This window comes from Xenopus laevis, chromosome 4L (genome assembly GCF_017654675.1).
Source record: "Xenopus laevis strain J_2021 chromosome 4L, Xenopus_laevis_v10.1, whole genome shotgun sequence".
Lineage (NCBI taxonomy): Eukaryota > Metazoa > Chordata > Amphibia > Anura > Pipidae > Xenopus > Xenopus laevis.
Window position 1 is genome coordinate 27,509,486 of NC_054377.1, and position 72,089 is coordinate 27,581,574.

At 39.2% G+C, this 72,089-nt stretch overlaps 3 protein-coding genes across 10 annotated transcripts; 2 read left to right on the forward strand and 1 right to left on the reverse strand.

Annotated features, from left to right (window-relative positions):
* The first annotated feature begins 6,323 nt into the window (after nt 1-6,323).
* On the forward strand, nt 6,324-39,802 carry LOC108713916 (atlastin-3). 2 transcript variants are annotated; one of them, XM_018257633.2, is made up of 13 exons: nt 6,324-6,475; nt 17,380-17,588; nt 18,524-18,667; nt 19,205-19,309; nt 21,546-21,596; nt 23,649-23,705; nt 25,203-25,295; nt 25,599-25,737; nt 26,853-26,980; nt 28,771-28,827; nt 28,910-28,981; nt 32,842-33,273; nt 36,258-39,802. In XM_018257633.2, exons 1-13 carry the CDS (start codon nt 6,469-6,471, stop codon nt 36,339-36,341), a joined length of 1,578 nt encoding a protein of 525 aa, XP_018113122.1. In that variant the 5' UTR covers nt 6,324-6,468; the 3' UTR covers nt 36,342-39,802. The 2 variants fall into 2 exon arrangements, with proteins under 2 accessions (XP_018113122.1, XP_018113123.1); XM_018257634.2 differs by lacking the exon at nt 6,324-6,475 and adding an exon at nt 14,448-14,572.
* An 11,773-nt stretch (nt 39,803-51,575) lies between these two features.
* Nucleotides 51,576-63,258, forward strand: stx5.L (syntaxin 5 L homeolog). Of its 6 annotated transcripts, none has more exons than XM_041589439.1 (12): nt 51,592-51,732; nt 54,357-54,437; nt 55,241-55,449; nt 55,538-55,608; nt 57,241-57,296; nt 57,967-58,037; nt 58,133-58,249; nt 58,398-58,454; nt 58,543-58,621; nt 59,559-59,659; nt 61,590-61,711; nt 62,187-63,258. In XM_041589439.1, exons 3-12 carry the CDS (start codon nt 55,255-55,257, stop codon nt 62,344-62,346), a joined length of 1,029 nt encoding a protein of 342 aa, XP_041445373.1. In that variant the 5' UTR covers nt 51,592-51,732; nt 54,357-54,437; nt 55,241-55,254; the 3' UTR covers nt 62,347-63,258.
* A 3,951-nt stretch (nt 63,259-67,209) lies between these two features.
* Nucleotides 67,210-69,760, reverse strand: LOC108713917 (protein RD3). Of its 2 annotated transcripts, none has more exons than XM_041590010.1 (3): nt 69,557-69,760; nt 69,114-69,427; nt 67,210-67,957 (listed from the first exon to the last, which is right to left on the reverse strand). In XM_041590010.1, the coding sequence occupies exons 2-3, from the start codon at nt 69,416-69,418 to the stop codon at nt 67,654-67,656; spliced, it is 609 nt and encodes a 202-aa protein (XP_041445944.1). In that variant the 5' UTR covers nt 69,419-69,427; nt 69,557-69,760; the 3' UTR covers nt 67,210-67,653. The 2 variants fall into 2 exon arrangements, with proteins under 2 accessions (XP_041445944.1, XP_041445943.1); XM_041590009.1 differs by having other exon boundaries at nt 69,572-69,758.
* Nucleotides 69,761-72,089: the final 2,329 nt, after the last annotated feature.

Genomic DNA, 72,089 nt, shown 5'->3' on the forward strand with positions numbered 1-72,089 from the left:
ATTGGTGGCCCCTTAAACGTCCATGCCTTCCCGAAGTCAGCAGCTCTCAGAAAGATGGAGAGCCCGGCTAATCAAGTATCTGTGGCGTGGCCGGGCCCCCTTACCCTCGGGGCCCCCTACAACTCTCCCCCCTGTCCCCCCCTGATGGCTGCCCTGGGTAAAATACTGGCCAGGTGGCAACACTATTAGCAAACTTTGTGCCTGTTGGGTAATCAGGGGTGTTTCTGCCACAAGGCAAGTTTTTTCCCAGAAAAGGTGGCAACCCTAGAGGCAAGGTGAGTACCTTGCCTCAGACGGCAAAAAGCCGCTCCTTATAACTTTAAGAGCTGAATTTCCAGTTTTTAAACCAGAAATTCAGCTTTTCTAGCGCAGACAGTGCAATTTAGCTCTCTGCGCTAGCGATGTGGCCCCCCTGGACCCCCGTCGGAGATTCTAAAGTAAGCGCGACGGGTGGGGGGCGGCATTTCAAACGCTGCCTCAGGCGGCAAAACAGCCTGGAGCGCGCCTGTGGGTAACCATGCATATTGATCACGTATACAATGGCCACTGCTGTTGCTAGTAATGTTTTAAACATTTTACTAAAATTAAAGATGAAAAGTAGAAGGAAGGACAATCATTTTAGTTAGAAAGGTTTTGATAATGAGGGATAAATGGGACTTAAATAGAGCCATAAATAAAAGGCTGTATTTCTTCTATGTCCTTTTGGGCTCTGACAGAAGGGCATTTTTAGCTGCGTTCCCCTGCGTTTCGGTTTCATGCGTTCAGCCAAAGGGGAGCGCAGGAGTAGGTGCACTGGATTGTTTTCAATGGGGCTTTACTCACACAGATGCATGGTTACATAGCTATGTAGTTAAATTGGGTTGAAAAAAGACAAAGTCCATCAAGTTCAACCCCTCCAAATGAAAACCCAGCATCCATACACACCCCTCCATACTTTCACATAAATTAAATATACCCATATCTATACTAACTATAGAGTTTAGTATCACAATAGCCTTTGATATTATGTCTGTCCAAAAAGTCATCCAAGCCATTCTTAAAGGCATTAACTAAATCAGCCATCACAACATCACCCGGCAGTACATTCCACAACTTCACTATCCTGACTGTGAAAAGGTCCCCTGCTATTTGTCTATAATGTCCTCTAATGTACTTGTAAAGTGTAATCATGTCCCCTCGCAAGCGCCTTTTTTCCAGAGAAAACAACCCCGACCTTGACAGTCTACCCTCTTAATTTAAGACTTCCATTCCTCTAACCAATTTAGTTGCACATCTCTGTACTCTTTCCAGCTCCTTTATATCCCTCTTAAGGACTGGAGTCCAAAACTGCACTGCATCCTCCAGATGAGGCCTCACCAGGGACCTACGTATAAAGAGGCATAATTATGTTTTCATCCCTTGAGTTAATGCCTTTTTTATGCAGTTCAGTTTTTTTCAGATTGTTCCATTAACAAATTTTTTTAAATTTTTTACAGTTTTTTCAAAATAAAAGTTTAGCGTTCCTGTCTCTGGTGAGCTGACAGACTCAAACTGTTACAATTTTGCAACATTTAGTTGATACATTTCTCAGCAGCATCTCTGGAATATTAGCAACTATTGTATGAAGTCTAACAGTTGCCTTTATTGAAACCCATGGATTCTGCTCAGCACGGACAATGATAAAATGTATCAATTTAGAACAGTTTACAGGGTCGCTGACCCCCTACCCCCACCCCATCCCAGAGCTCCTTTAGAAGGTGAAAATTTAAACTTTACATTTCAATATTATAAGAACAGTCGCACATAGAAAATAGAAAGTCATTGGAAAAAGTCTTTATTTCTAGAGAACAAATAAACTTAACTGAAAAATGTATTGGAACTTCCTTGAATAACCCCTTTCAGTATATATATATATATATATATATATATATATATATATATATATATATATATATATATATATATATATATATATATATATATATATTGTAATTATAATGCTACTTGTTCTCCCAGTGTTTCATTTTATATATTGTACAGCTCTGCATGTCCTTATACCAGTTTATAAATAAGGTTATACATACTTTCATACATATATACTTTCAATAGAATCTTATTAGAGCTGAGTGTTCCACCTGTCTTCAAGAGTGGGAGTCCAGTCCCCATAACAACCACAGTATCCCCATCCCCCCTAGTGTATCATATATTATATCTCTCACCAGTTACATGCAGCACCGTTTCTAAGACACTAGCTGCCTTAGGCAATGCAATGCCCCCCCCCCCCAGTATTTAGATTTTCCTGCTCTGGAGGGAGCAATTTCTTTGCCAGGTAACCCAGTCGGTGCTGCTGCCTGAGGTGAGTTTTTTCAATTTGCCTCATTGATGCAGCACCCCTAGGCACATGACTTATCTGTGTCATGCAGTGTGGGCTCCATTACAGTGGAGAATACAAGAGACAGTAGCTGTAATAATGTGCAGGGACAGTGGCGGAACTACCGGGGGAGCAGGGGGTGTGAGCGGGCCAGGGCCCGCACCCCCTCAGGGCCCCCCGGCAGCGCCGCGCGCCACTAAAACCCCTGCGAGGGGGGCGGGGGCCCGTCTGCACATCACGCACCAGGGCCCGCCCCCCTCTTCTTACGGTACTGTGCAGGGAGTGGGACCCTCCTGCTGTCAAGTAATCACAGCTCCCTTTAACCTTAGATTGAGAAAATTGATTGAATGCACCTTATTTACTATTGTAAGTGGCCAGTCCTGCAGCAGTCACAGAATATATACTGCTACTGAATAATGAAAAGAAAGTTCCTTCATGTTAACAGGTGACTACATGCAGGAACTTGCTTTAGTGTACTGTCAGAACAAGAACTGCTGTCAACCTAGTAGTAGTAGTAGTAGTGGTAGTAGTAGTAGTAGTAGAAGCTGTCATTCTCTGACAACAGGTGAATCACCTGCTTATTTGAAGGGACTTACTTTCTTGTGATATAATATAAGTTTATATATATAAGGTTGTGGTAGTGCCGGAATCCAACATCAGTCCTAGGTGCTCCCCCTTCACTTACCGTTCTTATACCAGACTGGCAGATGCTCTGTACAGTATGTGTAAATAGCCCCCCCTCAGCTCCACCATCAAAGTTACCTGTAAATTGCAGGCTACAGGCTTTTTATTTGTACACAAGAACAAGGAAACCCACTGAAGCTGCCATCCTAGGCACAGGCCCTATATATATATATAAAAAAAATTGTCCCTGGGTGGTGGTCCTCCAGCTCAAGAAATGCCTGCACTCTTGGCTGGAGGTGGTTGTTCAGGAAAAGCAGGAGCGCCATCCTCCAGCTGTCACAGAACTCCTGGGCGAGGTCACACGTGGCGATTTTAGGTTGCGTTTTTAAAAATGTGCGGCCGAGCGTAAATACGAGCAAAATTAAACCCTATTGAAAATAATGGAATTCACACTATAGCAATTCCCACTGGGCGATTGCGAGCCAACATCCACCAAGCAACAGCAGTATTTGTGGTTTTCAGCAGCATTGCCAATATGCCAAGGAAACACCATATTATTGAATTCTATGGGATCCTCAGGTTTGCAAATACACTACACTAAAATATACCGTGTTTTCAATATGGCGGCGAGATGGATTATGCATATACATTTTTGCAGCATTGTATGCTGATGACGTAAGTATTCCTGCATTTTACATTTTTTATTTGTGGTCCCACCAATTTATAATGCATTTCATTGGGTGCATTTCCCTAATTTTAAGTAATGTTTTCCCAGATTTTTCATCAAAATCTTGTCCCGATGTACCCAAACACTGCTTTTTTTCTCTCTATGAATGCTATTATTTGTGAAATAAAGAGGTTTAAAATACTAACCAGATGTATATTTTGCCATGGTTCTGCCTAGAAATGGTGAATTCCAGTTAGTCTGCCCCTTATACAGTCCTGCACCAATTACTTATTGCTTAAGGTTGTGAATGTGACTGGCAGAGAGTCTTGCACATGCCCCCAATAGCGTAACATCAACGCTGCACTGTTTAACCGTTGTTATTAACACAGTAAGTATTGTGTCTCAAAGTAAAACAGATTCATGTGCGACTATCATTTCAGTACTTGAAGAAAAACGTATCTTAAGACATTTCCCTGATTTTACATTTTTCCCAGATTTCATATAATTTTTTTTCTGGTCCCCTGAAAAATGTAAAATGGTGGTTGTACTGTAAATTGCTTTTCCACTTGGCTTTTTTTCACTAAAGTTTACTAAAATTCTTCAGAGTGAAGTTCAATGAGAAAAAACAGAAATGCATGTTGGGAAAAGAAACCAACATGCTGAAAAATACTTATTATCATGTGTGTGGTTTTCACTGGCGTATTTAAACTCACGGTCACCCACACGTTTTTAATAACGTAACGTAAAAACACCACGTGTAACCTTGCCCTTACATTCTTTGCTGTTTTTGCCATGAGACAAGGTGTAAATGTTGCCTCCTGGTGGTACGTTACCAGAGATGGATCAAATTCACCACTGCTAAATTGAAGAGACAAATTTCTCTTTTTTTTTACCAGAAGTTTGAATTTTTTAATTGTAATTGCATTCTATACATTAACACAGGAGCGCCCATACTTAACTAATGCTGGGTCTACTTTTAGTGATGGTGTCCCATGGAATATTACTTAAATATTATATTGATTTATGAGAGAATATATATTACTATATTTAACAGACGACTATTTGTTATGTAACCATAACGTAATAAATATATGAATGAAAAGCATGAAATAGGAGGGTGCTATAGACAAGCTGTTTGTTGACAGGGTCTTGTGATCTACTGATCACCAGCTAAAGGTCTACTGGTAGATCCCGATCTACCTTTTTGCACCCCTGCATTAACAAATCCATTATACCTAGCCTCAGTCCATGTGGCCCAGCAGCCAAGAAACACCCCTGCTTCCATCTAGGGTTGAAGACAGCTACAAGGCCCGTAGTTATTATAGTTCATCAGGAAGTGTATGTGGGTTGGTCATGTTGGAAGTAGAAAGACATGGCACAAGAGGTAGGTGGTTCTTGGCTGCTATTGAAGTGTTTTCCTTGTCACTCACTGACATCACCAGTTATTAGAAAAAGCCAACAGCCAGTAGCAGTAGCAGAACTAGCCATCTGGTCTAGGTGCAAAATTTGCTCCAGACAGCCTAAACATTTTGATGTATTATTATTTTTAATTTATTACAATATATGCATTGTGTTTGCTCAGGTTTCCCCAGCTCGCTGTAGATGGGGGATTTGATTGTAAGCTCTTCTGGAACATACTTATATGAATGTCTAAAAATCATCTATCACTGAATAATATGAATATGATGGTGCTTTATAAATCAAGGATAACATTTGAACAAATTATCTTTTAGACATGGGAATGTCAATATTATGGGTAGCAAAAACAAGCCATATAGAATGTAACAATCCACAACTTCAGTCAACATAGTGTCCCTTGTATGTTCCCAGATCATGGGTCTGGCCCCTGTTGGAAGCCCAGGGGGTTTCAGATTTATCTGTATTTTCTTATTACTATTAACAAACACTGCTATCAGTAATTTCCCAACAACACATATCTTACCAAATACTTTCCCCTTTAAATCACAATTATTAGTCCCAAGGACTATGCAATTCATCTGCAAGTAGCCAATCTCAGTTTTCCTGATAGCCTATATTTTACTATGACCCCTGGAGGAAAAAAGCTACATAGCCACTATGCAAGTGAATGGATTGACTATGCAGTGGCAATCAGGGAGTTGAAAGCAGAGATAATGGATGAGCTAAAGCATATATCTGAGCAACGGAGAGGTATCACATGGACCAGCTGCAATGGGGGAATTTAGTCCTGCTTAAATTTTTGTTGTAGAATCTAGTATTACAGAGGATTATGGGAGTTGTAATTTTTAGCAGCTGAATGGGCTTCACATTCATTTTTACTGAAGCCAGTAAAAGGAATAATAGCCTAAGACCCTGGTATCTGCATTTGTATGCAACATCTTATTTTCCCTGTCTACATTGCATTTCAAGGTAACAATTGATCCATTCTCCATTACATGAGTATGTCCTCTTTAATATCAATATGTGCCAACATGAGGTTTAGATTTATTTTATCATTCTGCTTTTCTTGCTTTTCTACCTCTCTGGCTCTGCTCCTCCTTTCCCCTCCCTTCTGTCTCATAGCTATGTGTCATCAACCTTCTGCCAAATATCAGCCAAAATCTGATGTGCTTAGCTGGTGCTGTGAGTCACATTCTCTGACTCAGGAAGCTACTGTGCCTCCTTCCTGGGTGTGAGCCTCTGATTTGATATTGTTGTAACTTTAGTATATTATACCATGCCCTATTCTTATCAGCATTAACTTATACTTATTTATTATTAGCATTCCTATTCTGCCTATTTCCAGGCTGCAACTGAAAAAGCTGACTGATTGCTGTGGGTCACTGCCCCTTTCAACGAAAAAAACCACATGGATGGTGAGTGTTCAAAGTTAATAGGTTTTTTTTTTTTTGCTTAGCTTCCTTTTCAGACCCTCTTTAAGTTATATTCAGTTCTGACTTACAAACAACTGCTTGGTTATTAAGGTAACTTTGCCCTAGCTTCAGGTCCAGGCAATCTATAGAGTCTGCTGCTGCAAGACTTTATGATTTATTGGACCTGTGGAGGGCTGTTTAAAGGAGAACTAAAGCCTAACTAATGAAGTAGGCTAGAAGTGATGTACATTATGTTTTGGGCTTCTGTACCAACCCAATGCAACCGCAGCCATTTAGCAGGGAAGATTTGTGCCTCCAAAGATGCCCCAATAGCTCCCCATCTTCTTTTCTGCTGATTCACTGCATGTGCTGAGCTTAGGGACCAACTCACAATATACAGTACACATAGAATATGTCACAATCTAAGGCTGATTAATGATTAGTAATTAATAGTGATAATTACTACATGGCAGCACAGAAACCAGTGCAAGTAGCATCAGAATTTAATAATCAGACTTGTAACATCAGTTTATATTTCAGGCCAACCTCATTTACTGCTTGATAATTTGCGACAACCCCAAAGCTTAGCTGCTCAGAGCCCACCGAGCATGTGAGTGTCGTAGACACTTTCCAAGATGATGACCCCCATTGCTGCTATTGAAAAGCTCAAACTTTAGGCTGGTGCAACAAGTTCAGTATAAAAATATGGCATTTTTAGCCATATTCATTTCTGTCCTTTAAGCTTGAACTGTACTTGAAAAGCAATGACCTATTTAAAACCTCAGTCCAGACATGTCTAGCTGCAAGATAGCCCGTGGCGTAACTACCGGGGGAGCAGGGACCGCACCCCCGCAGGGCCCCCCCGGCAGATCACGTGCACTGCAGCCGGCCGGAGTCGGCTGCAGGCGCAAAGAAAACGCGCACAGACAAGGGGGGGGGCTGGCTGCACTGCCCGCACCAGGGCCTGCACCCACCTAGTTCCGTTACTGAAGATAGCATCTGCAATTCAAAGACTTGGGATTTCAGAACATATATTGTAAATATAAGAAAAATCCTAAATGGAAATTGCCATAGAACTCTTCTAAATTTATACACTGCCTGCATTGTATTAAAGGCAAATATAAAAGTGAACTACCCCCTTTAACCTCCCACCTTGTAGTGCTTGTCCTGCACCTAAACTATTTCATATGTTCTCAATCTTACAAAAAAATCTCTTGTTTTCTCAGGAAACAGATTTAATCAGCTTCCACCCTTGGGCCTCCGATTAACGCTTACAGAATTGTACAGGATTACATGTACAAAGCTCATTTAAAGGAAAACTAACACTTAACAAACAAGTAGAATAGAAATGCTATACATTTTGCCATTCTTTGCTAGTTCAATTAAAGACTCAGTAGCCCAGAGCATACTGAGTATATGCAGTGTCACTCAAACAATGCCTTTACAAGATTCAAAGTAGTGAGCTCCTGTGGATCATTACTGTTATAAGGCTGCTAAACCATTCTTCTGGTTTGGTAATTTCAATATATAAAATACATTAAATATTATTTTTAGGCTTTCATTTTTCTTTAAAGGAGCTCTAAAGCCTAAAAATTAATATGGCTAGACATGCTGTATTTTATATACTGAACTTAATGTAGTAATCCAGACATTCAGAAGCCCTATAACAGTAATTATCCATGTCTTCAATGCTGTACATAGGAACTCCCCATGTTGAATTACAATGGGCCATCTTTTGACTGTCAGTAACACTGTACATGCTCATTGGACTCTAAGCTGCTACCGAGAAGCGTGAAGTTAGGGGTTGATTATTAATCAATTCTGATGCAGAATGCACTAGTTTCTGAGCTGTCATTAGAGCAATGTAGTCTGGGCAGTGGGAGGGTTGGTGTTCTGACGGGAATGGGTCATGACATCAGGGGATGGAGGAGTGACGTGGTGATTGGCCAGTCACAGCGTCATTCAGGGAGAGTCCTGTCCAGATTTGGTAATTTGCTAAAAATTGTACAGGTGGCAATCATCATGAATCAATGTGAATCTGAACAAATTATCAATTAGTCTTGTATCCTGACTTACATTGTATATAATATCTACTGTATATTGTAAGTCCCTATGCTCAGGCAATTGACAGTAGCATAGAGCATGGATAGTTTTATGAAATAAGGTATAATGTGAGTTTCTTCATATTTGTTTTATAAAATGTTTGGTTAAGTTTATACGTAGCTACGACCTGTAACTAGTTAGAAATAGCTTTTATTGTTGTCCAGTGGCATAACTACCATAAGGGCAGAGGGTGTGACTGCACCCAGGTCTGCATGGGCACATGGGGCTGTAGTGATGTTTTCTACAGGGAAGATAGTATTTTGTGACCACAGGAAGCAACTGACTTGTTTCTTGTTAGCTACAAGAAAAACCTGCTATTCACTTAAAGTGTTGTCTGGAAAAAAACACCTATATTTTTATCTTTCTACCTTATGAATCAAGCAAATGTTTTACCAGCCAGGCCAGTAAAATCCTGGCCAGGTGGCAAAACAAATAACTTGTTACATAGTTACATAGTTAAATCAAGTTGAAAAACTACAAAGTCCATCAAGTTCAATCCCTCCAAATGAAAACCCAGCATCCATACACACCCCTCCCTACTTTAACATAAATTATATATACCCATATCTATACTAAATATAGAGTTTAGTATCACAATAGCCTTTGATATTATGTATGTCCCAGAAATCATCCAAGTCATTCTTAAAGGCATTAACAGAATCAGCCATCACAACATCACCCAGCAGTGCATTCCACAACCTCACTGTCCTCACGCTACTCCACTAACAACACTGGTCCAATTAGAAAATGTTCCATTTACCACCACTCTTTGTAGTCATCTTTTAGCCAGTTCTCTATCCAGGTATATGGACATAACTTTAGAGCGGAGACGCCAACCTGGATCTGATGGGATCCAGGGAACCATGCCCTCTCCATCTTGGAAATGAACCTGTTCTGTTTTTTCCCAGCCACACCCTTGATTGTACTCAATGCTTTGACAAGTTCTGAGGATTTTGCAATTCAGTGGTGGGCAGTAAAACTTACTGTAAGGTAAGATTGGGGCAAAATCCATTTGAGTTGATGTGTCCATAAAAGGCAGTCAAAAGCCTGGTCTCTGTAGATAATTTGCTATCCTAGGAAATATAAAGTAGCTAGACTTCAATTCTCTGCTCCACGCAAACACTGCCCACCTTCATGCAAAGCCTTGTCCCTTTTTGGAATGGTGGGCTACAATGTGTCATTAAATGCTTGGGCACTGTAGTGTGTCATGAAAACTTTTTTTACTCCTGATGTTTCAACAATGTAAAAAGGTATGTATTTTGGGGGGGGGGGTGGCTACAAAAAGTGGCCAAAAATCACCATGCTGCTTGTAGCAGTTAATTATTTCCCTCTTTCCATTTTTCAAATGTTTAGAGAAATGTTTGGAGATATGTAAATATAGGAGGTAAAGAGGTTTCTGCTTGACATAATGTACAGTATAGCAATGCAATTGTTGCTACTTGGGAATATCAAAATATAAAATTCAACATTTGGGAGAGTCGAATAACATATAATATTACTATAATACAATAATTACTATACAATTTGTAATAGGAATATGAAAATATAAAATTCAACATTTGGGAGAGACGAATAGCAGATATTAACTCTCATAATATTACTATAATACAATAATTACTGTACTATTTGTAAAAATGGCATATGTTGTTAAGTAAACTAGCACACAAACCAAAAAGAAATTATACAACTATGCTGGGGGTTTAAAAAACCAAGAAGACCAGTGGCTTAACTTTCAGGGCCCAGCTCCCACCCCCAAAAAATCATGGCCAGCTGCAATGTGAATAAAATTGTGGGTCACATTGTCCTTGTTTCAGTATTCCTGTTTTCTTCATTCTGACTAAAGATCCAGGCTGAAAGTACACTTCTCTTGCACCACGTTTTCTGTCCATATAAGCCTTGCATTTGGCTTGTTGACGTTTGGTAATGTCAGCAGTAGATGATTTTGTAGACACAGTATTTTGTGGAAGCTTGATGTCTGCAACATGTAACTTAGTACGCATCTGTCTGCCATGTAATAATTCAGCAGGAGATAATTGGGTTATTGCATGGCATGTTACTCTGTAGTTATGTAGGAACTTGGAAATACTTTTCAAGATTTCCCAGTAAGATTTGCTGTCTGTAGTGCTTCTTTCAGACTTCTGTTGAATCCATTTGCTTGTGGGTAATACACTGAAGATTTCCTATGCACAATATTCCTCTCTCTCAGAAAGGATTCAAACTCATATGAGACAAACTGTGGTCCGCTATCTGATATTAACTCAGTGACGTAAATAGAGGGGGCGGGCCCTGGCGTGGGACGCGATGTCGGGCCTCCCGCCCCCCTCCGTACACCCGGAACCACCCGGGAATCGTGGCGCGTGAGCTGCCGGGGGGGCCCTAAGGGGGTGCTGGCTCTGGCCCAATCGCACCCCCTGCTCCCCCGGTAGTTACACCACTGTATTAACTCCTTTGGATTACCTTCTCTGCTGAAGACTGTAGATAGAAATGTTATTACTGTAGCTGATGTTATATGAGAAACAAATGCAATTTCAGGCCATTTACTGTAATAGTCCATCAAGGTTATACCCAATCTACAGTCTATAGGAGCATCTGCAAAAGGACTGACACTATCAATAGCAAGTTTTTCCCATGCTGAATCAGGAAATGGTACTGGTTTTACATCTGGTCTCTTGTGTACAAGATTCTTTGCACAGCCCAGTGAAGTGTTGCTTTGTGGTGAAATTTTAGACACTGGCTGTGTGGCAGGCACTGGTGCTGTAGTAATGAGACCATCAACTAATTGTAAGTTTAATGCAGCAAAGAGATCCCTTCCAAGTATAGCAGTACCCTTATTCACAATGTAAAAGTCACATTTTGCAGTATTTGATTCAAATTGAATAGTCACTGGCAAGCAATCAAGCACAGGGATTGGATCCTTTAAGTAACTGACCAGTTTCAGGGCAGGTGCAACAAGCGAATATTTTGCAGATATTTCAAGAAAACATCCTTTGGTAGTCTATAGAAACAGCTGAACCTGTATCAAGCATCAGGTTAATGGAGTGTCCCTTGTCAGCAGAAGCAGTACTGACACTGACAGTGCGTATAAACGTGTCTGGAATAAATGTACCAGCTTTATCCACACTTAATACTGTAACATTTGTAGTAGTGATTTCATGAACATCTTTTGCAGAACTACGGCAGCTCTTAGCAAAATGTCCTACCTTTTTGCGGCACTGTTTAGCTTTTGCAGGACATGTAACATGATTTGCAGCGTGTTGTGTTGAACCACAGCGAAAGCAGTATTTTCTATTTGTATTTGCTGCACGGTTTTGCAGTGTAGGTGAATCCCTTTCCTTAACACTGTATTTTGCCTGTGACTGTGCACTATTAGGCCACAGTGTTGAATTCACAATCTGTACATTCCCAGCAGTTTCCTGACTGAGAGTTTGAGGGGTATATTTATCAGAGTGAAGTTCCGCCACTAGAGTGAAATTCCGCCACTCTCCATTCATTTCTATGGGATTTTTATATGCGTATTTATCAAAGGGTGAACTTTCACTTTCACCCATTGATAAATATGCCTTTCAAAATCCCATAGAAATGGATTGAGAGCTGCAGAATTTCATTTACCCCTGAGCCTCTGCCACTGCTGTTTCGATTTGGCTAGCAACTGTAATAGCCTTTGCAAGGGTTAAATCCTGCTCTAGGAGCAGTCTCTCTCTAATGCGAGGTGAGTTTGTTTTTTCCACTATCTGGTCTCTTAGCAATTCATCTGTTAAATTCCCAAACTCACAGGTAACAACCAGCTCTCTCAAAGCTGTTACAAATTGTTCTGTGGATTCGCCATTACATTGTCCACGTTGGCTGAATTTATATCTTTCAGCAACCACATTTACTCTTGGCACGAAAAAGTTCTTTATAGCAGTAAGAGCAGTTTCAGAAGTATCATCAGGTAATGGTAATGTATAGAATATACGCTGTCCCTCTGCTCCCAGGCAGTGAATAAGCAAAGCACGCTTTGTAGCAGCATTTTTATAAACACCACAACCTGTGATGCACAAAATAATCACAGATGACTCACAAGTTTGCATGCGGTGCAGGTCACTATCAGGCCCATGTACAGAGGAATCAGACCCAAGCCTCCCATATCCACAGGGTCTGCTTCCTCTGTAGTTATGCTACTGGGTAAGACACTTACAATATTTGGTCAGCAGTAGTGTCCGGTGCTGCCCTAGACACAGGACTTGCGAGTGTCCATTGGAGCATGTGCGATTATGTCAGATAAAATGTCATAGTGCAACAAGTGCTACCAAGGAACCCCCCTATCTCTGCTACCGGATTTGATAGGAAAGTATCTGGCAGCAGTGAAAGTGGCTTTTTTCCTCATAAGTTTTATGTACAATATAGGCATCTGATGACTGCCAGCCTAAAACTGCCACCCTAGGCACAAGCCCTAAAGTGCCTGCTGGTCAATACCAGCATGGTCTCCTACCTATACCCAAACTACTGCCTCATGGTTTACTTTCCCTCAATAGGGAAAAGTATATCCTACCTATAACCAAACTACTGCCTCATGGTTTACTTTCCCTCAGTAGTTTTACAATATCGTGTAATCACACAATCTGATTGTTAAGATGTGATTTTAAGGTAAACAAATGGCAGGCTGAAGTTCTGCACTTTTTGTCCTTTGCCAGAGTAGTCTGCTACTGCTGAGTAGTTCTCTAATACTGTAAAATGTAATCTTATAGGTCATTCAGGAAACATCAAATTATTGGGGTAGAAGGATGACTGTATGACCACCAAATATTGATAGTATAAAAGGAGCTGGTTCCCCACCCCAAATTGATGGGAGTTGTTTCTAACAGCTGAATGGCCCCAGTAAGCTACTGCTATAATGGAAGATGCAGGCCAGGATTTGTTGCAAGGCCACAAATGCCCATGCCTAGGGTAGCAAACTTTCATTAGTGGCAAGCCGACCAGCCGCACCATAACGGGCAATAGGGAGCCGGTTCGATCCGGCGCATCCATGTCTGTGCGCACGCTCACTCGGGGGTTGGGGACGGTGAGTGCCAAATCGGCCGGCTCTAGGACCTGGAGGCCTAGGGGCGCAATAAAAGGAAATACAACCCTGGGAAGGTGCATGTACCAAGGGAGATTACAGAAGAAAATTTGCAACACTGCAGACACTGTTTGTTATGTATCACCTGTGATCAGTGGATCAGTGCCCTGCAGTGGGTCTTGCCATTATAGGATAGAATGGGGACCAGTGTCACCTTTTAAATGTCCCATAGAAAGCAGGACAGTACAGATTTTGACAGCTCAACCCGCAGTCCTGGATTTGTTACTGAAATATCTTTCTCTTTGATTTTCTTCACTGATGAAGCTCGAGCAAAAGATACAACGTTTCTGAAACTTAATTAAAATAAAAGGCTTCTTGGCAGAATGCTCAGCAGCTGCACTTGGATACTTTTGTAACAATTTAAGATAAGCAAAGAAACAATTGTCACATGACTTGGGGCAGCTGGGAAATTGACAAAATGTCTAGCCCCATGTCAGATTTCAAAATTGAATATAAAAAAATCTGTTTGCTCTTTTGAGAAATTGATTTCAGTGCAGAATTCTGCTGGAGCAGCACTATTTGATTCATTTTGAAATTTTTTTTTTCCCATAACAGTATCCCTTTAAGACTAATGGCACACAAGGCTGATGATTACCTTTTCTCTGCCTGAGTTTTCTGTGTGTCATTTGCCTAAGAGGGTGATGGAAATGAGATCTAATAGATGATAATGGGAGATAAAAGAACATGCAAATCTGCAGCTTCACTATTAACCATCTTGAGCAGGAATGGGAGAGACGAGGTGGGCGGGACTTGAGCTGCAGTTGCAGATTTTGTGCCTGTCACTCACAGTTATGACCACTTCCTGTGGAAGACTGAACGGACACGCCCAGCCCTCATTTCAGCCCAGACACGGAGCAGAGAAGGTCTCTGTACTTCTGACATAATTACGTTTTCAAAAGGTAAAAAACTCAATTCAAAACCTTTTTTTCCTTGGGCACTATACATAGAGAAGGATAAGGGATGAGGATGATGCAATAGGTCCCTTGTTATGAGACAGATAATGCGAAAGATACGACAATGCTGTCAAATAGTTCACTTTATGTTTGTTTACTAATGTAGCAACAGCATTGAAAGTCCATAGCAAGCTGACTGCTCAGTTATAAGCCGGTGACCATAATGATTGTGTGAGTGATTAGTACAGTAGTTGTTGGCTGCTTTATATATTCACTTTAGAGGGCTTTGCAAAGAGACTATGTTGGATTCTGAGACAGTGTTGTTGGCTTTGCTTCATCGCCCCCTTATTAAAATGATCAGTAGTTTTAGCTATTTCTGTGTGAGTGCGAATAAAAGCAGTGCTGGTATGACTGTTTACCTTCTCTTCCTCCCTGGCCCTGACTTCTGAAACAATATAGCAGAAGCCAACTGATGAACAAAGATGGAAAAGAACTGACCCGGCTGCATTGTTTCAGCAGTACAGAAATATATGCACAATTGCAAATAAATTGACAGATCATTTTAAAACCACTGAAAAATATGAATTCATGTAGAAGAGAAAGTGGCTTCTATTTTCTTGCCTTGTCAAAAGCAATACATTGTTGGGGTAAAGATCCTCTTTTATCATAAAAATAAAAGTTGCTTTCAAACTACTTTTTCTGCCTATAATGACCAGGGTGAGAAACGGTGGCCTTCTTGGCATTCTTTCACTAGTAAAAAAAAAAAAACTGCCCTTCTTATTTTTTTGCTACCACTTGTCATTTAAACACACCCTCTTATAATTGTTTGCATGAGCGGTGCAGTACAACACCTCCTTTTGTTCCCTTTCACTCCCTGTTTCTTCACCTTGGGTTTCCAGATGTTGCAGAACTACAACTGCCAGTTTCATTTGACTTTGATTATATGTTGAAGAACACTGGGCGTTTAAGTTTAAAGGGGTTGTTCACCTTTTAACTTTTAGTATGATATTCTGAGTCAACTTGCAATTAGGGTTGCCACCTTTTTACAAAATTTTCACCGGCCAGTGATGGGGTGGGAACACAAGGGGGTGGGCCGTGATGTCAAAGGGGGTGGAGCCACGACATGCGATGGGCAGAAGGCAGCAAAAAGAGTAAGTATTGATCAGATTGGGGGCGGACCCAGGGCCTTTTTTAGGGGTATTACAAATTTACCGGCAGCTACATTGCTGGTAAAGTTGTAATACCGGCCCCGGCCTCGACAGGTGTTTTACCGGCTAGGCCCGTAAATTACCGGCCGGATGGCAACCCTCCTTGCAATTGGTTTTCATTATTTATTATTTGCGGTTTTTGAGTTATTTAGCTTTTTATTCAGCAGCTCTCCAGATTGCAGTTTACGTAATACGGTTGCTGGGGTTCAGATTACCCTAGCAACCATGCACTGATTTGAATAAGAGACTGGAATGTGAATAGCAGAGGGCCTCAATAGAAAGACGAGTAATAAAAAGTAGCAATAACAATACATGTGTATCCTTCGAGAGCATTTGTTTTTTAATGGGGTCAGTGACCCCCATATGAAAGCTGGAAAGATTCAGAAGAAGACAAATAATTCAAAAATAATTCAAAAACTATACAAATAAGACCAATGGAAATGTTGCTTAGAATTGGCCATTCTATAACATACTAAAAGTTAACTTAAAGGTGAACCACCCCTTTTAGAAGTTTTTTGGATATTTAACCTTACCACACGGATACCATTTGCTATGAATTCTGTATTCGATGTTTCATGTCACTATTGAGATATGTACTGTAAATATGTTTGAAATTCTTTACTATGTGCAATTTCTCACTATGATCATACATGGTTGTTTTTTCATGGAATGTTTTTTCTCTACATCTTTAATACATTGTATATTGTTTACTTTGGTTTTAATTTGTACTGTTTACATTTGTTTCAATCAAGTTGTTTTTCGTTGGTTGTTGTCTGTATAAAGATTCATTTCTTGTGGGTGGGAATTTAGCCCATGACTAAGTACCATGTAGGTACAAAACACGTAAGGCCTATGGAGATGCATTTATACTTTTAATTATGATCAATAAAGACACTTTTTAACTTATACTTTTGGCCCTGTGGATCCTTCTAAGTGTCAGATAGCCCTATTGATTTGTTCTGTATATCGCAGAACTACAACTGCCAGTTTCATTTAACTTTGATTATATGTTGAAGAACACTGGGAGTTTATGTCCGGCAGCATCTGGGGTCTCAAAATTAAAGTTAATATCACACACACATGGCATCAGCTTTAATTAGCCACAGGCCACATGGCATCATTATCTGCCTGTGTTTCAGCACTACTGACAAGTAAGACTCATATGGGGCAGATTTTGGCCTGCAAACGTAAAATAGTTTGTTTCAGGATAAAATCCGTCCTGAACAGGTGGATGCTGTGCTTGTCAGTGCATGTGGAAACTGGGAGGATGATAGCAGACTGGCATGTGAGAAACAGATAGTAATGAAGGAAACAGTGAAAAGTAATTTAACAACTATATATTTAGTGTTAAATATATATTTTATATATTTGAATATTTAAATGAGAATGGAATGCTAACTTTAACCTGGATTTTCCCTACAGCGCCTCTACCCAGAAAAAAACATGTGGTTGGCCAGTTCTCTTTTAAGAGTACATTTGAAAACTGTAATGCTGTTTCTCTGTATATCTTGTCAATAGCATCTTTGTTTCTTACTGAGTTGCAATATAAAAATACTGACACAGCATTTCCTCCCCTTTTCGGTTCTTCCTAATTTCTGCATGCAGACATGGCTTCTTCTGTACCTGGCCCGGTCCAGGTTGTGTTGGTACAAAAGGATGATCATTCTTTCCAGCTGGATGAAGAAGCTCTGGCCTCTGTACTACTTCAGGATGATATTCGGGATCTGGATGTTGTGGTTGTGTCAGTAGCAGGTGCTTTTCGCAAAGGGAAGTCATTCCTGTTGGACTTCATGCTGAGATATGTCTACAGTCAGGTAACTTCCTAGGGCACTGTGTTGGTTTAGAAATCAACCCAAGTTAACCTGGCCATATTCAGGCCAATAAAAACTGACAACTCGGTCTTTCCAGACAGAGTCGGCAGCCTATTGGCCCGTGTATGGGGCCCACAGACTTGCCTGTCCAATCTGGTTGAAAATCAAACATATATTTACTACGCAGGTTTGATATTACCATCCGATTAGGACTGCATTGGCACACTGATGTGGTCCTCATTCAGAGGGTTTGTAGGCACCTCCATATGATCTGATTTGGCCCAGCATTTGGTTGGCCAAACGGGACTCAGAGTTGCTTTTGACGACTCGCCAAACAAGCATGTCGTCTAGTGTATGGCCAGCTTTAGTTTCGGATGATCAAGATTATGACCATGTTTTAACATTAGTCTCTTACAAATACTGCATTATAGCAGTGGCAAAAATAAAAATTACTACGACACTAATCCAATGTCATTCTGCCAGATATTGTATTATACTTGTCAGTGTTTTTAAAACCAATAAAAATTGACCTTTAAAAATAAATAAATAAATCAATATTACTAGGAAAGTAATTTTCTTTGGTCCAACTGCCCAGACATGGAGGAAGGTGATCTGCTTAACAAATAATACAGAAAACTATATAAAATACACACTCCATATTAGAAGAGGAACGGAAGACATATATAGAATAGGACCCAGAAGGTCTGCTTTAAGATGCTATAGACACTCACTATTTATTGGCCCTTTGGGGGCTGTTTGGGCTGCTGGATTCCAGAATGCTGAACAAAAAGTTAAATCGTTAAAAAAATAAAAAATTACCAACTGCAGCTTGTTTGAGAAGGTCATGGTCTACATCATATTAAAAAATAATTTAAACCTTTTTAAACCATACTTCATTACATGGAGCATGTGACTGGAACTTTTTTTCCTCTTTGCAGAAAGAAGGTGGGGAAAAGAACTGGCTGGGTGGTGAAGACGAACCTCTTACTGGCTTCTCCTGGAAGGGGGGTTCTGAGCCAGACACCACAGGCATTCAGATCTGGAATGAGGTCTTCACTATGGAAAAACCTGATGGCAAGAAGGTGAGATACACAGAGCAGACACTTTCCTTTGTGAAAGATTCAGCAGAATACCAAATCTAATCCGAACCCTAAATTGCATATGTAAATTAGGAAACGAGAGAAAGAGAGAAAAAAAAGAGTAAAACATTTTTGGATTCCTTATTTGTGTAATGAAAAGTCACATGATTTTTTGGATTTCGATTGGATTCAGTCGAATCCGATTAAAATAGGCCGAATCCTGGATTTGTTGCATCCTTATTCTAAAGCAAACACACTACCAATGCAGGGTAATTATACCTTATAATTAAATGCATGCAAAACCCTCTTTTAATGATACTGGTCCTTTAATATAGCTTTGAGAGAATACATTGGTACTTGCTGAAAATAGGTGGGAGTGTGTGTATATATATATATATATATATATATATATATATATATATATATATATATGAATGCAAAAGCCTGAATGTTATCAGTGTGTATTCAGTTTTGCATCATTTTGTATGCTTTGTGCTTGCATTTGTAAATGAGCCCTAATGAATTGTGCTTCTGTTGCAGGTGGCTGTAGTACTCATGGATACACAGGGGGCATTTGATAGTCAATCAACCGTAAAGGACTGTGCCACAATATTTGCTTTGAGCACCATGACCAGCTCTATTCAGGTGAGAAGACCTATATTTAACACACTATTTTCCAAACCTGCATCCTTTAAAGCCTCTCCTCTCTCTAGGACTTTTATAACTTTTCCTAAATAGTTTGGGTTCTTCAGTCTGTGTTTATATTCACCCTAGGCCAGTGTTATTGTTTGCTGAAAACTGAACTGATCCTGATACTTCTGTAGTAGCACATACTTTTTTTTCTGGACCCTCTCTACAATATGGCCCAGTGAATGTAAAAGCCAAAAGCATATGTACCTGGCCCAGAGCTGCAGAGAGAATCCAAGAACAATAAGATTGAGGCATGGTATTCATACAGTAGTGCCCTGGGCCTGTGCAGTTTTCAGCATACAAGAAAACAGGCCTGGGGACGTGGGTAATAGATTGTAATCATTCCTTCCCCCTTAATTTACAGATAATAGTAGATAACCGATATGTTGTAAACCAAATATGTGGCCACGAGTCCCACCTTTAATTTGGATAGCATTTGAAACGTTTTTAAATTACTGTTTTAATGCATTTTATTTAATTTTGTCCCTCCTCTTCTTCTTTTAAGTAAAAAGTGAGTGCATCCTCCCATGCTGTAATACTATAATGCATGGTATGATGGGAGATGCTCTTCTGTTATGTGTAGGTATACTAGGAATATAATAAATCACTTTAAACCATTAACAGACTTTGGGAACAGCAAACACTTTAATGAGTATATCATGCAGCTATAACTGCTAAGGTTGGCACTGTAAGAGACTAGTGACATGTATTTGGGGCCTTTTCTTCTCCCATATTTGCATCCATAGTAAGGCATGTATGTTGTTATATTCTTTGCATCAGTAGAGGCATTAGTATGATAAGTTAAATTGTAATATTGTAGAGCATCAGAAATAGACTGCAAATAATAAGAACAATATAAAAAAGACCAATTTAAAAAAAAAAACAAAAAACTTAAAGTTACCTTAAATGTGAACTACCCCTTCATCCACTTATCTGCTGTACAATTAATGGCTTAGAGTTAGAGTTTCAGGGGGCTGACTGCCAGTGATGTAGATTCTGTGTAGGTTTCTCCAGCGAACTGGACCACAGTAAAAGGATTTATAACACATTTCGGTGCACCATGTGCAGGAGGTTCTTTAATGAACTAGCCTAGTACACTTACTCATATTTAACAAAACAAATGGAAAATTAGTCAGACGCTTAAAGATCAGCTTATTTGTTGACATAGTGAGATGAACATATATTTGCTTGATTTGGCCAGCCATATAATGCAACATATTGGATTGCTAATTGAACGTTTGGTTTTTAGGTTAATTATCGTATTATAACAGGGCCTATGCAGACATGGCAGGATTCATGACAGGGTATAACTCCACTTTTTGCATCAGTTATTCTATCCCTTAAATCATTTATTCTTCTCTTTGTTTGCTTCTGTTTTTCCACGCATATTCCATTACACTGTAATTTCTTTTCTTTACCATTGTTTACTTATTGAGCTGTTGCTGGACCACAGCTCACATCATCCTTGCAATCAGGAACTAAAGCATAGTGGGTGAAGTAATCCAGCGTTGGCTGGGGAGATAAAAGTTGGAAAACAGATTTGCTTGCTGTCCTGTTTTTTTTTTTATTTCTACAGAATATACCTGTATTTCTCCTTTTCTTCTAGACTTTTTTGTCTATATCTGTTTCTTTTTTTTCTCTTTCTCTCTCTGAACTCTGCTTGCCAAATTGACAGGCAACTACTTTGCATGGTCTTCTGAGACACAGGTAAGAATGCACTTGCTTTGCTGCAGTGATAAGGAAAATACAAAGGGACAAAATATGTAAACATTTTCCCCTCCACTTGTGATATTAAAGAGCAACGTTTTACTTATGCTCAGGCTTTCTGTCTATATATATATATATATATATATATATATATATATATATATATATATATATATATATATATATATATATATATATATATATATATATATATATATATTTTCTGTGAAACCAGCTTCTCACATGTAGACAGTACATGTTCTCCGCACTCACCATTGTGAAGATATCAATAAACCAATATTTAGGCACTATTAAGAAAGAACAACAAGGATTATCTTGGCACAAATTATGGGACCACAGGACTCCAAATTTTCTCTGTTACACTCGTCTTTATCATAAGATCAGTCCTTCAAAGCAATGTCGTCTTGTACTTTTTTTTTATTACACAAGCAATATCTTATCCTTGCTTCTTCTTACTCTCCAGATTTACAATTTATCTCAGAATATACAGGAGGATGATCTGCAGCAGCTACAGGTGAGGTCATGGAATCTACTTCTAAGGCAAGAATATGCAAGGCGATTGTATCGCTGTGTGCTTCATTTAAACTCATTTAAACTACAAAGAAATTAGGTGCGCGTGTATTCCTCAAGCATTACTGGAGTTCTAACTGCAATAAGTAAGCAAACATGGGGTCAAATGTGCCTTCTTTTATGTTCCCTGCAAACTGTATACATTGACTGTGCAATCTATGGTGTTGACAGTGAGGTATTAACCCATATCTGGGTTACATGTATCTCGAAGGGACCTATTATTTTTTATACTATTCAGAGTTGCTATTTAGTTTAACCCAACCAACAACTTTTTAAATAATATACTCTGTATGATTCCACTAGTGAGAGTATGTGGTGAGAAATTTAGGTCACTCCCCTATAGAACCAGAGCCAGCAGTGCAGGCAACACCAAAGGTCTTTGGATTTTGGGTTACATCCCCTTTAAATAGTTTTCATAGTTTAGATAATAATACAGTGGGTGGTACCAATATATTAGACTCCACCCCCAGTGTATTAAATCGGTAAAATGTTTCCCTGTGCCAGTGACCCTCTTCAGAAAATGATCACACCAGACCAGGGTTTTATCTGTCGTGCTGTGAAACATGCCAGGACTGGATCATTATCTAATAATAATAACTATTAAGCACTTTGTGATAATAGCTATTCTCATTAATTCACAGTAGACAGAATGCAAGGGGCTAAAACAAGTGCAACAATGTGGAAGTGTAAGGAGCTTGTTGGATTCAACTATCTTTAATGAATAGTCTTAGTATGTGTGCAGCCTTGCGTCCATCTGAGCTCAGATGCACTTGTGTAAATGAGCCCCGTGCAGGAACTCTGTATATAACACCTGCCTTTATCAAGCTATTATGTCCAAAGTTCCATTAGAGTTTTGCAAGTAGATCACAAATGGAAGAGCTGGAGGATATTTAACACATATACATGATTCCCATGAATGGCAGATTTTTTCACAATACTGATGCATAGCTCATGCCACTTCTCTTCTCACAGTTTGTAATTATGCAGCTTGTTTAGAGGCAACAGGTCCCCCATTCTGGGACATGAAAAAAAATTTGGGATGATAAAAAAAACTTGCCTTAATAAGTGTCCATAAAATTGCTCCTGCCTGCTGGCTGTGATTGTAAATTCCAAGACTGAAGAAAACTGCATTTAAATTATTTATACAATCTAAGTAAAGTCTGTTTTTGCGCAATAAACATGATAGAGAAGGATTTGGAATGATTTCTTAAATTGATGGTTCCCCTTTAAACGAGAAACAAACCCCTTATTAAAAAAGAACCCTACCCCGCATAGACCCTCCTCCCCCCAGCCTAGCTGCTACCCTGGGCAAATGCCCCTAACTTTTTACTTACCCCTCGATGTAGATTCAGGAATCGGAGTTCACGGCAGCCATCTTCCGGGTCTTTGTGTCTTCTTCCTGTGCTACAATTTCTGTAAATTTTGGCGCATGTGCAGTTGTTGCAAACCGGGAAATTGCTCCAACTGTGCATGCGCCACCACACCGGTCTCGTTGTCAGATTACCGAAGACCCGGAAGATGGCTGCTGTGAACTCCGATCCCTGAATCTGCACAGAGGGGTAAATGAAACATTAAAGGCATTTGCCCAGGGTAGCAGCTAGGCTGGGGAGCGGGGGGTCTATGTGGGTTAGGGTGGTAGGGTTTTATTTAATAAGGGGTTCGTTTCTCCCAACCTCAGCCAGCAGGAATCTATTAAACTGAATGGCAAACTTTGAACCTCCCTGTCCAGCCCAATCACCATGCAAGTGAACTCTGCGGGTATAGTACAAACTAGTATAATACAAAACTTTTATGTGTTCCTGTTCAGTCCATCATTTTGGGCATACAGTATGCATCAAATGGTAAAAATAATCTTAAATCAATTCCTGTATAAATAGTCAGTTGCAACATTCCCCTCTGTATGAGTGTATGTGCAGTGCACCTTAATGCCCTCTACTGTTGCAGTTCTGTTGATCTCCAAAATAAAGACACGTCTTACATCTCTTTCTTCTTTCAGCTGTTCACAGAGTATGGACGTTTGGCCATGGATGAAATCTTCCTGAAGCCTTTTCAGGTAATGTAATCTGAATAAAAGCTAAACTGCATCAGTGGTTTAAACTGGAGAGCAGTGACTGGTTTTTTTTTGTATTGCACTAGAAAGTATGTATCCTCCTCTAACATACCCAGTTAACAAAGGAAGTTTAACTTTTGATCCATGTGTTAAAGACCTTCTGACATAATAATTATTTGCTGTTAGGTCACAGTTGGTGAAACTGACCCTTTTATAGATATGTAGTGGATTTAAAATAAAAAAAATCAGAACCTACCTTATGACATAAATAAAACATCACCTCTATACGTCAGAGTGGGCTTTAATGCTGGGCTTTCCAAAGTTCTTTATCATGGGGTGCCTGTCCGTCGTTAGACTGCAGCATCCATGTGAAGGCCGGGGCCCACCAGATTGGCAGCTAGTATAAGGAACCTTCTCTCGGAACCCTGTCTTATGTTTTATCTGATTATGTTGGTCTGATGTTGACTCAATATTATTACATGTATGGGATCTATTATCTAGAATGGTTGGGACCTGGGCTAAGGGATCTTTCCATAATTTCAATCTCCATACCTTAAACCTGCTAAAAGACATTTAAACATAAAATAAACCAATAGGATTATTTCGCCACCAAAATCGTTTCATAAAGCTTAGTTAGAATCAAGTACAAAGTACTGTTTAATTATTACAGAGAAAAATATTTTTTTAAAAAATTTAAAGGAAGATGGCCTTTCTTTAACGTGGTGCTTTCTGGATAATGGGTTTCCGGATAAGGGGTCCTATACCTGTATTCGCTAGCAAAAGCACTGTTTCTCATTGTAATGGGATGTCATCAACATAAAAAAGTATGGCCCCCTAAATTCAGAACAAGTGCTAAGCTCCCTGGTCATGGCTCAATCTTCTGCCTGTAGCAGCCGCCTTTGGCCTCGGGAGGAGCCTTCAGTTACTCAGATGCCACCAGGTCTTAACTTGAGAAGAGCAAAGCAGATGTTCTGAATGAGCAAATGGGCATGTGAGTCTCCAAGGTTTTGGACAGAAGGCAACAGTTCAGGGAGTAGACGAAAAGCGTAGTCAGGCAAGCCAGGGTTGGTACAGGAGGAGTTCAAGCAGGGTCAGACAGGCAGTGGTCGGTATAGGTGGAGTTCAAGCAAGGTCAATCAGGCCAGGGTCGGTACAGGCAGCGCTCAAAGAATAGTCAGGCAGGCAAGGATCAATATCAGTAGAGTTCAGAATAGTCAGGCAGGCAAGGATCAAAACTGGAATCAAACAACGCAGAAATCGCACAAGTTAGAACCTAACAATGAGCAATGATCACAAGCCCAAAGCTCCTTTAAATACTTTGAATTTCGTGCCTTGGGTGTGATGATGTCACACGCACTGCGCGTAAAAGACAAGCAATCTATATGCAGAATGGCTTCATACTGGAGAAGCTTCCTGCATATTCAGTTAACAGCTGGGTTTCTAGCATAGCTATCTGCCACTTTAATCCATTTACTTGACTATTTCTTTCTTTCTTCGCAGACCCTGATGTTTTTAGTTAGGGACTGGAGCTTCCCATATGAATACCATTATGGAACAGAAGGAGGGATGAAATTCTTAGAGAAGAGATTAAGGGTGAGTACATTCTGCGTGGCAATTGTTTGCATGTATAATGGACTTTTGTTAGCCAAAGCATTGTAATTGAGCTAAAGAAGCAAGAACTGAGGGGAAGTGTAGACATTCTGCTATCCAGTCTCTGATTGGTTTGTATAAACGTGTGTGCTAGTGAGAGGCTGTGAAAATGTATTAATCTCCTTCTTTAGTTATACCAATATGTTATTTTTGTTGTGAACAAATTCAGTAAAGTTCAGTTGAATTACTTCATGCATTGGAACTCTCACTCAAATTATATGCTGCATTGTAACTCTCACTCTGTAGGTGAAGGAACATCAGCATGAAGAAATACAAAATGTGCGAAAACACATTCATTCTTGTTTCACTACCGTCAACTGCTTTCTGCTTCCACACCCGGGATTAAAGGTGGCAACCAGTCCACAGTTTGATGGTCGCCTGAAAGGTATGTTGTATTGTTGGATTTAAGAAGAGATGTATTGATGTGAAAATAATGTGAAAAGGATAGCCCATTCTAGTATTCATAATGCATAAGTTTTCAGACATTATTAGTTCAGCATGGTTACAGATACATGTATATATCTATATATATTTCTTTTTACACAAGCATACCTGATTCCAAAAATCATAATACTCTGACAAACAATTTCTCATACATCCCTTAGGTTCACAGTGAATTGCAACCCCTCCCTCACCTTCTTCCGTTGAGAAGTGATAGATCCTAGAAGTCCCCTCTGCTTTCCCTAATGGGTGGTTCACAGACTCTCTGGAAAGCAAAAAAAATCATCACATCGCAATGGATCAAAGTGAGAGAGGGGTTGCATTACTCTGTGAACCAAAGGGGTTTTGAGAAATGGTTTACCAGACTGATATGTTTTTTCTTTCAGTCTGCGGAGCCAGGTATATCTATGTAGGAAAAAAATAATACATGTAAATGTTCAGTGTTTATACACCTTATCTACCTAAGCCCAACTGAATGAGCTCATGTCAAAATAGGGAGGTAAATTTTCCCTTTAAATAACTGTTTTAGTTATTGTTCGAATATTTGTGTTGTTATTACATGGGTAGTTAAGGAAATTCGGTGATACCACTTCTTCACACCCTTTCTTAAAGGGGTGGTTCACCTTCAAACAACTAGTTGTTTTCAGATAGATCACCAGAAATAGTGACTTTTTCCAATGACTTTCTATTTTCTATGTGTGACCGTTTTTCTAATATTGAAGTGTAAAGTGTAATTTTTTACCTTCTGACGCAGCTCTGGGAAGGGGGGTCGCCGACCATGTAAACTGTTCTAAATGGATACATTAAGTTGATACTTTTCTTTGTCCCTGCTGAGCAGAATCTCTGGGTTTCATTACAGGCAGTTCTTAGAATTGATACAATGGTTGCTAATACTCCAAAGATGCTGCTCAGAATATTAGCTGTGAATATTGGAGGCAATGGTACATGTCTATCTTTGGGGTATAACTGTGGTTGTAATAGCACAGCATCCATATTACAGCAGTCCTTGGTGTTGTATCTCCAGTCTTAATTTGCTGTTAACTTTTTATATTCCAAAAGATATTGCACCTGAGTTCACAGAGCAGCTTCGAGATCTAATGCCTCTTGTTTTAAGTTCCGAATGCCTTATGGAGAAGGAAATTAATGGTTCTAAGGTGACCTGCAGGGGTCTGTTGGAATATTTTAAGGTAATATTTCCTTATTGTCAACAAAATATTAATTAGGGCAGGCCACTACTAGAACAATGCTTATCAATAAAAAATTGTATTCAATAATAATATGAGATTAATGTTTAATTCAGTTATAAATTCTGCTTTCACCACCTCCCCCCATCATAGGAGTCATGTCTTCTCTTTCACTCCCCCTTATCGAAAACCGTTGCCAGATCTTGCTGCTGCCATCTGCACACTGTGCAAATTCTCCCTTTGAAAAACAGAGAAAACATTAATTCACTCCCTCATCATCTCTAGCTTAGACTACTGAAACATACTCCTTTACAGGATTCCAGTCCTACTGCTGTTAGACAGAACCTAGACCAGTGTTCTGTATCTGCTGCTTCCTATGTAAATCCCATTATTGTCTCTATAAAATTTAAATCAATCTGTGATCAGTAATATACAGTAAGTGATAAGGCTCCTCCGACTATCAGCTTTCATCTAAAAGTATCAGTGCAAAGTATCAGTGGCTTAACATGTAAAACCCTTGTCATCCTTCTTCTTGTTTTGCATGGGGACCAGGGTTGCTTCAGTCATGATCCAGTGTGGTTATATAATTTGTGATCACCCATAACAGACCATTTAGGTTAATGACCCATACCAGCATGTGAATAATTGGCAACACTTCTCCAGCTTTCAGTACAATATAGTATATGAGCTTTCTGGGGCTATATTAAAAAAAAATGTTCAGGAGACATCCTGTTCCCAAGCCTACAGTTTTACAGCCCTAGGTAAACATATAGGGGTATATTTATCAAAGAGTGAAGTTAATAGGGAAGTTCCGCCACTAGAGTGAAATTCCGCCACTCTCCATTCATTTCTATGGGATTTTTAAAGGCGTATTTATCAAAGGGTGAACTTTTCACTTTTCACCCATTGATAAATGAGAAATGAATTGAGAGCTGCGGAATTTCACTCTAGTGGCGGAACTTCACTCTTTGATAAATTTACCCCATACACACTCTCTCTATGTCTTGTAGCAAGCATTGCCACAATTAAAAGGATACAAATATGTTACAGCTTTTTACAGGTTAGTTTGACTTAAAAGACCTTCTGGTCGTGTTGATACTTAGGGGCACATTTACTAAGCTCGAGTGAAGGATTCGAATGAAAAAAACTTTGAATTTCAAAGTATTTTTTGGGTACTTCGACCATCGAATAGGCTACTACGACCGTCGATTTCGATTAGAACAATTCAAATTAAAAATCGTTCGACTATTCGACCATTCGATAGTCGAAGTACTGTCTCTTTAAAAAATACTGCGACTACATACTTCGGCATTTTAAACCTACCGAGGTACAATGTTAGCCTATGGGGACCTTCCCCAGCACTTTTCTAAGCTTTTTTCGATCGAAGAAAAATCCTTCGATCGATCACTTAAAATCGTTTGAATCGTTCGATTCGAAGGATTTTATCATTCGATTGAACGATTTTTACTTCGATCGATCGAAGGATTTGTGCTAAATCCTTCGAATTCGAAGGATTTAACTTCAAGGGTCGAATTCGGGGGTTAATTAACCCTCGAAATTCGACCCTTGATAAATGTGCCTCCCCATAAAACAAGTAGGAGACTGGAGGGGAAGTAGGGGTTTAAATTTAAAAACCATGATTAGCACTACGCAGGTTTGTAAAGTGATACTGTCACATTGCAGTAACAAGCCAGAATATCAATATCTCTTTAAGAACCTTAAAATTCGAACACTGTGTGATTATATTTAATTTCCTCAGTTTGTGTTATCTAATGTTCTTATTTTCTTCTTAGGCCTACATCAAAATTTACCAAGGTGAAGATTTGCCTCACCCCAAGTCAATGCTGCAGGTAGGCAAGCTGGGTCAGTAGTACAAACCCTTTTATTTGCTTGTGAAATAGGCTGTTTATAAAAGCTCTTGTTCTTCTGCAGGCCACGGCAGAGGCAAACAACTTGGCTGCTGTAGCATCTGCTAAAGATTTGTACAGCAACAGCATGGAAAAGGTAAAGCGTTCTAGTAATAATTGTGGCTATTTTATCCCATCTGTAGTTTCCTTCATGCTTCCAGTTTGTTTTCACTTTTAGTGTCAAGTAGAATTCTCAGGCCTCAGAACACAGTGTATTTAAGCTGATACTTCCCTTGCTATTGATATGAATGAAGCCGTCTGTCACTGCTTATCACTAGTGGTTTTCAGTAAAGAATTAACATTTTAATCATCTTTTACAAGTGGTGCGAGTGATATATTCATATGAATAACAGGAGTCCCAAGAGGGGTGTATCTGGCATTTCTCTCCTGGCTTAAATACAATGGTGGGAACCCCTGAGTATCTTGATTGAACAATATGATGTTGTTAAAAGTTTCTAAAGTCTGTGGAAATATTTTTTGGCTAACTTATTTCCATTTTGCTTACATGAGAATCATCATGAGATGTAGAATTCTTTTTTATGTAAAGTTGCAATAGGACATGGCCATCATCCAGCCATACTTTCCCCCAAAAGAAGGTTTGTGCACCCAGTTTCCACAGTGTGAAAATAGCAGAGACACCTAATCAAGAATTTTTCCCTTTTGGGTTTACCTTGATTTATTTTCCATTTTAAATGTAATGTAATCTGAAAGTTACTTATAACAGCAAAGATGCTTTTACTCTGACTGGCACTGAGAAGTCCATTATATGTAGCGTGCTCGGGATTTGATTGTGTTTTATTTGGTGTCTCTGAGAGAAAAAACAGAAACCAGTTATTTGGACTCAATTATTAGATTAATTGATATAGTTTTGATGATCAGACTCACTGCAGCTATGTTTTTGTCATTTCAATATCCTAATGATATCAAATAATATTTGTTGAAAGCCAGTCAGTGCAAGCCTAGGAAAGTTTTGGTTATATATATATATATATATATATATAGATATAGATATAGATATAGATATAGATATAGATATAGATATAGATATAGATATAGATATAGATATAGATATAGATATAGATATAGATATAGATATAGATATAGATATAGATATAGATATAGATATAGATATAGATATAGAGATATAGATATAGATATAGATATAGATATAGATATAGATATATATATAGATATATATATAGATATATATATAGATATATATATATAGATATATATATAGATATATATATAGATATATATATATATATATATATATATATATATATATATATATACAGTATCTATATATATATATATATATATATATATATATATATATATATATATATAAAACCAGAAACCAGTTATTTGGACTCAATTATTAGATTAATTGATATAGCTTTGATGATCAGACTCACTGCAGCTATGTTTTTGTCATTTCAATATCCTAATGATATCAAATAATATTTGTTGAAAGCCAGTCAGTGCAAGCCTAGGAAAGTTTTGGTTATATATATATATGATTCTCCAATGAGTAGCCGCACTCCGAGGCAATATAGGATAAGGAGGGGTGCACGGTAATTTTTGCATACACCAATAGTTTCCAAACCAGCACTCCCTTTAGTGAAAAAAATTTAATCTTTATTGTTACATGGTATCTTTTTCCAACGTTTTTGATCCCTATTGGGATCTTTTTCAAGGAAGATGTATACATATATATGTATATAGCATCATGCTCCTATATAACTGCCCATAAGCAATATAATATTATTGTTATTTTCATTCACTTATATAGCACAGACACATTTCACATGCTTTAAAAGCACTTTACACACCAGAGCTCACCCTAAAATACAGTGGTGTGAAAAACTATTTGCCCCCTTCCTGATTTCTTATTCTTTTGCATGTTTGTCACACTTTGTCACATGTTTCTGCTCATCAAAAACCGTTAACTATTAGTCAAAGATAACATAATTGAACACAAAATGCAGTTTTTAAATGAAGGTTTACGTTATTAAGGGAGAAAAAAAACTCCAAATCTACATGGGCCTGTGTGAAAAAGTGATTGCCCCCCTTGTTAAAAAATAACTTAACTGTGGTTTATCACACCTGAGTTTAATTTCAAAGGTTATAAAGCCATTTCTAAAGCTTTGGGACTCCAGCGAACCACAGTGAGAGCCATTATCCACAAATGGCAAAAACATGGAACAGTGGTGAACCTTCCCAGGAGTGGCCGGCCGACCAAAATTACCCCAAGAGTGCAGAGACAACTCATCCGAGAGGCCACAAAAGACCCCAGGACAACATCTAAAGAACTGCAGGCATCACTTGCCTCAATTAAGGTCAGTGTTCACGACTCCACCATAAGAAAGAGACTGGGCAAAAACGGCCTGCATGGCAGATTTCCAAGGCGCAAACCACTTTTAAGCAAAAAGAACATTAAGGCGCGTCTCAATTTTGCTAAAAAACATCTCAATGATTGCCAAGACTTTTGGGAAAATACCTTGTGGACCGACGAGACAAAAGTTGAACTTTTTGGAAGGTGCGCGTCCCGTTACATCTGGTGTAAAAGTAACACAGCATTTCAGAAAAAGAACATCATACCAACAGTAAAATATGGTGGTGGTAGTGTGATGGTCTGGGGTTGTTTTGCTGCTTCAGGACCTGGAAGACTTGCTGTGATAGATGGAACCATGAATTCTACTGTCTACCAAAAAATCCTGAAGGAGAATGTCCGGCCATCTGTTCGTCAACTCAAGCTGAAGCGATCTTGGGTGCTGCAGCAGGACAATGACCCAAAAGACACCAGCAAATCCACCTCTGAATGGCTGAAGAAAAACAAAATGAAGACTTTGGAGTGGCCTAGTCAAAGTCCTGACCTGAATCCTATTGAGATGTTGTGGCATGACCTTAAAAAGGCGGTTCATGCTAGAAAACCCTCAAATAAAGCTGAATTACAACAATTCTGCAAAGATGAGTGGGCCAAAATTCCTCCAGAGCGCTGTAAAAGACTCGTTGCAAGTTATCGCAAACGTTTGATTGCAGTTATTGCTGCTAAGGGTGGCCCAACCATTTATTAGGTTCAGGGGGCAATTACTTTTTCACACAGGTTTGGATTTCTTTTCTCCCTAAATAATAAAAACCCTCATTTAAAAACTGCATTTTATGTTTACTTGTGTTATCTTTGACTAATAGTTAAATGTGTTTGATGATCAGAAACATTTTGTGTGACAAACATGCAAAAGAATAAGAAATCAGGAAGGGGGCAAATAGTTTTTCACACCACTGTATATATTGAGTATAGACGGTACCCTCACTTCCTTTCTGTGGGCTGAAACAAATGCCTCAGTCAGAATGTGGATGGGTGAGTTAGGCTTCTTTCAGCCTTAGTGATTCAATCCAGACCCACCAAATCCTAATTTCCTACATCAAGAATAACTATCTAGTCTTAAGGCTGATGCCCCCTCCAGGAAGCAAGACCCACCATTTAGAAGTCATCCAAACATCCATACCCTCCTACTGATAAATATTCACTCACATAACATTATATGCTTTTTTCAGTAACCTTTTTGATTTGAGTCATGATCATATCAAAACTCTGCTTTACTGACCAATTGAAAATTAGAATTTTGGCCACTCTATAACATACTATAAGTTAACCTAAAGATAAACCCCCCCTTTAATTTCACTTTTCATATTTACTTTGGGTCATGCTGTTTTTGTTACATTCCTTTTATTGAAGCCTTCTGTGATTCACATATTTTTCCTTGCCTTTACTGATTGTTCATTTTGGCAGGGCCCTCATTACCTCTAGTATCTGTTAGTGGTTGTTGTTTTCTGTATGTTTACACCCAGTTGTACAGCAGTGCGGAATATGTTGGCGTTTATAAATGTGTTAATGATGATGATAAACATTTTATAAGAAAATTGTAACTTTCTTGCCCTTTTCCCTGTCAGACTTGTGGAGGTGAAAAGCCATATGTTTCCCCTGATGTCCTACGAGAGCGCCATGCTGTCTGTAGTGAAGAGGCTCTCGCGCAATTTGACCGTGCCAAAAAGATGGGGGGCACAGACTTCAGCCGACAATATCGAGAGGAGCTAGAGAAGGATATGGATGAGATGTACATGGCTCTCTGTAAACACAATGAAAGCAAGAATATTTTTACTGCATTCCGCACCCCTGCTGTTCTTCTGGCTCTTGTGGCTGCCTTATACATGGCCTCTGGAATAACAGGCTTTGTGGGGCTTGGGGTGTTGGCACAGCTGTTTAATTGTGCTGTGGGTCTACTGCTCATTGCACTCCTCACTTGGGGCTATATTAAATATTCAGGACAGTACCGAGATCTTGGTGGAGTCATCGATACTTCTGCAGAGTATGTTTTGGAACAGGTGAGCACTGCTTCTAATTGTGTTTATACATTTATTTCTGTAGATATGTTTATGTGCATATATGTTGCATGTTAATAGCACACAACCTACCCATACTCTCAGTACCACAGGAAACACCGCTTCATCCAAACAAGCACAGAAACAAGCTCAGACACACAATAGGCTCAGAGCTGGTAATAACTTATTGACTGAAGAAACACAAATAGGAAAGATATATATGTATGGAATAGGAATTCTGCACTGAAATCCATTTCTCAAAAGAGCAAACTCTTTTTTTTTTTTTTTATTCAGTTTTGAAATCTGACATGGGGCTAGACATATTGTCAGTTTCCAAGCTGCCCCCAGTCATGTGTTTTGTGCTCTGATAAACTTCAGTCACTCTTTACTGCTGTACTGCAAATTGGGATTGTTATCACCCCCTCCCTTGCCCCCCCCCCAACATCCTAACAATAGAACAATGGGAAGGTAAACAGATAACAGCTCCCTAACACAAGATAACAGCTCCCTGGTAGATCTAAGAACAGCACTCAATAGTAAAATCCAGGTCCCACTGCAACACATTCAGTTACATTGAGTAGGAGGAACAATAGCCTGCCAGAAAGCAGTTCCATCCTAAAGTGTTGGCTCTTTCTTAAAAAGCACATGACCAGGCAAAATGATTTAAGATGGCTGCCGATACACCAGTATTGCAACTAAAAAAAAATACACTTGCTGGTTCAGGAATTAAATTATACATGGTAAAGTGAATTATTTGCAGTGTAAAAAGTGTATAAAAATGACATCATGACAGAATCCCTTTAAGTAAATATTGCCTGTTTACATCTCTTACGTTGAAGCCCCATTTTGTGATGGTCTGTGTGCTGCATCAGAGATCACCGGACCAGAAATACTACAACTCTAACTGTAACAGGAAGAAGTTTGGAAGCAAAAGACAGAACTCTGTTAATTGGCTCATATGACCTAACATGTATGGTTTGTTTGTGTGCACCGTGAACCCTAGGATCCCAAGGGGCGGCCCTTATTTTTTAAACTGGCAATTTTCTATTTATGATTACCCAACGGAAAAAAGGAATTACCAGCACACAATACTCCATGCACGCCCCTCCATCATCATGGGGACGTGCCCCCGAAACGTTACACTTCAATAAACACGCAGGGTTTTACCCTGCTTAAATGGTATCTTGTGTGTCAGTAATCCCTTTTTCCATTGAATTTAGAGGGTGCCGTTTCCTCATACTGTGCACTTGACCAGTTTTTGTTTAAGAGGCCTTGACAGTTATTTGTATCAGTTCTTCTTGCAGTGTAATTTAATTTCTGTCACATAGAATCCACTCTCTTCTCATACTGCTACTTTTATGTAAATATGTCTGCTCTTTTTTTGTGTTGTCTTCTTCCTTTCTGTAAAACACATCAGCTCTTCTGCTAGTTGTAACTTTACCTTTGTGAAATAGAATGTCAGGTCTTCTCACTTTTTCTCCTCCTATTAGTAGACTATAAACTTAGTTCTCCCGATACCCTCCACCTTTACATGATAACACTGTCTTTTACAGATTCTTTTGTATCAATACTGTCCAAGGGAACATTTTTATTGTTTTGATGTTGCAAAACCAACCAGACACAATCTGTATGATCATGTGTACAACCACCCTCCCCGTTCCTTTTCAAAACACAACTTTTTAACTGTTTTTACTACTAATACCCTTTATATCTTCTCTGTTTCAACTTTATTTTAGTGCCCTTTACAGAGTACTTTTCTCTAAAGACTGTGCAGCAACAACCTCAACTTTTTTTTTTTGCATTTGGAATATCTGGAATACATCGCTGGGACTGAACACTAAGGGGCCGATTCACTAAGGGGCACATTTACTAAGGGTCGAATATCGAGGGTTAATTAACCCTCGATATTCGACCAGGAACTAAAATCGTTCGACTTCGAATATCGAAGTCGAACGATTTAGCGCTAATACTTCGATCGAACGATCGAACGATTATTCGTTCGATCGAACGATTAAATCCTTCGAATCGAACGATTCGAAGGATTTTAATTCATCGATCGAACGAATATCCTTCGATCCAAAAAACATAGGCAAGCCTATGGGGACCTTCCCCATAGGCTAACATTGAGTTCGGTAGCTTTTAGCTGCCGAACTAGGGGGTCGAAGTTTTTCTTAAAGAGACAGTACTTCGATTATTGAACGATCGAATAGTCGAACGATTTTTAGTTCGAATCGTTCGATTCGAAGTCGTAGTCGAAGGTCGAACTAGCCCATTCGATGGTCGAAGTAGCCAAAAAAACACTTCAAAATTCGAAGTTTTTTTTATTCGAATCCTTCACTCGAGCTTTGTAAATGTGCCCCTTAGGGTCGAATATCGAGGGTTAATTAACCCTCGATATTCAACTAGGAACTAAAATCCTTCGACTTCGAATATCGAAGTCGAAGGATTTAGCGCAGCTAGTTCGATCGAACGATAATTCCTTCGATCGAACGATAAAATCCTTCGAATCGAACGATTCGAAGGATTTAAATCCAACGATCGAAGGAATATCCTTCGATCAAAAAAAGTTAGCCAAGCCTATGGGGACCTTCCCCATAGGCTAACATTGACTTCGGTAGCTTTTAGATGGCGAACTAGGGGGTCGAAGTTTTTTTTAAAGAGACAGTACTTCGACTATTGAATGGTCGAATAGTCGAACGAGTTTTACTACAAATCCTTCGATTCGTAGTCGTAGTCGAAGGTCGAAGTAGCCCAAAAAAAACTTAGAAATTCAAAGTTTTTTTACTTCGAATCCTTCACTCGAAGGTAGTGAATCGGCCCCTAACACTATCTTAACTGGGCTTCAGTATGGAATATAGGTTTTTGCATATCTTTTTCATGCTTGGCATATTTGCAGCACAGTAATAGCCTGTAATTGAAATTAATTTTATTTGTAGGAAGGTAAATTAATTTTCAAACCTTTCTTGTTTTATCTTTGTCACATTCAGGCCACAAACCGGATGGGGAACTCTACCCGGCTTTTTACAGAATCTGCCATTGGTGCCCCTCCTGAGAGGAAGAAACATAAGTAGCAAAGACAACGTAAGTGGGGGAGGAGAGTTCACATTCGTTCATCTCCTGCGCCCATTCCTGCTTGAAACACAGCTGCAGCCAATCCACAGATATCACCAGTGATCCACCCCACCACTGGATCTGCACTTTCCTTGCGTTGCATTCACCTATCAAATACATGTTGCATGCAACAACCTAAAAGATTTACATTTCCAGTTATTTGACCTAAAAATGCAGGGGATCTAATATAATGATTTGCATACTTTGCACTTAAGTGTTGCACAAATGTAATGGTTACTGCTATCATCAGACCTAAATGCTAAGTATTGAGGCACATTCGCATGAGGAGTTTTATGGCATTAACACAAATTGTCTTTAAACAAATTTGCCATAAAATGCCCCATGAACCATTACCCTAAAGATGCAATATAACTCCAGGTTCACTGAGAAATAGCACAGTTAAGTATGTTTATTATTACAACATTTAAAAACCAAGGAAAACTTACGCACTTCCATGGAGGCCGCCTTATATAGAGAATCACTGTGCACCTTTTTTGAAATGATTGTTTTTTGTTTTTTTTGTAAGGGCCAAATATTATTAATATTTAAAAGATAAAACTAATTTTACGACGCACGGAAGTAGAGAGTGACCAAGTGACAGAAATAAAATATTTGTTAACTTTAAAGGCTAGAAATAATGATTGCATCCAGTTTATTAATAAATAGTGATGCTTGGATTGGAACTCTCCAAACCCAACCCCACCCTAACCTGTTCCTACTCAGCCTAGGTCTGATTCAGCCCAGGGTTGAAAAGGGTTTCAAAGACCCAAGTATGACCTGCCCCTTCGGCTGACATCAGATTTAACATCAGAATTGTGAGGGGGGCTTGGCTCGGGGAACCCCTTTTTCACATACAAAGGGGTAAGCTATTGGAATTCCATTAATATCACACAAAAAAAGTTCTGTTCTGCTGCAGTGGTAGCTCATATTCCACTTAAACCTGTCCGACCTAGCACAGAACATTTCCCCACTGAACATTTCCACAGATTTTTCAGCCAAACAGTGTGGCAGCATTAACATAAGGTAATGTGACTGGTAATTTCTAATAAGAATCTGTATAGAGTTGAGGAAATTCTGAATATGTTGCTAAATCTACTGAGTTTATGATTTATTGGTCATTGTAAGTTGTAATGATGGGCTGTATGGCTTCACCAAGTGATCGGGTTTATTAACTGAATTTGAGAATACTGGACCTAGAACTTTCTTAGCCATTATGGTTGCCCAATTGTTCAGTGAGACAGTCTTTTAGGTGTTGGGTCAGCATTGGCCATATAACAAAACGGTTCTAGTTTTTCCCAACAAATGGGAATGCGCAACATTACTTTTATACTGCTCTTTCTGCCCCACACCTTTTGGAAATTGCAAAGGGCCTTTGGGGTGGGTGCAGTTAATAATATAATAGTACAGTTCATAGTGTAAAGGAACAATGTCTTTAAAGGTGGACTAACCAGAAAACGCATGCTAACAGAAAAAGGAACTCCCTTGTTGAGAAGTTATTATAGGCTTTTTTACACTACATTCTGTGGCATACATTTTGACCATACTGTTTTTTAATCAGTGTTATTTTTCGATAACCACTTTTTTGGGGGGGGGGGTCAAACAGGAGTATTCATGGTTTACTGTGCAATCTAAGCTGTACAAACATTTTAGACTCTCTTTATTATTTACTAATGCAGCACAAATAAGAACTAGTGTGTTAACCCATAGCAACCAATGAAATGCTCTGTTTGGCAGAGTTTTATGTCACCAAGCCTGGAATTCAAAAGGAGCACCTCCTAGTTTTGAGGCCCATATAAATGGGATGGTGAGAAAATGTTTCTTGAGAGACACTACTTGGGGTCCTGAGATAAGTGCCCATTTGCCCAGCATCTGTAAAAGCCTTATTTTAGCCAGTATTTAAAAATCACTGAAAATAGAAAAATATTGAGTTACTGAGAGAAATTGCACTTCATTTTGTGCAGGCAGATGGCCAGGAGTGGGTTATTTCCAGTTTAATCCAAAGCATTTCTCTGCTGCATCACAGGCATATTTTGGACTCAGTCCACCTCTGCCCAGCAGGATACATGACCACAAACTGGTTTTATTTTGTGCTTGTTACACAGTAAAAGAACTATTTGATATTAGTTTGAAACTGTTAGTCTTTTCATATTTTATGATCTCCATTTTTAAGAACATTGGGGTTTTTTTTGTTTCTTTTATATACAGTATCTTACCTTATTCCATGAAATACATATCTATTAAATATTTAGATGCTAACTAGAATCTTGTACCTTTTTCCGGGCATTCTGTCGGTTTTGTGTATTTTTCATATAAATGTTTGTAGAAATAAGTGCCCACTGCAAACTATAAAAAAGCCTTAAATCACAGACCAAAAACATATTATTATCAACGCTATCAACCCTACACATTCTATCTGTATATTTTTCTAAAATCACTTACTGCCACTCTTTTAAGATCTGTGGCATGCAATGTGTTCTTTGTTTAGATTAGGGTCTTATGAAGCAACTAACATTTCTACTGTGTTTTCTTATGTCTCCTATTAATTACAGTTTGCACAGCTTCACCAAAGCAATGAAACAATATAGGGCTTTCTCCCATGTAACACTATACTAAAACATGAAAGTAATAAATGGCAGTTGACAAGCAAGTGTCAGTATGACTGCTTTATATGTAAAAATCTATAAAAAGACTACCATATGCCATAGACATGTCTGCATTCCATTATACCTATAGGAAAAAAAAAATACCTAGCCAGTGCTTCTTTTTTTTTAAATAAAATTAGAGTTCCTCATTCAGTGGGTAACTGCATCTCTTCTGGATGCTTGAGCACTTTGCTGTCATCTGGTGCTTGTTGGGGGCTGGAAAATCTGATAGGCGAGATATACAGTATTGTTTACACAGTTCTCCAGTCCATCAGGCCTTTGCTATGCCTTTTCAGCTTGGTGTGACTACTACTCCTTGTGCAGTAGAAGCGGGGAATTGTCGAGTGTAGTCAGGCACAGGTATGTTCGGTGGAGAAAAAAAAAGAGAAACTTTAATTCGTTGTGCTGAAAAGCTTTCAAAGAAAAAAAGAAGAAGAAAAAAAAAAAAGCCTGTATCTCTTTAAAACTTCTTTAGAGGAGGGGGCGGTGATGGAACATTCTTGTTTATACTCCATGTAAACTCACTATTCCAAAATGTGTTTTTCCATAATGTATTCATGAGTCTTAACAGGAAGCTCACAGGGATTGTGCGTGAGAATGAGATTTCATATTCACCTTTACATGTTGGTGGCACACAATGTATGCAATAAAACTGAATGCTAAATTCCAAAGCTGGAAATGTACTTGGCCAAGTTCTGGACCAATGACCTATTTCTTACTTTTGCTGCTTATTTTTTTCATTCTGTGCATTTTATTTTTAATAAATGCAAATGCAACCAGTTTGGAGTCTGTCTTTAATGGAAAATAATGTTGTTTACAATTACGATGCGGTTATAGAGTGGTATTGTGTCTTTCAGTTGGAATTAAAGGAGTGTTCTTCACGCAAAGAAACCATTTTGTGGAGGTCATTGTGACACAGTGTTGGACTGGGATGCCAGGGAGTATTTTGGCCTGGTGCTGCTCTAGGCACTGGACCTCTGTGAGCCCCAAAGACACACACACAGAACATGCACAGTGATGTAATGTGTGTGTATTACATCACTTCCGTCTACTGTGGGTCAACTAGGTATCCCTCACCCCACCTCCTCCTCTGCCACTGGATTTAATTTGTCTGAAAGTATCTGGAGGTGAATTTTTATTTACCATATAGGCACCCGACACCCTAGGCATAGGCTCTTAAGTGCCTATATGGTAAGAACGGCCCTGCAGGAACCCACCAAAAAACCCATAGGCCCATTCTTTTAAACAAGTCTTCTAGCCAACAAATACTTTTCATTCTATATGAAATTATAATACTTATAGCACATAGAGAAAGCTGCACAATATTATTGCCTCAGTGGCTTTTTGGTGTGTCAAAGGAAGGGGCGAATATGAAAGTTTGAAAGACAAATGTGTTGTTATATGTTGCTCTTTAAAAATATCCCAGATTGATTTTTAAATGGCATTTATCAGTTGTCAATAGACTTTTCTGGTTTGTGAAGTTGTGCAATTTTTCTATTAACTTAATGGTAAAAAAAACCTCAAGACAACTACTGAGAATTCCCTAGTACAGGTATAGGACCTGTTATCCAGAATGCTCGGGACCTGGGGTATTCCAGATAACGGATCTTTCTGTAATTTGGAACTTCATACCTTAAATCTACTAGAAAATCATTTAAATATTAAGAAAACCCGTCAGGCTGGTTCTGTTCCCAATAAGGATTCACTATATCTTAGATGGGATCAAGTACAAGGTACTGTTTTATTATTACAGAGAAAAGGAAATCATTTTTACAAATTTGGATAATTTGATGATAGTGGAGTCTATTGGAGCTTCTGGATAATGGATCACATACCTGTACATGGAACACAGAAATAGTCCAACTGAAACAGAGGTTGGTGCCCACTGTTGAATTGATCTTGACAGGTTTCAGCTTGCGGATTGTTTGTTGAGACAGTCACATACGAAAAAAGTAATTCAGAGTAAGAATAATGCATTTTCTCAAGTCAGCATCAGAACAATATTGTCAGCCCCTAAAGCAGCTCTGGTCATTTTATTCATGTAGTGAGATGATTATCCAGTATACTTATACCTCTTGTTTTTGGGTCAATACATATAAAAATGATGATTTCTACAAAGTATATAAACGGGCTGTTGGCCAGAAGAAATCCAGTGGAGTATTACAACCTTTAGTGGGTAGCAGTGGCTATAATTTTTCCCTGGAAATTTGTGCAATCTATTTTCTAGGATCTTCAACAGGAGAAATATAGAAAAGTCAAAACGACCTTACAAATTGGCATCTCTTCAAAATGTGTGAGATATTTACTGTGTAGAAGAACATGAAAAGCTGCTTGATCCATGTTCTCTCCCACACAATTTTAGTGCCAAAGACGTGTGCTGGATACAGGCTGGTGGTGTGTGGGAACAGGTGGCACAAAACCAGTGTATACTGAATCAGCATTTACTAATCCACTGCTTATTATTAGCTTGCCCCTACTAAGCTGCTGTGTGTTTGTGTATATATAGACGTCCATCTAATCTGTTACTACATATATATCAGTAATCTTGAATACAGTACATTTTGTATAATTTGCACACGTGTACAAGCCCGATCTGCAGTGGGGAGTTAATCTAAGTGAAGTAAACACTATTTTTGCAGTATATGCAGCGTCTACATTGTTTCTATTCACATAATTATTGAAACATTTTCCTTATCATAATGGTAGATATTCCAATGCCCACACCCCACTACTGGTTGATTAGTTAGGAACCAAGTAAGGAAATATTGTGTTTAACATTAAATTTAACAAAACCAACTTTGCATATATTTAATCATGGCGTATTTTGTTTCTAAAGACCATTATTGGCAAACAGCTGCCCAAAATATTCAAACTAGAATTGGCATTATGTAAAGGGATTATTGGAAGAGGTAACACAACTTTAAGTTAGTAAAGAACTGTGCAGAAGAAAATAAAATTACATTGCAGTGTGGAGTTGTTGTTGGACAATTCAAGTGGTACACTTGTATTAGAGCAGGTTTCTGCTTTCTCCTATTGATATTTGGCAAACTGCAACGAAATGCATTTGTTGCATGTGCTGATCTTGACAGGCGAGTCAATATTGATGCAGGGCTGTGGCAGGTAAGTGTATCTTGATGCAGGGGTGTGGCAGGCTAGTCACTCTGACTCTGGCAACATCATGAATTCTGCTGCAAAAATGCTCACTAGAAAGTCCTGGATCACCAACTTGGCCCTGACAGGTTTTTTCAGGGTCCCCTGGCAAGAAATGAATCAGCTGACAAGAGGGCACCCTTTCTGATTAGAAGAAAGGAGGTTCAGTCTTAATATTCGGAAGGGATTTTTTACAGTGTGAAGATGTGGAATTCTCTCCCTGAATCAGTCATACCGGCTGATACATTAGATAGCTTTAAGAAGGGGTTGGATGGTGTTTACCAAGTGAGGGAATACAGGGTTATGGAAAATAGCTCATAGTACATGTGATCCAGGGACTGGTATGATTGCCATCTTTGGATTTATGTGTCAAATAGAGAAAAGTTTGAGATCCCCACAGTCCACTATTCTCCTAGTCTCTTTTCTTTACATACTATAATCTATATATTATTCCACCTATTTATCCATTTTGTTCTCATAAAAATAGAGAATGGCCATGAAATAGGCCAAAAGTTTAGCAGCATGAGGGCCCACTAACACCCGGGCCCACCGGCAGTTTTCCTGGTATTCAGGTGGGCCAGTCCGACACTGCACCCAATTCTGGGAGAAATCTCTACATTATGGGTAGAAAAACACTTATTTGTGTTGTTCACACAACATCAGTCTAGGGCATTGAGGGCTGTGACTTTACAGGCCCTCCTTGCAACAACCAGGGCCCTCCTCCCAATGTCTGCTCCTAACCATGCGTGCCCATAAGGGCTGAGGCCCACTGGGGTTTCTCCAACCCTGATTTTAGATGATTTATTTATTTATTTATTTAAGTACTCCAGCTTATCCTACAGTGCATACAGATGTTGTATACTGTGCAAAACCAGTTAGCAATGGTGCTTTTTTCATTACACAGCACAGCTGATATATATATATATATATATATATAACTCCTTTTGGCTGATGCATGAACTTGGCCTGAGTGCATCCTGCATCCAGTGAAATACACAATAACCGGGGCTGCAGTTTCAGGGCCCTCCTGCACCATGCGTGTGCGCTTGAGCGGAAGTGTGTTTGCACATGTGCGGAAGCACACGTATGCAGGAAAAATAAAAGCAGCGCATGCTGTGCTGGAAGAAGAAAATCCGCGCAGGGTGTGGATCTGGGCTTGCAGGGCTCACAAGATCCTGTTAGTTCGACCCTGCTCAATAATGATTACATTTAGATAGGAAGCTTTTGGGGCAAAGATCACGTCGTCTCTCATAACATTTATGCATTTATTGTCATTTATTTTATACACTGTACTCTGTTTATGTTTATGCCCAGGCGTGATCCTGGCCCCTCTGCTGCCCCCCCCCTCACCTTATTGGCCAGGGAGAGTCCACGATGAAGTGAGAAGCGGTCCAGGATTGATAACTGGAAATTCAGCTCATAAAGTTATCAGGTGCAGCATTTTTGCTGCCCCTGGTAACTAGTGGGGTGGTCGCCTGAGGGCAGCTTCCCTGTTTATGCCTTGCAAAACCCTGCATACACTTTGGTGCTATGTAAATAAATATCAGTTTTATTACATGGAAAATCTCAGATAAACATCAGTTTTCATCCAAATGCCTTAGCTCTATCTGCAGGCAAACATACTAAAAAAAGTCAAGTTAACAGGGAGAAATGCACAATTAAATTTGTGTGTGAAATGTTATCAGTTGTGTAAGAATCTCCTGATATTATGGAAGTTGTTTCAATGTGAGTTTTCTATAGGGTTTAGGCATGAATCAGAATGATAATCTGCAGGGATAAAACTACAACACTGTTAAACCATTTGTCACAGTGTGCACAATGCCCCCTTAATATCCTTTTGAGCTATACCCACAAGCTTTCCAAAAAAATAAGAAACACATCTGTACCATCTTCTTTAACTATTATAGAAACCCACCTGACATTGCTGCTAATTGAATATTTTCTGTCAACATCCATATTTTCCAGTGGGGTCAGGTATATTAACAGCATTGTCAATGATATGTCACAACTAGATTGGGCCATTCCGCCAGTGGAGAAAATACAGCATAAAGATCATTAATTAGGGTTACCACCTGGCTGGTATTTCACTGGCCTAGCTGGTAAAAAAAATAATTGGCTTTAGCAGTTTGATTCCTGAATAAACTATATCCCCGTTAGGCTCCAACCTCTTTATAGGATCTATGCCTGTCCATGTTCTCACTTATATTTACAGTTAGGTCCATAAATATTTGGACAGAGACAACTTTTTTTCTAATTTTTGTTTTTCTACATTACCACAATACATTTTAAATAAAACAACTCACATGCAGTTGAACTGCAGACTTTCAGCTTTAATTCAGTGGGTTGAATAAAAAGATTGCATGAAAATGTGAGGAACTAAATACTTTTTTTCACACAATCACTTCATTTCAGGGGCTCAAAAGTAAATGGAAAACTGACTCAAAGGCTATTTCATGGGCAGGTGTGGGCAATTCCTTAGTTATGTTATTATCAATGAAGCAGATAAAAGCCCTGGAGTTGATTTGAGGGGGGTGCTTGTATGTGGAAGACAACATGCAGTCAAAGGAGCTTTCCATGCAGGTGAAACAAGCCATCCTTAAACTGCAAAAACAGAAAAAACCCATCCAAGAAATTGCTACAATATTAGCATACCTCCCAACTGTCCCTTTTTCGGAGGGACAGTCCCTCTTTTGACAGCTCAACCCGCAGTCCCTCATTTGTACTGGAAAGTCCCTCTTTTCTCTGCACTGAACAGCCAGAAAAAGAAACAAAGCTTCTCACTTAATTGGCTTTTAGCAGAGAGCCCAGAACAACTAACAGGTGCAAATAAGATACTTTGTAACAATTTTGAGACACAAACACACAGTTTAGATAAGGAGAAATATTTTCAAACTTTCATAACCTGCCAAATTTTGTAAAACAAACATGGTAATTAGGGGGGTGGCCACAGAAAGGGGTGTGGTCAAAAAAATTGCTGCGCTACGTGCGGAAATTTTTTTTTTGTCCCTCTTTTTACTTCCAAAATCTTGGGAGGTATGATATTAGGAGTGGCAAAATCTACAGTTTGGTACATCCTGAGAAATAAAGAAAGCACTGGTGAACTCAGGAACACAAAAAGACCTGGACATCCACAGAAGACAACAGTGGTGGATGATCGCAGAATCATTTACATGGTGAAGAGAAACCCTTCACAACAGCCAAACAAGTGAACAACACTCTCCAGGAGGTAGGTGTATCAATATCCAAGTCTACCATGAAGAGAAGACTGCATGAAAGTAAATACAGAGGGTGCACTGCAAGGTGCAAGCAACTCATGAGCATCAAGAATAGAAAGGCTAGATTGGACTTTGGATTGGCTAAAAAACATCTAAAAAAAAGCCAGCACAGTTCTTAAGTCAGTCCATCAAGGTCTCCCTTTTGGTGTAACTGCGGATCCAGAGGAAAGCAGGGCCCTGACAGAAATAAAGGCCTGATTTGTGGACCAAATAAAATGGGATGGTATTGTCTTAAAATGGGGACATGGGGAGCTGGTGAGGAGGGGCATTCTATATACATAAGTAAGCATTTGTTTCTAATTGGAAACATATTAAAACCATAGTTTCTGAATGAAAAGTTTTCTTATTAAATAAGGTGTAAATATGCTGCTCTTTTTACCTCTTTATTGTGTTTATTTGGGGGTCTTACATCTTTACATTAACTCTAACCTTGCCAAATCTCTATTTTATATTACAGGAACATCAAAGATGGGCATGAGTGCAAGTAGCAGGCTTTACTACCAGTGGCGCTTTGAAAAGGTTAAGGTGCTCACAGCTAATTTCCTCATTTTATTTTCTGACTGCTGAGGAAGGTATCCAAGGGGTTAAAGGAGGGGCTAACCCTTAGTGGTTCAAGGCAATAATGAACATTATCTATGTATTTAGATCCAGCGAGCTGAGATTTGTCCATAACTTGCAGTCTTGATACTATGTATGTGTGTATTTTGTCTTTTATTTCATGAATATAAAAAAAAATATTAAAAAAAAGGAGGGGCTAACCCAATGCTAAATATGGCATATCTTCTGTGTAAATACAATGAAAGAGAAATGTGACAGGGGTTAGCATAGTGTGTGCCCTGGCCTCAATGTTTTCTTGCTTCTTACATCTAGTATAGGTCAATCTAAAAACAACTGGACTTGCTGAGTAATCAATGAAGACGTTTCACTACTCATCCGAGCAGCTTCTTCAGTTCAACTGACTGGTGGGAAGTTTTCGGCATATAAACTCTTCCACTAATCCATTTACAATGGCACATTGTAACTCTTCAAAGAGGTGACATCTGATGAAATTCACAGAGAAGCTGCTTGGATGAGTAGTGAAACGTCTTCATTGATTACTCAGCAAGTCCAGTTGTTTTTAGATTGACCTATACTAGATATACCATGACCTGGATGAATGAAAATCTTCATAGTCATCTTGCTTCTTACATTTTTCTAGCAATCGCTGTGGATCTCGTCTGATCTGGACATCTTTGATATCAGGGATTTTGAGGATTCACTCTCGGGCCCTTATCTCGAGTGCATCAGGGACAAGATCACCAATGACATCAGGTTTGCACTCTACGATCTGTGGATGGCCAAGGACTGTGTGAAGATTACAAAATGGTGGAAATTACACTTTAAGAACGCATTCTGGCAGGACTACAGATACATCAAGGCCCATCTGAAACACCTCTACAAAGACCTAGAGTAGATTAACAAGGCCATACTGATTAAGAACAATGAGAGATATTCAGGTGCAGTATATAATCCATCCTTTTCTTTCCCACACTTGGTCAATCATTTAATTTTGCTTAATCACCTGATTTGTGCTTAATGTGCTCCAAAATATTACAGGTGTGGGATCCATTATCCGGAAACCCATTAACCAAGAAGCTCCGAATTACGGAAAGTCCATCTCCCATAGACTTCATTTTATTCAACTAATCCAATTTTTTAAAAATGATTTCCTTTTTCTCTGTAATAGTAAAACAGTTTCATGTACTTGATTCAAACTAAGATATAGTTATTGGAAGCAAAACCATCCTATTGGGTTTATTTAATGTTTACATGATTTTCTAGTAGACGAGGTATGAAGATCGAAATTACAGAAAGATCCGTTATCCAGAAAACCCCAGGTCCCAAGCATTCTGGATAACAGGTCCCATACCCGTATAAGCATTTTACAGGGATGTCACTTGCTTAGGTAAAATAATACATAGTCTGAGTTATCTTGTTTGGTTTTACAGGTGGTCCTCGGAACAACTCACAAACGGCACATGATACCAGCACCACCAGCAGTTTCCTCGGTACCAAATACAGATGCACCTCGGTCTAGGCACCACATCCTCAGGAAACACCAGTAAGTATGGGGCATCTCAATTCCACCAGTGATGCCCCCCCTTTCATCCACTGCACTTTCACCAGCGGTGCTTTCAGCCACCGTAGTTCCTCCAGTGGTTCCTCCCCTTTATGCAAAATATGGTGTTGTACACAGGAACTCCTTTAAGCCACTTGGTAGACCGTGCATTCATTTTCATTCCATCCTTCAGACTGCAAATGCCGGGGTCTGCAGGCTGCCCCAGGTGCAATGGAATGGATAGGAATGCAGCATTCATTGTGCGGCTTAAATGTGCCCATGTTTATGCTGCCATATTCCCTTTTCTTTCTCATCCTTTCACCACAGTCCCTTAACTTACCATATTCCCCCCCCCTCCGCTTCCCTTGATTCAATGTGGCCCATTGATCGTTGGAGCAAATCCGATCGCCTTTAAGGGGTCAGGAAGGAATGTTTCCCTCTAGTGAAGGAAATTCACTTTTCAGAGGTTTTTTGCCTTCCTTGAGATCAAAAAGTGCAGTTTATCTAATTATTAATAAAGCTGTGGATTACACAGATTAACCACAAAGTCATTGTGTGTATCTTTATTGTGGGTATTGGGCTAGGGATTTGACAGGGATAACATATAGAGGGGGGTGGAGAGAAGTTAGAATAAGGCTCTTATACAGCAGGAAATGGTCACATTGGTTATGTTTCTCCTTGGTTCCTAACAATGAAACTGAAACAACATATAACTGCTGTGTCAGTCCTACTATCCTCCATAGGACTTATAGGAACCTATGTAATACTGAGAGCCAATAAACATCCTTCCCAAATGTCACCCTAACTGGCCTTTGGACAACTCTTCCCTTTGGGCCTTTGTAAAAGGGCCCGCCCCACAGTTTAGAAGGGCCCTGATGGTCTGTGTTGGTTTAAGAAAGCCATGGAAATTGAATATTTAGAGAGAAACACAGTTACATTCAGATCTGCAACCAAATTCTGTTTTAGAATCATCATATCATGCTCTTTTAACTTAGTTGTCTAAAATTCCCTGGAATTAGGAAGGAATCTACTAATTTAGCCTCTTCAGTAGATGATAAAGGCGAGTTATACTGGGTTGCAACTGGATTAGGTGGGATATTTATATAGACTTGACACTGCCCAGCCTTTATCACACCCATTTATTAGTGTAAGAAGGTATAATCTATAGAGGTTTTATGAAACAGATGTTGAGAATCAGACTCCTGGAATGAACACAGGGTTGAATATAGCGAGCTGTACTGTATGGAGGAAGGTTATACAAGCTAAAAGTGCATTACACAATTCCCTCTGTAAAAAGCTGATAAAGCAACAGGGTAATACTAAGACTGTGGGTGGTTAAATGACAGCAAGACCAGCAGTTTAGATATCCAGTATGAATGAGGGTATTATAGATAAAGGGATCATGCAGGCAATTGGTTGGCGGAAGTGATGTCATGCACACAGTGTAGGGGGCTTGTTTAGGTCAGGTGCCTAGGGTGGCATTGGACTTAAATACAGCCCTACGAGAGAAACAAATTATCTAAAATTAAATGTTAGTACAGGTATGGGGCCTGTTATCCACAATTTGGGTCTTCATGCCTTAAGTCTACTAGAAATTAATTTAATATAAACCCAATAGGCTGGTTTTGCTTCCAATAAGGATTAATGATATCTTAGTTGGGATTAAGTACAAGCTACTGTTTTATTATTACAGAGAAAAAGGAGATCATTTTTAAATTTGGATTATATGGATAAAATGGAGTCTATAGGAAACAGCTATTCCGTAATTCAGAGCTTTCTGGTTATAGGGTTTCCGGATAAGGGATCCTATATCTGTACCTTAAAATATTCAATATCATGAAATCTTTACGAGTAGTAAAGGGAACCAACAGCACTGCTTGTGGTATTTATTTCAGAACATGATATAGTACATTAGCTCTGATCTCTGTTTGTTAGTGATATCTATTGTTAATGTGGCTACACTTTCGAACAAGTTAAACCTCTTGTGTGTATGTCAGAGCACTGGAATGAGATACCTGTACTTGGATTCTTTCTGGCACATCTAGATAAGTACACCAAAAGGGATTCTATACACTTACATATTACAGCAAAGTTTTGGTAAGCCCAGAGGAATGCCCAAGATGACAGTTTTATGGTATTTCTCTTCACCAAAATGCACCATTTCAGGGGCCCCTAACTATTCAAAAGTGTTGCACATTATACTTCATGTTTTTAACTCAACACAATACCTTTTAAAAAAAAAAGAAATATACAAATTTTTGAGATACTATCTAGGCGTTTTTTATTGTGCAGTATAGTGGGATTTCTAAGCAGTTACTGAATGAAGCAACATTGCAGTGAGTTGGGACAAAGTGTATCATTTACATTATATAAATACTTGAAGTCATATGGTGTCTGAGCAGCACGTAACATTTTCACAGACAACACAAAGACAAAGGAGGTATGATAATAAAAATGTTTTCACCAGGTGTAATTACCTAGAGTCAGTGTCGACTGGCCCACTGGGATACCAGGAGAACTCCCAGTGGTCCCAGGTGTCAGTGGGCCCTCATGCTGCTAAACATTTGGCATATTTCATGGTCATTCTTTATTTCTATGAGAAAAAAAAGACTAAATAGATGGAATAATAGATGATAGTATTATATTATGTAAAGAAAAGAGACTAGCGGTTGAGCAAGGAGAGGAAGAATAATAGTACTGAGAGTGGGCCCCTGATCTAAGGTTTTTGGGTGGGCCCCTGGTGTCCCAGTCCGACACTGATGATCGTGTGGCAGGGTAATTGCTTTCTCCCTCAGGGTCCTGGGAAAGATAGGCATGAAGTACAAGTCCAGGAGGGTGGCAGTGCCCCCCTTGCCCCTATATGTGGATGCCCATGTACCTATGTATGCACCAAATCTCTTAAATGCTTGACATTTGCACAGATGTACAGTTAGGGTTGCCACCTTTTAAAAAAAAAACTTACCGGCCAGTGGTGGGGGCGGGAACTAAAGGGGCGGGTCGTGACGCAAAAAGGGGCAGAGCCAAGAGAGTGTGCAGCAAAAGGGGCGGAGCTGAGAGATCCTGCCGCAAAAAGGGGCGGGCCACATCGCAAGATGCCAAGAGGATGAAGAAAACGTAAGTTTCCACCGAAGGCCAAGGTCTTTTCTTAAGGGTATTACAAATTACCGGCAAATTTGAAATACCGGCCCCGGCGTTTAATGGCTAGGCCGGTAAAATACCTCCCTGCCTCCCTGGCAAACACCGATATTTGTATTATACAATATGAAACCATACCTCCCAACTGTCCCATTTTTAGCGGGACAACCCGCAGTCCCACCTTTGTACTGGAAAGTCCCGTTTTTCTCTGCACTGAACAGCCAGAAAAAGAAACAAAGCTTCTAACTTAATTGGCTTTTGGCAGAGAGCCCAGAACAGCCACAGCTGCAGATAAGATACCTTGTAACAATTTTAAGATAAGCAAATAAATAATTGTAAAAATATAAAACAACAGGTCCCTTGGGAAATGTTAGACTCACAGCTTAAAGGGCAATTCAACTTCCTTAGCAAAACTCTAATAACTGAAAAAAAAACACAGAAATATGTTCAAACGTTCATAACCTGCCAAGTTTTGTAAAATAAACATGGTAATTAGGGGGTGTGACCACAAAAATGGGCGTGGTCAAATAACATTTGCTGCGCTACCTGCCAACTTTTTATCCCTGTTTTTATTTCCAAAATGTTGAGAGGTGTGTATAATGATTTGCAGGGAAACTATGTCCATACTCAGTCTGTCAGTGCCCATCAATATATTATTGAGAGTAATACAAAAATAAAAGAAACACACACAAACAAATGCAGGCTTTTAATTATCACATTCACTTTTGATTGTTGATTGTTTGGTGGACTTCTCATTGGAACAACCAATACTATGAAAATGTAACAAAGACAGCAAATCTGGTATTCGTGAGGGCACTTAGAATTAGCAATAGGGGACGCATCATTCCATCCTAGTGTATACATATTACTAGACAATCTTTACGCTACTCTATGGAACTCCGCACACTTCCGGGTTAGAAGCCCACCTCCACACTGACTCAAACAGAGTGCGACTCGCGACGCAGAAGAGCCGGTGACGTGTGGGTACGTGGCGCTGACGTCAGCAATTTCCCCGGCTGAAACAGAAAGAGAGAGAACGAAGCGGCCACCGGTGAGACTTACTGTAAGGGGAAGGTGTGTTTGTTTCTATAATGTGGGGCGCGGGATCTAGTGTCGGCTTATTATTAAGGGGTCTTGGGCGCATCGTTTGTTGGCCGCATGTGGGAGGCTCTGCTTCTTTGAGACTTGCCTTCCGTGACGTCATGGCTTTGGGGGTCTAATGAAGCTAACGACGATAATCACAACCCAGACGAGAAGGGATTTTAAAATAATCTTACATACTTAGTATTTGCGTTTTACACAAACCTACTTATCTGGCTGACCCTGTTTGTAACTACCTGACTCTCTGTCTGTAACTATCTGCCTCCCTGGTTGCCACTGGCTGGCTGTGGAGGTAACTACCTGGCTTCCACTACCTGCCTCCCTGGCTGCCACTACCTGCCTCCCTGGCTGCCACTACCTGCCTCCCTGGCTGCCACTACCTGCCTCCCTGGTTGCCACTACCTGCCTCCCTTGGTGCCACTACCTGCCTCCCTGGCTGCCACTACCTGCCTCCCTGGCTGCCACTACCTGCCTCCCTGGCTGCCACTACCTGCCTCCCTGGCTGCCACTACCTGCCTCCCTGGCTGCCACTACCTGCCTCCCTGTCTGCCACTACCTGCCTCCCTGTCTGCCACTACCTGCCTCCCTGTCTGCCACTACCTGCCTCCCTGGCTGCCACTACCTGCCTCCCTGGCTGCCACTACCTGCCTCCCTGGCTGCCACTACCTGCCTCCCTGGCTGCCACTACCTGCCTCCCTGGCTGCCACTACCTGCCTCCCTGGCTGCCACTACCTGCCTCCCTGGCTGCCACTACCTGCCTCCCTGGCTGCCACTACCTGCCTCCCTGGCTGCCACTGGCTGGCCGTGGAGGTAACTGCCCGCCTCCCTGGCTGGCCGTGGAGGTAACTGCCCGCCTCCCTGGCTGGCCGTGGAGGTAACTGCCCGCCTCCCTGGCTGACCGTAGCTACCTGCCTCCCTGGCTGGCCATGGCGGTAACTACCCTCCTACTACCCACCTCCCTGGCTGACCGTAACTACCTGGCTGGCCATGGTGGTAACAACCCGCCACCTTGGCTTGCCGTGGCGGTAACTACCCTCCTACTACCTGCCTCCCTGGCTGGCTGTGGTGGTAACTACCCACCTCCCTGGATGACCGTAACTACCCGCCTCCTTGGCTGGCTGTGGAGGTAACTACCGCCTCCCTGGCTGGCCGTGGTGGTAACTACCCGCCTACTACCCACCTCCCTGGCTGGCCATGGCGGTAACTACTCGCCTCCCTGGCTGGCCGTGGAGGTAACTACCGCCTCCCTGGCTGGCCGTGGTGGTAACTACCGCCTCCCTGGCTGGCCGTGGTGGTAACTACCCTCCTACTACCCGTCTCCCCGGTGTGGCTGTGGCGGTAACTACCCAACTCCCTGGCTGGCCATGGTGGTAACTACCCGCCTCCCTGCCTGACTCCTGGAATTGTCAATACCAATATTCTGAGTAGCTAGAAGGCTTACAAGATGATAGAATGCGGTCTCGTACTTGGTAATCCTAGTAGGACACATAACTATGCAAAAATTCAGTTTTCATTTTGGGCTAATATTTACTGAGCCAACTTGAGAAGTCTTCTCTCTGATGGAGGCCCAAGGTATTTTATGTTGTGTACATGATAATATTTCCTTACTTGCTTGGGTAAATAGGGCCCAGGCTTAAAAAAGTTTTTAAAAAATTGCTGTTGGCCCTGTTTGGGCTAATATTTACTGGCCCCCTTGAGAAGTCTTCTCTCTGATGGAGGCCTTTACTTTATGTTGTGTACATGATACATTTCCAGTCTGCTAGCTTTGACTTGGTGCCCTATTCTACAGAAGTCATACATGGGCATTTAACTTTACACATACAAATAATAATCGAATATTAAAGTAAACAATGATCAGATGTGTTTTAATGCAGTCCAGTACGTGTCCCATTTTTAAGCCCCTTGATTTCTTTTTATTGGACTGTATGGGGTGGGTCAACTATGCTTGTATTTTATAGTATGTATGTTGGTAGGCAGGGAAAATAGGTATGCCCTTAATGGTGTTTATTACCTTGTTAAACAGGTTTGCCTCTACTTACTGATTCCTGGCTATATTTCTCTAGATACTATATATTTGTGCTCTGTCTGTTTTTATTTTTTTTGGCACTCCAGTTACTACTGTTTAATAGAATGTTACTTTTCAATGAGTGTTTAAATATTATTTAGAGTCATGATTTAATCTAACCTTATACCTGAGAATGTCCACTATTATACATCAACTATGTAGTGGATACGGTAGAGCTAGTTTTCTGTGTTTTCATTCTCTTTGTGATAAGAAGAAGAAACATTATAATTGTAATTAATTGTAACCATTTTTTCTTTCTCTTTTTAATAAAATGCCTTCTTAGCGCTCCTTTTCCGTGGCCTAAAATGTTGGGCTGTGTGTTTTTTTGATATGGCATTCTGCATATGTACCTCATGATCCCCCACCTTCTATGGATAGAAATGTTAAATATCTAATAGGAAACAGGGCACTTTGTGGTCTTTTGTGCTCAGTGAACCCAACTAGAACTGGGGTACACCTGTCACACCTGTGCTTGTGTTCACCATGTTGGGTACACTTTTCTCTCCTAGGGCAATAGCTTGATACGGAGTACGGATAAAGCAAGGAGTTTAAGGAGCAAGTAGAGGATGGTCAGCTTATTTTCAATCAATGTAAGGATTTGTCTGCATTTAGGATAATACAATTATTTTGGAATGTGTTTTTTATTTTGTAGTTTAAGCAAAGAGTGGTGTTTCTTCCTCTGTGCTTTTATTTTCTTAGTTAAATTGTGATTTTTATATGTCCATTTGGGGTAGGTGCTTTTCAGTATCAAGGTTCCATTACTGTTTTTTTTTTACTATTCCTTTAAAACAAAAAAAAGTATTTAAAAGTAATGAAAATATCATGTACTGTTGCCTTGCACTGGTAAAACTGATCTGTTTGCTTTAGAAACACTATTATAGTTCATATAAACAAACCGCTGTATAGCAATGGCGGAAATTGAAAAAAGGCTATATGGCACAGGTTAAATAGTGGATAACAGATAACACCATTATGTTCTACAGAGCTTATCTGCTATCTGTTGTGTAACCTGAGCCTTTTCTCCTTGAAATGGCTGCCCACATTGCTACAGAGCAGCTTATTTATATAAACAATAGTAGTGTTTCTGAAGCAAACGCAGCAGTTTTACCAGTGCAGGGCAACACTGCATTATATTTTTATTACTTTAAAACACTTATTTTTTGATGTTACTGTTCCTTAAAGCATTTAAGATTCCAGTTCGCACTGCTATTAAATAACCCCACCTCTCAACAAATTTCAGTTCCTCTTTCCAGACATTTAGCAGAGTAATTTTACTAAACAAATGGTTTGTTGTTATTTTTAAGAAATTATAGTAATTGTTGTGTATATGTAGACAGGTGTAATGAAATGCTTTTTTCCTTACTATCTGTTCTTTGGATTTTATTTTTGACAGCTGGTCCTGGCCCCATGAACGCTCGTAAACGTCTCGGGTCCCGTAACACAGACAACGGAATATACATAGGACCTTCCCAGACTCAGGTCCTGGTTCCTGCTTCAGAGTCCCCTGTTGTTCCTCTGCCAGTTCCCCCAGCCGACATCATGTCCTGTCGCGACCGCACTGCTGAATTCATTTCCACTTGCAAATCTCTGCAGGGACGTCAGGTTAGCATTCCATTATGGAAGGATGCAGATGTCCTTGGGGATTGGGTAAACTATTTTCACAAATAATAAATGTTTGCTTTTCTTTTAGAATGGCGTACAGTTGTCATCTCCATCTCTTAATGCTGTTAAGCAAAGAAGTGAATTCACCCTAATGGCCAAGTAAGTAGAAGTTTGTTTCATCCAGACTTCCCACTGGGCCTTATTTATCAAAGTCCGAAATTTTCTGATTATTTTAATGAAAAAAATCGAACTAAACTAGAATCCACGATTGCACCTTATTTATTATTAAAAAAAAAAATCACCATTTAATCGGATTGGAGGCGTACACTAAAAGAAATCAAGCGAAAATCAGAATTGTGAGATTCCCCCCCCCCCGAATCGCTGGAATTTTTCAGATTTTTGCCCGAAAAGTCCAAAATAGTCGGATTTTTAGGCTAATTCCAGTGCAGACCACAGAAACTTTCAAATAGGATAGGTACCTCTCCCACTGACTTCGACATAAAACTTCGCTAGGTCTCAGATGCTGGATTTTCGAAATCTGACCTTTTTCCATCCTCCGGGTATAATAAATGTTGAACTTTTTTTTATTTATTTATATTTTGTGGTATTTGGAATTTAATAAATAACCCCCTTAAACTCATGAGATGATTTTGCTCCTGGTGAGTTTTGTCTTTCTTACATATAGTCACCTTTCACAACTCCAATCTGTTCTAAACGCGGCCGCTAGACTCATTCATCTAGCTCGCCACTCAACATCAGCTGCTCCCATATGCATGTCCCTTCACTGGCTCCCAATCTCTTCTAGAATCAAATTCAAATTACTTACACTCACATTCAAGGCCCTTAATAATGAAACCCCTCCCTATATTTCATCTCTAATCTCCAAATACACTCCTTCACGAAACCTACGCTCTGCTTCTGATCTTCGCCTCACTTCTCCTCTGGTCACTTCTGCCCATTCTCGTCTACAAGACTTCTCTCGGGCTTCTGCTTTTCTCTGGAACTCTCTGCCACAAGCTGTCAGACTTTCTCCTTCCTTCCAAACTTTCAAGCGCTCCTTAAGGACCCATCTGTTTAAAGAGGCCTATTCGATGTACCTTAACTAATCATTGCTGTATCAAAAATGACAAAGTGTTTATATAATCCTAATGTCTCAATTGTACCCTATCCTTTTAGTTTGTAAACCCTATTGTACTCTGTAATCCTTGTCTGTTATCCACCATTTATTCCCTGTTTGCTATAACTGCAGTAAAGCACTGCGTATCTTGACAGTGCTATATAAATAAATGATGATGATGATGATATACTCGCATCCCTCCAAACTTCACCTTTAAACTTGTACACCAGGATTGCATATACTTTACTAATGCGAGGTCTACTTTTAGTGATGTCCCATTATGATCTACATCCATAAAAGCATTGTTAACATTCTAAGCATAAACATGCTATATTTAATAAACAACTATGTCTTGTGTAACCTTAACATAATAAATATTTGAATGAAAAGCATGAAACAGGATGATGATATAGACCAGCTGTTTGTTGACAGTGTCGTGAGATCTACTGGTAGATCCTGATCTACCTTTTGGGCACCCCTGTTGTACACAGTGCAAAGTGCATAAGACTCTACTCTATATTGTCAGATGCATATCTCCAATTAACAAGACTAAAGAAGTACACCTGATGTTGATCTGCCTCTTACCCCTGTGGAACAGCCCTTGTGTCTCATGCTTCTATCTTCATATTCACTATTTTAAAGATTCCATTTTAATGAATCTCGTTCCCTTGCAGACGCATTGGAAAGGATCTCAGTAACACATTTAGCAAACTGGAGAAGCTGACAATATGTAAGTATTTAACACTCCTACAATCAACACTGTTTGTTTGAGGAAAGATAGCAACAGGGGTTTATGGCAAAATATTGGTTTGTGTTTGTTGTTACAAGAAATATGTATCGGAGTCAAGGCATCTAAAGATATACAGTACATATACTACTTGACCATATGCATAGTTATATCTGCAGTAAGTGAAGTTCCTCGTCTGCTTATACCACATTCAGCTGCAAACATGATGCATCAGCAGATTTCAGTTTCAGTTTGAATGGATTACTTGTCTTCCATGATCACATGATGATCTGTCAAAATCATACCCTCAAGTATTAGGTTTCTGGTTATAAAATAAATTGCAAAAGACTTTGTTCCTGTTTGAGTCATGCCTACTCCAGGAGGATTTATTTTCAGTGGTGTATGTTTAAATGCATACTAATCTTATCTAAAGGATGCAAAAAGGGAAAGGTTGTGGAAGCACTCCATGGCTAAATACTAAAGTGTGAAAAAAAGGGCCTGTGACGCCCGAAACATGTCGTGTGGATAAGCAATAAATTGCACATTAGCAGTCATCCTGCATATTGTCCTTCTGTCCTCCTATTTGAATTTACACAGAATTATTACAGCATTTAACCAGAATTAACTACATTTTCATTAAGATGATTAACTTTGACAATTAATTATTTCTCAGTGGCAAAGAGAAAATCTCTATTTGATGACAAAGCTGCAGAGATTGAAGAATTGACCTACATAATTAAACAAGTAGGTATCCGGGTGTACAGTGTCTATTCCTTTCTAGTCATCTGCCGGTGAATGGAACTCTGCATATTAACATACTTTTCTTTCAACACATACAGGATATAGGAAGTCTGAACCAGCAGATTGCTCAGCTTCAGTCTTTTGTCCGTGCTCGGGGAAGTCAAAGTGGAAGACATCTTCAGACTCATTCAAATACGGTTGTGGTCTCCCTACAGGTGAGAGTTCGGAGCTCTTTGAGACTTGCTGCCTTAGCTTCTGCTACTGTGACGCCATATGAACCATTTCTGGTCACTAATTTTGCATATGTTTATGACTACCCCCACTCCTTGTAATAATTAATGAAATTATTTTTCTGCCATTCAGTCAAAGCTTGCATCCATGTCCAATGATTTCAAGTCGGTTTTGGAAGTTAGGACAGAGGTAAAGAACTTTGGGAAATTATTAAAAGTTTTTGAGGGTGAAATAAAATCTCCAAATACCATGGTTAACGCATGCATCTTTTCCACAGAACCTAAAGCAACAGAGAAGTCGAAGGGAACACTTCTCTCAAGGCCAGGTTGCACTCCCACTTCACCATAATAGCCTAGGTAATGTGTGTGTAAATTTTGTATGAGCATGTGCCTTAATGGCTAGATGCATTTGTTTGTTGTCCCTATCACTCAGTGATCCAATCGGCCCTTAAAGGAAAACTATACCCCCCGAACAATGTAGGTCTCTATAAAGAGATATTGCATAAAACAGCTCATATGTAAAACCCTGCTTCATGTAAATAAATAATTTTCATAATATACTTTTCTAGTAGTATGTGCCATTGGGTAATCATAAATAGAAAATTGCCATTTTACAAAAAAATAAGGGCCTCCCCTTGGGATCGTACGATTCTCTGTGCACACAAACATACAAACAAACCATACTTGTTAGGTCACATGAGCCAATTAACAGACAGAGTTGTGTCTTTTGCTTCAACACTTCTTCCTGTTACAGTTAGAGCTGTAGTATTTCTGGTCAGGTGATCTCTGAAGCAGCACACAGACCATAACGAAATGGTGGCTCAAGGCAAGAGATGTAAGAGGGCAAGTTCTACTTAAATATATTGACCCGTTTGGTAAGATTCATTAATCTGCCAATTAATATGATGTAAACTATCTGTTGCTTAAGTTTTCATTTTGGGGGTATAGTTTTCCTTTAAGATTTCTTTTTATTGCATAGGGATTGGTGATTCCTTGCCAAAGAAATGTGGCTGACATCACATTGTTCACACACATAACATTATTCAGATAAAGTTTTTCAGAGAGATAAACTAGTTGATTCTTTTACACATCTAGGCTGGCATAGTTTGACTAAATCACTAGTCTGCAGGGTGAACAAGATCTTTAGTAGAATTTTTTTTTCCCTGCTTGGTTTTTCAGACTTTGTTTTTTTTTCTCACCGTTCTATATCTTTTGTAGTTTTCATGTAGAGGTTTCTCCACATTTGCCACTGATGCAAAATGAGTGTTTCTCACTCAGTGACTTGTCACTTTAGGTCCTTCGGTTCTTCTTCAGGATGACTCTCGCAGACAGGGGGAAGTGACTATAGAAATGGATTCCCGAGTCAGTCAACAGCTGCAGCTTATTGATGAACAGGTGAGGGGCAACTTATCCATCTAACAATGTGCAGATAATATATTACAACAGTATTCCGTAATAGGCAAGAATCCCTTTCTTTGAATCTGCATACTTTTTTTTTTAGAATTCTTCCAGCTGTGTAACCAGGAGACAGCCATGTCTGTGTTCATATGTTGCTGCAGCTGAGTGATCTATGATGTGCCATTTTTATGATGAGCGAATCTGACGCGTTTCGCTTTGCCAAAAATTTGCGAAACTGTGAAAATTCACCAAAATGAATTCGTCTCACATTACATTTTTTTTCCCACACATTGACATCTATGGGCGTCATTTTTGAGGCAAAATACTGCGAAAAAATTCGCTCATCGCTAGTCATTTTCTTTTTTAATACTTCTTAATTTAACTGTCCCAAGATTGTATTCTTTTTAGTTGATTGTAAGATGATTTGTACATTAGGATAACAAATGATGGTTGAAATAGAAGAATTGTGGAACAGTCCTCCAGAAATGGCAGATCCATGTTGAAATGGGATCAAATGTCATCAAACAATAAAACAAAAATGTATCTATTAAAACCTTGTCCAGGTCCCTGTGAGGTTTGCATATCTCGAATGTTTATTTTAAACTGCTATAAAGTATATTATTTATTACACAAATCTCCGTCATACTCCATAATAAAAGAAAAGATCAGACAGACCAGAAAGGTATTATTTAAATATAATACCTTAAAGAAAAGCTGACACCAAAAACTTAATTTGAAGTTACCTATAGGTCATGCTGATTGTTTTCTCTTAATTTTCTCTCATTTTTTCTTTTCAGTAGTTTTTATTTGAGTTTTAACATTTTTAGAGAGAACGTACTTTTCTCTCATTTTTAACTAACTTCTCAGTCTTTTAAATTAAACTTGTCTAAATCCATTAAAAAACTGTTGATCACATAACATGAAGGCTAAGATATGCCCCAGTTGACAGTAAATTTCTAATATATTTTATTAATAATGAACTCAATACAGACAACTGGAGATAATGTTCATCTGGAATACGGAGGGGTATACCAGCAAACTAGCAAAATCATTCTTTCTGCCCAGTGCGGAGGGTTGAGTATTAACACATTTCATTTGGCTACATTCAAAGTTTGCAGAATTTTAGAAGAAATGGAGAGATTCATACTGAATAATACAACATTTACCAGTAGCTATGGTAGGCCTGAAGGATGATTTAATAATTTCCAGTAGCTCATGCTATTTTAAAATTACTGACTACAAAATGGACTTCATTTAGTAAAGGCAGCAAGAAAGACTTGTTCAGTTATTTTCTTACAGGAAACCCTATAATATTGAGAAAGTAGAATTTAACTACTGGAAGGAACAGTAACACCAACCATTTTTCATACTTAATTACCCCCCAAACTGCTATAGTAGTAGGCCAGGCTTACTCTCCCTTTTAATCTTGAGCTTGAATCTGAGTTTCAAAGTGCCCCATAGGAGAAAGGTGAAAAAGTGATGGCAGCTTTAATTCCTTTAAGCTCTAAACTGGAAGTCATCTTCACAACGATGACCTAAAACACCTACGCAGTTTAAATGAATGCTTAAAGCATTACCCCCAAAGCTGTCTGAAGGAAAATAAACATAAATTCAAACTGCAGAAGCTTAAAAAAAGCTTAGGTGCTTTAGGTCATCGTGTTAAGCTGACTTCCAGTGCTGCACAGAGGAATTCAAGCTGCCGTTGCCTTTTGGCCTATCTGCTATGGGGCACTTTGGAAGTCAAATTCAAGCTCAAGATTTTAAAAAACAAAGGGAGATTAAACCTGGTCTACTAATATAGCAGTTAAGCTAATTTGGTGTTACTGGTACTTGAACTTGCTGTACCAGCAGAGGGGTTGTGCTAAAAGGATATGCAAAATACTTAAAATAGTTAGTTAAGCCTCACCTGTATGTCTCCGTCCCTTAGGACTCATACATCCAAAGCCGAGCAGACACAATGCAGAACATAGAGTCTACAATAGTGGAACTGGGATCCATATTTCAGCAGCTGGCTCACATGGTAAAGGAGCAGGAAGAGACTATACAAAGGTGAGTTGTCATTGCCAGAAGCTTACTTCCATGCTTGTTTTTTTTCTTACTGTGATCTTGTATGCTAACCTTTTCGACTTAGAGATACTGACACCAGAAATTAAACTCTTTTTTTTTTACATCTATCATAATATTGCCTTTGAAAGCAACTTATAACTTTGCCATAAAGTGTTTGCGCAATGCTTTTACATCACCTGTCTGATGCCCCATGTTCCTGTATGAGGGGTCTGCCATAATTGTGCAGCAGGAGTCCATTAGCATTAAAATCTCTTAACTGACAGGCTGAGATGGGACAGTCAGGTTGGCAAAACAGTCAGGTTTAGAAACTTCAACTAACCATTGTTTACAAAAACAAACCTCTCTGCAAAAAACGAACTACATGACCTATAGGTAACTTTTAATATACTTTCATATTTTAAACAGTAGTTTTTTGGTGTTCGTATCACTTTAATGCTCAATCTTATCTTCTGCTCAGGATTGATGGAAATGTAGAAGACACTCAGTTAAACGTGGAGGGGGCCCACCAAGAGATCCTAAAGTATTTCCAGTCTGTCACGTCGAACCGCTGGCTTATGATCAAGATTTTCCTCATACTTATTGTCTTCTTCATAATCTTTGTAGTCTTCCTTGCCTAACACCACTCTAAGAAATTGTAAAGTAGTTCCTTCCCCCAAACAGCACACAGTATCCTAGCTACCCATGACCCGACCTGCCACTGAGAGGGATACTCTCTCATTAGTCTGTGGATAAGTGTGGGAGGACAGAGGTTAACACACTTAAGGATACATTGTGTATATATTGTAGTGTAGCTTGAGAATGAGTATTACAAGTGTGATTGAGCAAGGCCATGCATATGTGTGTGTGATTGAATCAAAATATTATAGGCCTATATATATATATATATATATATATATATATATATATATATATATATATATATATATATATATATATATATATTAGACAGTTTGCACACATGCACAGGCAGACTTTTGTACTGTGAAGAATTAATTGTGTGTGTTCTTATGCACACTTTATGTTTATTTTAAGAGTGTGTGTGTGTACAGTTTTAGGTATCAAAATATATCACACACACACACACACACACACACATACATGTGTTTAAATGCCTTGCATTAAAAACTGTGTGCATGTATGTATGGGTTTCCCTTTATTAAGTGTCTTATTCCACTGAATAGGGCGAGTGGAAACTGCTTCGGGGAGGGCGATAAGTGGCTTTGTGCAAGGCTGTATTAGTGAGAGCTGATATGTACAGGCCATGCACACTTGTTTTAATCTCTTGTAAACAATGTAATATTCTGTTTTTAAATTATTCTTGGAAATTAAAAAAAAAAAAAAAAGTCCTCAACACAGGTAAGGGCAGTTAGATTTATGAGAATTAGGGTTGGGGGGTACATTTTAAAACACATTCCATTGGTTAACACAAAAGACACTTCTACCACTCAACCAGATTGTGGCCCTAATCCAATGTACAGACTGTATATATAATGCAAGATTATGAATAATAATCTACATTTCAGATCATTGATTTCTGTCTTGTTATTTTTAACACAGAATTTGTTTTTTGTTTTTTTTTAGCTTTGTTCCTCACATGTACATATGGGTAAAGGCGTAACTCAAGGATGGTTGTTGTAGGGATTTAGTCTAGAACTGACTTAAGTCAGTCTTTTTTCATAAATATATAATTGTAATGAATGGATTCCTTGGTATTTTGAATTGGCAAGAAGTAGAGAAAAGCTGCTTTTGGTGAGAATTAGTGAAAATCTGCATTAGTCTCGGTCACTTTGGCAGATTTACCAATTATCAAACTGGGAAATCCTAAAGAATTTGAATCTTGTCCTGACCGTCAGGAAATTGTTTAATGAATGGACACTTATCAAACAAGATAACCGTGTCAGTGTGTTTGACTTATTTGAGATATCAACCACCATTCTGTTGAATGGGGTGCTAGTGCTCAGAGCTGCTTAGCATCAATCAGCCAAACTCTTACTCCCAGATACACATTACATTTGGAAAGTATAAAACAGAAAATAAATTGTTGAATATTAAATTCCTGAATTTGTTTTGTAACAAAAAAAAAAATCACTCACTTAAAGGAGAAGGAAAGGTTAAAACTAAGTAAGCCTTATCAGAAAGGTCCATCTAAATATACCAGTAAACCCCCAAAGTAATGTTGCTCTGAGTCCGTCTGTTCTTCTCTTGTGTACACATGGGCTTCTGTATCAGACTTCCTGCCTTCTTAAACCTCATTGCCCTGGGCAAGAGCATGCTCAGTTTGCACTTCTTCCCCGCCCCCTCCCTTCTCTACTTTAATCTGAGCCCAGAGCAGGGAGAGACTCAGGCAGGAAGTGATGTTACACTAAGTTAAAGGAGAAGGAAAGCTACGGAGGCATTTTATTGCCAATAGATTAGCTGCAATAGTGCAAGCTAGAATGCTATATTTATTCTGTAGAATGTTTTACCATGCCTGAGTAAAAAGCTCTAGAAACTCTCTGTTTGTTTAGAATAGGAGCTGCAGTATTAATGTGGTGTGACATCACTTCCTGCCTGAGTCTCTCCCAAGCAAAATAAGTTGGTTGGCACGAGTATGACAAATTGCATGTTTTGCAATTTAGTGCTGAATGCTAGCTGTAGTCTAATCTGTTTCCCCTGCAGGCTTACTGGCACACGGTTATTCAGTCATCCTGCAGAAGGATAGCTCCAGTGCCAGGGGGAACGTGGAGGCAATTATCTCCTTTCCGTTCTTGTTTCTTCAGTGCTAGGCAAGGCATCGGCCTGCATGGAGCTACCTGGAGCAGAAAACGGTGTAGAACTTATGTATTTGCACACAGATTCAGGCACTAAGGAAGGTGAGCATCAACCACCTCAATACAGTTTCTCCGCAAAGGAAGGGGGCTCCCAGAATGGCCATGTTTGGGCACATACATCTCTAGTCGGTGAAACAATTTTTCGGTGATAGGTGACCTTTAATGAGTCTTTGATCTCTCTTACAACTTGCACAGTTGAGGTACACCCAGGCACTTGCTTAACACATGGATTCTCTGATAGGCCATACTGTAAAACAGCTGTCAGGGTAGTACCAATTTGTCATGGACATGTGTAAAACAAATACAGATGCTAAATTGATAATGCATTTTCATTAACATGTAATTAGGTACGAATGTTGATATGGCAGAACCTATTTACACACAATCAGCACATGATCAATGCACTTTAATCATGCAGCCCCAGTAGCTTTAATAATGTAGTGTTTTAGAGACATGGTTCTATGGTACCAAACCGTGATCTGGACCACACCTATTGCCTGTCCATCTGTATTTGTATGTTAGCAACTGAAGTAATGTCTGTATGACCTGGAGCAGCAGTGTCTGTGTTTCAGTCCAGCATTTATGAATTTTTCTGTTGGACAGTTTGTTTGAGCACATGAGGGTCTTCCTGAAAATTAAAAGAAAATTATATCACTTGTCCCTGGCAACTATGTGACTTGTTGCACATAACACAGGTAAGTTCCTTTCAAAACTGCTGTCCAGCAGTCCAGGCAATGTGATTCCAGATTGTAATAATCCATAAAAATTAAACATCCAGATGTTGTTTTTTTTTTCTAAGCGCAGTCTAACAAATGTTGGCCCCAATAAAATGTATTGATTAGCATTATTGCCTTGCATTGGTGTGAATCTAATTGGGACCTTAGATTGTAAGCTCCATTGGGGTAGGGACTGATATGAAAAAGTGTAAAGGTCTATAGAATATGCCGCGTTGCTTTATAAATAAAGGGTAATATTCAAGTTCTTATTGCTTTAATGTACCTTATAAAAAAACAAGAACATTTACAGGAGTACATGGGACCATGTGACAAATGGGCAAATAAGTGGGAGAGAGTGTCCTGTTAACTAAGTAACAGGCCATACAGTGCAAGTAACTGGTATTTATTTAGAGTGTAACGGATTTACAGCTGGTTGCGCACTAATGTAAAGAAACACATTTTTATACAAACATGACTTTTCTGCCTTGAGGAGAGCTTTATTTACAGTTATTAAATATAAATTAATCATTTTTAAATCAATGGTAAGAATATAAAATAATTATACAAACACACATAATTAGGTATAGCAAAACAGGGAACATGGGGAAAAAAATCATAGCATTCCCAGGATAGAATATTGTCTATGCACACAAGAACAACAATACCCTCATACTATATCTATAATTATTAATTAAAAATACAAACAATGAAGAAAAAAATTTAAATGAAAGCATCAGTGCCTCCCTTTATTAAGTTATATACAGATCTCTGTATACTGGTCTAAATTAGATTAGATAAATCATGTTATCAGCATGAAATAAAAGTTACAATTTAAGTTCCTAGCGATATATACACATATTTACATAATGTAAGGTTGGGATCATTTACCATTGGCTCCCAGTTGTTAATCTACTAGTTACAGGACCCCCAGGGGATATTATAAGCTTCAGTATAATGAAGTAATAAATTAATCAAATAATAATGAAACTTTGTAAATACAATCAATTAAATATTCTGCATCGTTTCTGGAAAAAAAAATCAAGTTTATTTTCACTATTCCTCTCTCAGCATCTGTTTCTCTTCTGTCTTCATTCAGGAGTTGGTTGTCAGATATTCATTGACAGATCCATTATATCTTATAGGGGGGCTTCCTTTCCTAGCAGATGTATTAGAGCTCACTCAACTGATTCCAGCACAAACAAAATCTAACAAAATAACTGCCTTTTGCACAAATTCTGCTTGTAGAGAGACATAATGTCTGGTGATTTTAATAGAGTGAGCTCTAATATGTCTTCTAGGCAAAAGGAGCCCCCCTATAAGATATATTGGATCTAACTGTCAATGAATATCTGACACCCAACTCCTGCATGAAGACAGAATGAAGAGAAACAGATGCTGAGGGAGGAATAGTGAACATAAACTTGATTATTTCAGTAACAGTAAAGAATTTTTAATTGATTGTATTTAAAAAGTTTTTTTATTTCAGTGTGCTGAAGCTTATATTAAAATTTCCTTTTCACAATAGTTTCCGTTTAAGGCTGTCCATGTCCAGCACTTTGAGGGTAATATATTCTGTTTAGAACACATAATGGGACATTTATGAAGGGCTATTTGCAGAAGCACTAAGGCCTACAAAATCAAAGCCCTTAGCGTCATGCACAAAGCTTTTGTGCAAAGCTCCTCCTACACTCTAGTATGTGTTCTGTACATTGTGTTGGCTTAAATATTTGGCACAAAGAACAGAACGCAGGGATGACAAGTGCAAAGAAGCCTTGTAATTAACACCTGTTAGTAAGCAATAAATACCGGCTTCATAGCAATTTGTGTCCCTCAATGTCCTGTCTTGTGTGTTCTAAATGATGAACTAGTTAGTGCCATTTCAGGGGACTCCCACATGCCAAACCTGCAGGCAAAGGCACAGCTCTTTGTGCTCCATTCTAGGAGAGCAAAGAGCTAAGTCTATTGACTTAAAATACAAGCTCCATCAGGCATAGCTGCACAACATGATGCTTTGAGTCTGGTATATGTCAGTGAGACCTAAAATCTGAAATAGTGCTTCAATCAGGATCCCACCTCCTATACTCTTGGTAATGCCACTACCTGCTGAGTCTGTTCTCTCTAGCAGTCCTTGAGTCTCAACTTTAATGTACAGTCCGACCATCACCAAACTGTGCCCCACCCCCATTAAAGGCATACATATTATGATCATGTATTTCACAGGGTTTTTTTAGTATGTGCTGGTAAAATATTTGGGCCCTTCAGGTGAATATCATGGATTGCATGGTAAGCACAATGCACAATGCAAGCACAATGGTAAGCACGATGCAATTAGACAATTACTAGCAAATATGTCAATTAGACTTCACTTAAAGTAGCCCTTTTTACATAGAAGGCTTGCTCATTGCACTTCTCTTGTAGTGCAAAACTCAGGCATACTTTTGCTCCTTGCCCTCCCAGATGCAGCTAACTCAGTCTCTGTGTCTGAGCCATATGTGTCCTCCAATTGAAAAGGGTTGACCCGTAGACGTGGGGGCTTAAAGCTTATGGTTGCCAAACTCTTGGCTCTCCTCCGCTTATCCCAATGCACATCTTGCTGCTTTTTACGCTCCTCCTCCTGATCTACAAAGTCCTGTAGGACTGAACGGAAAAGTCGTGGGATCTCTGCTCCCTCTGATTCAAATTCCAGCATTAGCCTTCGGAACCTGCATGAGGTGATGAGTCAATGGTTTGTTTGATAAACAAAGGACTTGAAAAGACAATAGAATAGAATGCAATGGAATTGTTTAACAGACCACAACATATGCCCTAATTAGAACAATAGGAAAAGGGAGAGGCATCATTTTCTCATATATAGACAAAGATAGATTATGTATTCCCTTGAGAAAATTCACAATCATTGATTGAAACATTGGGTTTGTAAATTAAATTTTAAAAAAAAACATATTTTTGATTGCACAAGACTCTGACTCTGAAAGGCTACACATTATTGTTATTGCTACTTTTTATTACTCATCTTTGTATTCAGGCCCTCCACTATTGCTATTCTTGTCTCTTTTTCAAATCAGTGCATGCTTGCTATGGTAATTTGGACCCTAGTAACCAGACTGCTGCAATTGCAATAAAAAATGAAAACCAATTACAAATTGTCTCAAAATATCACTCTCTATAGCATAATTAATTTAAACATGAACAGCTACTTTATGGGGCAGATTTACTAAGCTCGAGTGAAGAATTCGAATGTAAAAAAAATTGAATTTCAAAGTTTTTTTTGGGTACTTCGACCATCGAATTGGTCAAATTCGATTGAATCGAACGATTCGCAGTAAAAATCATTCGACCATTCGATAGTCGAAGTACTGTCTCTTTAAAAAATACTTCGACTTCATACTTCGCCACTTTAAACCTACCGAGGTGTAATGTTAGCCTATGGGGACCTTCCCCAGCACTTTTTTAAAATTTTTTTGATCTAATAAAAATCCTTTGATCGATCTCTTAAAATCGTTCGATTCGAAGGATTTTATCTTTCGATCGAACGATTTTTACTTCGATCGTTTTACTTGATCGAAGCATTTGCGCTAAATCATTCGATATTCGATTTGGAAGGATTTAACTTCGAGGGTTTATTAACCCTCGAAATTCGACCCTTAATAAATGTGCCCCTGAGTGTTCAAACTGCTTGCTACACAAAGCTCTACAGCCATTGACTACTATAACCTAGTTACTATAACCTCGTTAGAGAAAAATAAAATGAATATTTTTATGTTCCATTATCAGTTCCAAATGATACATGTGGTATCTGGGTAGATTTAGGATACACTTTCTATTATAAACAACCACACCACCACATTGGTATTGTACCTGAGTATGACTTGACCGCACTGAGATGGAGTTATTTTGGAGCAAATGTCCCTTAGTTCTAGTTGGTCCCCTGGGCTGATCTGATAGACCTGACGGGGGATGGAAGCAAGCCATGTGTAGTCCACCCCGCTCTTTACTCTTCGGTACTCAATGAGCCGTTCTCGCTGCTGTCTTTCTGATCTTTTGATATGGGAACCCAGCTCCAGCATCAAGGTCTCTGTGACCAGCTCAGAGCTACTTTTAGGAACCAACTTCATTGCTGTGCCTTCCGTGTCGTTCCAGCCAAACAAACCTGCCAGGAACATTCTTGATACCTGAGAAATATATGCATTGAAAAGATTGTTGAGGTTGGTAGAGAAAGAATTTAATTTTCTCAGTAAACTCATAACCTATTATGAAATGTGCACAAGGAATCATATCATATAATTTAATAAGTTTACTACCTGAAATGTTTTTACCTTTTCTGAAATGCAGTCACTTGTCTGTATCTTGAGAGCCCCTTTCAATGATGACTCCTAGTTGGCTCTGGTGCTTTCTTTTTTCTGCCTTCGTTTTCTCCCCACGTTCACAGTTTTTCTTTACTAACCTCTTTGTATTCCACCTTCTCCCTAACACCCTTTGTCTCTCACTCTCTTCACCTTGTTCCATCTCTTTTTCAAGGCTTCTGTTAATACTCTGTAATCTGGGAAATGCATCCAGTCAGCATTATTCTCAGTGAGACACATGGGCTTATCTTACATAATGAAGAAGAGTGGGTTAGAGCAAGTGCATCCGGTGGACATTCTCATATAATTCACATATGCAGCATCCACAGGGATATGTTAACAAACATTGCAGTCATCACGGAAATCGTCTAGTACTTGAATTATGTCACACTTGTATTGGTGCTCGTGTTATGGAGATTACTAAAAATGTATGGAGTCTCATGATTTTCCAGGTTTCTTACAAACCACACAGGTGTCTAGATCTCATCTAATCTAATCTAGATCTAATTATAAACCTTTGTTTGTCTGGGTAATTAAGACAGAATGGTTGATGAACAGAAGTTTTGCATTAATAGTTGTTGCAGAAGCATTAGATTAATGGACTGAAATTCTAAATTTACAAGCAGGGAATCCTAGTTACGGTACATTATCTAATAATCCTCTTAGTCATTAATTCACTTCATCTCGCTATGCCTCCAAAAAATGTAATATAAGAACTATGGACAGAGAGTCTTAGGGATATATTTATCAAAGAGTGAAGTTAATAGTGAAATTCCGCCACTAGAGGGAAATTCCGCCACTCTCCATTCATTTCTATGGGATTTTTATAGGCGTATTTAAGGGTGAACTTTCACTTTCTCCCATTGATAAATACGCCTTTCAAAATCCCATAGAAATGAATTGAGAGCTGCGGAATTTCACTCTAGTGGCGGAACTTCACTCTTTGATAAATTTACCCCTTTGTGTTTCTCTCTTGCAATGCTGAAATGAACCAGCAAAGTACCTATGGGGAGATTCTATTTGCCAAGCCAATAAGCCAATACATAAGCCAATAAGAGAGCTGTTAACATCTGTTCTACCTGTTGACTCTCATTTTATTGTTTATCTCTTTTTATTGATCATTAACAACAGATTACATTACAGTAAGTTATTTTTCAGTACCAATACAATAGAACAATTAAGCTATGTAGTTAAGTAAACATGGTGATGTCATAATATGTGAGATGTTAGAATCTCATTTTATAGCGTAATCCAGTTTATTTTATAATGCCTAATTTTTTAGATTAAAATTGGGATAATTGACTTCAGGTAACTGTTTGTATCCGAGGAGGTACAAACCCTTTTAATTTGTGCAATTTCTGCTACACATACACTGTAAACCCACACTTCTATCCTTAGGGGGTGCAGATCCCATCTACTAACCCTAAATTCCATTTGCAGCAGCGTATATGGGGAGATGGGATAAAGCCTTATTGCATGGCATGTTCCTCTTTCAGACCCAAGTACTCTAAGTTGCCAAGCATTATTTCTTGTTGTTGTTGTTCAGCCTAAAGTTTTATCTTCTCAATAGCAGTGATGATCCAGGACTTCAAACTTGTCTTGTCACAGGGGGTCACCATCTTGGAAAGTGTCTGTGACACTCACATGATCAGTGGGCTCTAAGAAGCTGTTGAGACGCTAAGCTTAGGGGTTGTCGCAAATTATAAAGCAGAAAATGAGGTTGGTTTGTTATATAAGCTGATGCAACACAGTTGATGATTACATTTTGATGCTAGTTGCACCTGTTTCAGCAAAAAAGAAGATGGGAAGCTACTCGGGGCATCTTCAAAGGCACAGATCTTCACTGCTAAAGGGTTGCCTTGGGCTAGTACAGAAACCAAAAACATAATGTTCAACATTTCTAGCTACTTCTTTAGTTGAGCTTTAGTTCTCCTTTAAGTCACCTATCAAATGTCACGGGAGCAGCAATAGTTGAATCTATGAACTTGGAAAAGTGCTGGGGGTTATCAACAACCTTAATAGGCTATCTAAGCCGGTCTGGGTTAATCCGTATGAGATAAAATGTTTTCTCCTAAGCTTTTTCTGCACTGTGCATATGACTATCTTCACTAGACACAAGAGATAACTGGAACCCTGGAACAATATGGCGGTGCAGCACTTGTTGGAAATATACCCATGGCCAGTGCATTTTTTGAAGAAGAGGAATGCCAACCAAGCGTAATTTACCTGTTGGGTAAAAATGTTATCCCCAATCAAAGGTGGGGGCTAATAGAGCCAGCATTCCGGTTGGGGATAACAGTAGTTTTTTTTAAAAAAGCCTCCCGCAAGAGCTAGGCTACCCACCATACCGCACATGTGACAGCCTAGCGCTGGCAGATGGCATTTAAAAAAAAACAAAAAAACTACTATTATCTCCAACTGGAATGCTGGCTCTATCAGCCCGCACCTTTGGTTGGGGACAACACCCAACAGGTGCCCTTTAAGCAACTAA

Coding starts and splice junctions, on each gene's coding strand:
- LOC108713917 (XM_041590010.1), bottom strand. CDS start 69,418: ATGTTCCTGGCAGGTTTGTTTGGCTGGAACGACACGGAAGGCACAGCA. Junction 67,958..69,113: donor TGCGGTCAAGTCATACTCAG/GTACAATACCAA, acceptor CACCTCATGCAG/GTTCCGAAGGCTAATGCTGG.
- stx5.L (XM_041589436.1), top strand. CDS start 55,255: ATGAACGCTCGTAAACGTCTCGGGTCCCGTAACACAGACAACGGAATA. Junction 55,450..55,537: donor AATCTCTGCAGGGACGTCAG/GTTAGCATTCCA, acceptor CTTTTCTTTTAG/AATGGCGTACAGTTGTCATC. Junction 61,712..62,186: donor CAGGAAGAGACTATACAAAG/GTGAGTTGTCAT, acceptor TCTTCTGCTCAG/GATTGATGGAAATGTAGAAG.
- LOC108713916 (XM_018257633.2), top strand. Junction 19,310..21,545: donor CCATGACCAGCTCTATTCAG/GTGAGAAGACCT, acceptor CTTACTCTCCAG/ATTTACAATTTATCTCAGAA. Junction 23,706..25,202: donor TCTTCCTGAAGCCTTTTCAG/GTAATGTAATCT, acceptor CTTTCTTCGCAG/ACCCTGATGTTTTTAGTTAG.